This window comes from Pinus tabuliformis, chromosome 2_2 (assembly GCF_031772625.1).
Source record: "Pinus tabuliformis cultivar Carrire ecotype Pingquan chromosome 2_2, CPIR1, whole genome shotgun sequence".
NCBI lineage: Eukaryota > Viridiplantae > Streptophyta > Pinopsida > Pinales > Pinaceae > Pinus > Pinus tabuliformis.
Genome location: NC_142300.1, coordinates 1039977000 through 1040049088, shown reverse-complemented (window position 1 = coordinate 1040049088; position 72089 = coordinate 1039977000). Strand labels below are relative to the sequence as shown.

Genomic DNA, 72089 nt, shown 5'->3' with positions numbered 1-72089 from the left:
TCCTAGCTGATATTTCTTGCATCAATTATCCCATCTCGTTTAATGGTTATCAACATGTGTTTAGTGATGAGTTTAAAGAAACCTGCCATCCAGCCATTGTACATGCTATAGGAAATTTTAGACATTATATTGCTGGTTACGAGACATTTATTCGTACGGATCATTCAACTGTTAGATTTTTAATGAATAAACCAATTACTAACGGTAGGATAACTGGATGGTTGTTGCTTCTATAAGAATTCAATATAACTATATTTGATAGGCCTGGAAGGGATAATTCGGCAATCGATTTCTTATCTCATTTGAATCTTATGCAGGGAAGCATGCCAACGCCAGTGCCTGATGAATTCCCAGATGAAGCTTTATTTTCCATTTCTACCATTACCCCTTGGTTCGCTGATGTTGCCAATTATTTGGTATTAGGAAAGCTACCTCAAAACATGTCGGCTTGGGAAAGGGATAATATAGTACAACATAGTGTTAATTACTCATGGATTAAGGGAGATCTATTCTATACAGGGCCAGACTTGATTATGAGGCGGTGTGTGTGGGAAGACGAAATGCATGACATACTAAGCGCCGACCATAATGAGCCTTGCAGTGGCCATTTTTCCGATAAGAGGACAACATATAAATTGTCTGCACCGAATACTATTGGCCTACGCTCTTCAAGGACACCAAGAAGTTTGTTTCAAGTTGTGACGCTTGCCAAAGAATGGGGAGGCCAGTGGCCTCCGATGAAATGCCCCTTCAACTGCAAATTGCTATTGAGCCCTTTGAGAAGTGGGCATTGGACTTCGTAGGGCCCATCTCCCCAATGTCAAATAAGAAAAAAAATATTTTGATATGCACTGATTACGTCACCAAGTGGGTGGAGGCTAAATCATTGTACACTGCCACAAAAAAGGCGGTACTGGAGTTTTTGTTCGAGGACATTTTTACAAGATTTGGGGTCCCTCACGAAATTGTCACTAACCAGGGAACCCAATTTACAACAAAATTGGTCAAGGCACTTACAAAGCAATATCAAGTGAAGCACCGCAAATCGACTCCTTACCACCCCCAAGCTAATGGGCAAGTGGAGTCCACGAACAAGGTGTTGGAATCCATCCTTACAAATACAATTCAACTACATCACAGAGATTAGGCGGAAAAGTTACTAGAGGCACTTTGGGCTTACTGGATCACTTTGAGGAATGTGACCTGGCATACTCCCTATGAGCTAGTCTATGATAAACATGTACTTCTACCCATTGAGTTTTAGGTAATAAAATTTATAACAGCTACTCAATTGGGAATGAATTTAAACGAGGCTTGCGAGCAAAGATCGATGCAACTAAACGAACTAGATGAAGTCTGACAAGATGCCTACCACCGAACTACATTAGTACGGAACCAAAGAGCCCGATGGAACGATAAATTCATTAAGAAGAAAGTCTTCTGTCCAGGTGACTGGGCCTTATTATACGATAGTAATTTTAAGCATTTCAAAGGTAACTTTTCTACCAGATGGTTAGGACCATATGAAGTAATTGAAGTTTTTGATAATGGCTCAGTTCGCATCTGTACCATTGATAATGACAGGACTTCTTTTGTGGTAAATTGTCATCAGCTTAAAGTTTATCATAAGCCACTCTCACGTGATTAGTCAGAGAACCAACGTGTAAATGAAAATGAAGTTTGGAAATTATACTTCGACGGAGCAAACTCCAAGGAGGGAAATGGAACTGGAATATTGTTGGTCAAAAGGAAAACACTCCCCTCCTTATACCATAGTTATCAAATTCGGCTGAATCGGGCTGAAGAATTCAAAAATTCGGCAATTCGGTCCGATTCGGCCATTAATACACTGAAATTCGGTTCAGACACATAATCTCCCAAATTTATTTTTAAAATTTTCTTTGATTTGTGTTCTTCAAGAAGTCGTTCCTACTCCATTTTCCGTGCCTTAGTTTCTTCATGCACTTGTAGATATTGAAGGTTGAACGTAATTCTCCATTTATATAGATGTTTAAAACTATTGAGCCATTAAAAACTTAATTTTCCTAAATTTGACTTGTTATTAATTTTTACATTGTTTGTTTAAGTTTTATATTAAAAATAAAAAAGTTCTCTAAAAGTATGTATAAAAATTAAATAAATAGTTTTTATATTAAATTTTTACTTTAACAATAAAATAATTTTTTGTTTTTGTTTTTTTATTTTTATTTCTTATTTTCACAATAAAATATTTTTTTCTCTTTCTTTTTTTTTTAAAATTTTAATCTCTTTCTTATAATTTTTTGATGAGTGAGTAATGTAATTGGAATTATTTATTCATAATAAAATTGGTTGTAATTTAGTTTTTTAAATTGGTTGTAATTTAGTTTTTTTCTTTTAAGAAATTTGTAAAGAAAATATAATAATGTTTCTAAATCTTTTAAACAATTAGGAAAACAGCAAGATAGTTCTAATTTGATGATTCTTGATAATTCTAATTTAATGATTTTTTATCTATATTTTATTCAGTTAGTAATTAGGAAATTGTCTAAATATTCTTCATTAAAAATTAAAGCATTAGTTACCATCTTTTGATACAATTAGGAAAATAGCAAAATATTTCTAATTTGATGATTCTTGATAGTTCTAATTTAATGATTTTTAATCTATATTTTATTTAGTTAGTAATTAGGAAATTGTCTAAATATTGATCATTAAAAATTACAGCATTAGTTACTATCTTTTGATTGACCACTAGGAATTGTTTCTACTAATTCCAATATCTCATTCACTTCTATTTGAACAATTAAAGAAAAAACAAGAATTCTAATTTGATGATTCTTGATAGTTCTAATTTGATGATTTTTTATTTATATTTTACTTTAGTAATTAAGAAATTGCCTAAATATTTATCATTAAAAACTATAACATTAGTTATTATCTTTTGATTGACCATCTTACAACTTTAAGGGTTCCTTTTTTTAATGTTAAAGAGTTTGTTCTCCTAGTTGTATCTTATTCACTTCCATTGAAGAGGAGTTGTTTCTACTAATTTCAATGTTTCATTCACTTCCATGGAAGAATAATTGTTTCTACTAATTTCAATGTCTAATTTTATTTGCAACTTCTATAATATAATTAAAATTTTGTTAATTTAGATTATTCAAAATTTAAGAAAAAATGTTATTAATAATGGTGTAAGATGTATATTGGCGAATAGTGTAAGATGTATATTGGCAAATTTTTTCAGTATTGAATTTTAGAGAGTCAAATTTTTTTCGTATCTAGTCGAATTCGAATTTGAACTGGTTAACTATGCCTTATACTCTAGGAAAACGAAGGTGGTATGACAGACAACCAACACGTAAACAAGATGGGTGTGGGCCAATGATAGATCAGGAAGAAATGATGAGTATTGAGAGTGTAAATGTGTCATGCCGAAAGAAGTGAGACGTGTCCACAATCATGCGCCCCCTCCATGAATTCGTATCTCGTTGTCTAGATCGCATATCTTCAATACTAATACGAGTACATCTTTTATCCTCCAGAAACAGTCTCGGTATTTTAGATACATAATACGCAGTTTTCTCAGAGAGCACAAACCAAAATACGATTAGAAATTTGCTGGTTCTCGCACATCTTACACACTCAGAATGTCGCCGCCTACAATTTTTGTTCAGTATTGCTTGCAGGGATGCGGTCTTAAAATACGCCCACGGGAATCTAACCTGCGTCGAGATATGTCTCAGCCGTTTCGACTCCACTCCAGTGGACGATTGGGTGATCTCAATAAAAATAATTTTTTCCTTCTGAAGGTTTGTGCTGTGTCCTCTAGAGTTGAACATGCGCTCAACGATTTTATTCCAATGAGTCTCAGTCCCCATCCTAATCTCTGGGGCTGTGACTATATACAATCTATAAAGTCGTCTTCCACTGTGAGTAATTTCATTTCATGAATTTGAATATTCTATTTGAGTTGTTATAGTTTTGTGGGTGTAGTTTAATAATTATGTGGGGAGGGAGGTTTGGTTTATGTTTATATATATATATATAACTCGGATCTGCTGTAATTTACATTTAACAGTTACAATGATATAATCCTGATCCTCACGTTATATAAGTATTGTTCGTAATTTCAGGATTCTAGGTACATAGAACGTGCGGAGACACTTATTGGCGAGATTAAATCTATGCTTAGCGCGATTGGAGATGGGGAATTAATGAGTCCATCTGCTTATGACACGGCATGGGTGGCGAGGATCCCCGCCATTGATGGCCGTGATCAGCCGCAATTTCCTGAAACAGTGGAATGGATTTTGAAAGGAGTAGTCTACCTAGGCTGTAGAATGGCCCTTTTTCCGGCACCGGCCGGAAAATCGTCCGGCTCCGGCTACCGCAAATCTCCTACTCCTCCGCCACCATCTCTCAGCTCGTTCTCCGCCACCCTCCCTGACCGCCCTGACATTCCCTGACATCCCTGACCAATCGCCTGACATCTCTGACCGATCGGGGAGTAATTCCTGCGGGGAGTAATGAGCTGGAATTCATGCGGGGAGTAATTCCCTCCATTCGAAATGGTCACCCGCGCCCATTCAAGCTTTGATACTCACTACCCGCTCTGCTCTGTGCTTCCGCTGTGCTGGCTTACCCCTCTGTGAACTCCTTCCGCACTGCAGCTCGGAGGCCAGGTACTCCTCGCAGGTACCCTTTGCTATCAGTTCTCACATATACTCCCCAAAACCAATTTGTTGTCGTTCTTTCTGTTATTTGGTGAACGATAATTGAATTCAAACTCTTCAGGTGTTGTAACTAACTCCCCGCTGTTAATTACAGTAATCGACGACTTATACCTTTACAGTGCAGTCCGGAGTAAATGTATTTGAAAACTAGGCGGACTTCCCTGACAGCAAACCACAAAACCACAGCGTGTAGAATCTTCTCCTGAAAACTCCTGTGTGTACCCTTCATGTAATTAGCCAGGACAACGTGAGAGCAGAGGCGTTCAATACGCCTCTCGACCATTTCCTTCTCATCTGACACGGCTTTTCTGTCCATTATTTCCTGTAATTGAATGAATCCAATAGGTAAAACTGCTGGAAACTGGAAACCGAAACCACTCTCTTCAATAAGTCGACGATGTTCGTACTGATCTTCTTACCGCCTCTGTCCGACAAATCACAGTAATTCAATTTTGTTTCCCATTCTTGGTATTAGGAAGAGACCCGTGGCGTCATATACTTAGACAAATTTGAAATCTCGTTTCCCATACGAAGCATTCCAGAAAGTGAAGGACAGGAATTGGCAGCGCAAACATGCCACCTACTTTTCACATAGAGAAGGATGAATTTCAATACCAAAAATGGTAGCATCTGCAAGTCTGAGTGGTCTGCGTTACGTACAGGAGTATGTTTCTGTCATGTGTTGTCCACATTAATGAAAGGAGTAGTCGAAGAATCTTCTCCTTCAAGCAATCCTCAGCCTCATCCTCATCACATTCATCAACAGAATCACTGTCAAATACATATTCACATCCATCACTCCTTGCAGACAATGCATACTCCATAGGCAATGCATACTCCCCGAGGTTGAGGGAAGCTGTTCCTATAACAGATGGCTTGCTCTTTGATTCTTGAGTCAAACCCTGCCAATTTGAAACAGAGCATATCAAAAATACTAGAATATATGATCAAAAATTATTCATATGTTGTGTTGTTCTATTTGATGCCACATAATTTTCTCTCTAAGAGTCTTACAATTGCGAGATGGCAAACATATGTCAAATAAGAAATTTGCAAACATATTTTCGATCTAATAGATGCACATCCTAATTAGCACTCAACTTCATTTACATGCACAAGGCATGCAGAAAAAGCATGTTTGCTCCCACCATTAGAAGCAAGGCCCTGGTACAGGAGCTACTTTTAAAAAGCTAACTACAAAGGAGTCCACAAATTTCCTTCTGCCCCACCGGTGCTTAGCACTCAACTTCATTTATATGCACAAGGCATGCAGAAAAAGCATGTTTGCTCCCACCATTAGAAGCAAGGCCCTGGTACAGGAGCTACTTTTAAAAAGCTAACTACAAAGGAGTCCACAAATTTCCTTCTGCCCCACTGGTGCTTCCTTCCTTCTGCCTCCCCTGTAGAGGGAATGTTCACATCTTTTTCTTGGTAGCTGTTGCAAAGCCTCATGGAAATAGCCCACCACTTTTCCATGTTGCCTTCCCTTATAATTACCCTCAGCAGGCACATGAGTTCATTCATATGTTTGAGTGGTATTCAAATAGGGAAATTGATGATGGAGCAAATGAAGATGCCATTCTGCAGCCCATCAATTAAAAAGATGAGCCGCAGGAAATTGAAGAACACCACTGAAACTTATGTGCTGTTGGGTGTTTATATTGTATTCCAACTTGCAGTCTTGGGGTCTCTGTTGAGCATTCACTCTGATAATCCCTCTCCCTCTCAGCTGCAGAGTTGTGGACATGGCAACTCTTGGGTTCCTCTTCACATTTATAGTGGACTACATATGTCCAAATTACTACATATGTCTTATGCATGTTTAGTGGACTGTTTTTTTTCTTTTTACTGGTTTCCATGTGCATGTGTAGGTTTGCCTTGTACATGTTGAAGGGGTCACTCTTCTTTCTGGTTAGTTTACTTGTGGGCCAATGCATGTGCATGTGTGGAACCTAGTTCCAATCTCACCAACTTGGTATGTTGCTTTGTCAAACATTAGCAATATGCTGTTATATATATTACTCAACTCAGAAACAGACAAGTAGACTATATTTGTTGATCCTAAATTTGCTCTGCTGCATTAATACTCCTATATACAACCAGGTCATCATTATGCCATAAGAAAATTTTGTCTCCTTATAATGGCGAGTGCCACAGTGCCCAGACTAGTTATCATGAATTCAGTCCTTCCCTTGCCAGTGACCTAGACCTCTGTTCAGAGTCAAAGAATCAGCCTGTACTTCTCTTGAGAAGGGACAGTGAATAAGCAAATGGCTGATGGTTTCAGACTCAACTTTCATTGGTGCTATTTAAGACCCAAAAAAGTACTCCATTTTGTTGGGAACATGCATTGTTATAAATTTAGTCCAAATTAACAATTTCTTTTTGTAACATGTCATTGCAAAACAGCATGACTGAAAAGAAAATAATTGGAAGTTACAATGATCTAACAACATTTTAAGCAGTGAAAGGTAAACACAAACCGAGGCATACCTTGAAAAACATGAGCCTGTTGGGCCTTGTCACATTCTGGAAGAAGATGTAAAGTATCTGTATCATTACTCTTCCACCCTTCTGATGTTGCACAAAGCTCTGTATCTGTCCCCAAACTGTTTGGACTGACACTGAATGATACAGTCTCAGTTTTGGAATTAATTTCACTTTCTTTTTTGGAGTCACACATCTCACTTTCTTTTTTGCTTGTATACTCATTTGACATTTCAAGAATATCTGAAGCTTGTACAGAATCCCCCATTCCAATTGTAACAAAATCTTCATCACCGAGTCTGCACTCTTTTTCTTGTTGAGGTGGTCCTGACAATGCTTCTATTACTGCATTAACCATGTCCTTCTCAGAAAAAGCACACCCAGAATTCTCAGACAATTCAGGGTCTTCGGGGAAGCTATACCTCTGATCCTGAATTTCCAACCTTGGCATGTGTTTTAACATCCAGTTTGATTCTTGAGTTACCCTTTCCAATCCAACTTCAACAATCAGTTCCTCATCCCTTTGACCACCCAATGAGATATCTTGCAGAGGTAAACCAACATCTTTCCCTGAATATGTCTCTAAATCTCCACCTTGATGTCCAATTGTTCTACCTTTAGTTTCAGTAAAAGCATTATCTAATGTCTTGGATTTCAGACTGCATCTCTCCCCAAGAACATCAGCAAATGAATGAACACTATCATCAACAGTATCTTCACTAAGAACTTGAGCTTGATGCATGTTGCTATCTTCTCCAGGAGTCAAGGCAGAAAACATTTCTGAGTTCACTTTACTGGTTGACATCTCTGTATCCACTCTTCTAATGTTTGTTTGGCTTAAAAAACTAGCTTCTGAATTGGAAGAGTTTGCATTATTAGTCACTGAACTTGGAGTATTTTCATCATGTCTTAGATCATTCTTCAAACCATTCCAAGATCCTTCAAGACAATAATCATTACCAGGTAAATAATTGGATTTGAAAGCCTCTGCCTGCAAGTCTTGCCAATTATCATTTGCTTTTCTACTAGAGCACTTGAATGAATCAAGGGACTTGGAAGACAGTTCAGCCTTACAATCGGGAAAAACTTTGCCTGAGATATCACATACATTCTTGGTGCCCATAGTATGAGAGGACGTAGCCTCTTCATCACCAGTAGGATGGCTACCTTGAGAGTCATTGTTGAATTTCAATGTACCTTCTTTTTGGTGAAGATCTCCAGAGATATCTCTCTTTGCAAAGGTGTCACTAGCTGAAGTGTGATCACAGTCAGTCGAGGCCATTTTCTGTCTTTGAGGATCCAAAATAGTAATCCTGCCTTCTAAGGCATCAGATACCTGGTAAGCATGCTCAGGATGCCTAATGTGACCATGTTGAAAATTGTCAGACTCGCTGCTGCTTATATTACTAGCCAAACTTTCTGCATTCCTATTCATTGACAGCTTAACATTTGTCCAGTCATTTGCATCTTTCATATTATTTTCACCAAGCAAGTTGTTATAATTATCATAACTACCAATAAATTGAATCCCAACCACTGAGGCATTCCCAGGATCAGAAGCTTCATTGTCATTTGACTGGTTGCTACCACAATGACTCCCACAGTTCTGATTCTTTAACTCCATCTTCTCAAAGATGGAGATATTTTCACCAGCACCAGGAAATAAGACCTGCCTATTTTCACTACCCAGGCCTTTATTACCCTGATTAATAATTTCAGCAACAGGTGCCATGGATATCTGCTCAGAGCTTCCCTGACTACTTGTAGTCACTGATAGGTTACTACTATTTGTATGGCGTAGTAAAGTAGTGGTTTTATTGGCATAAAAAGATGTCACAGGTGCATTTGATAGTAAAGGCCTGAACATGTTTTGCGAACTTTGACGAACAGCCTGCATGCACATAAATGAGTAAGAGTAATTTTGATATGAGACTTTTGAACCCATCACATTATATTTTTGGGTAGACCAGCCTCACACTTGCTGGTCTGTAGTGACTGTTACAACACTCTTTACAAATAAAATATATAATCTATGCATCTGCATTAACAATGCCTGAGAGGACCAGCTTTACTATTCTCTATAGATCTAACAAAATGGACGAATGTTTAGCTCCAGAAATCTATCTAGAATATGAATAACTATGTAGGAATAACTATGGAAAACTGCATTCAAACATACTAAAATGTAATCTGAAGTGTCTCAACTATTTATTCAAATTGTAAACCATTAAAGCCATGACTTACTGAAAAAGGATTCAAATCTCATGATCCACAATCCACAGATCATATAAACAGCTAAGGAAACAGTCAACTGCTCCATAAACACAATCCTGCAATCCTCTTGGACAAGATGAAGCCAGGACTGTAATATTTTCTTGGTACATAACTTAATTTGCATTTGCCAGAATAGGTCAGGATACTTCAGGATATATCTGAGAGGACATTAGACTCTAGTTGGTCATGAAAATCTATGTGACAAAACTCCCAAGACAGATTATCTGAAAACGAATATCTGAATATAACCACCGAGCCTTTCTGAAGGCATGGAGTTTTGGTCCCTAAATCTCAACCAAATGCCAGCAAAATTAGTCCTTGAATTTCAACAGAATCTTTGGCCAGGCTCATTATTTTTATACTGTGATTCTAACTTCAGTCATCTTAAGTTTTCTAACTGAAGTGTTGTAACCGATTCAACAGAGAAAACCAGAAGAGGGAAAGAAGCAGGGGGGACAATGAAAAGGAAATGAGATCACCTTGGAGACGTTGGGTACCACAGAACGAAGCTTTAACAGGCGATCATTGACCTTCTTCCTCCGCCTCCTCTCTGCCATAAGATTCTTAGCAGGCAACCCATTCTTCCTTCCTCTACCAATACTTGCAGCATTAGCATACCCATTATTGTTATTATTATTAGCAGCACAAGGAGCATCAGCCTCCCTTTACCTGGCAGTGATAACTATATGGAAATATACAAAATTATTATGGCGCATCAGCCTCCCTTTGTCTCATGATCAAACCTGATCAAACTTGCCAACACTGAGAAAATTTGACATATGACCACATTTATCATTTTGTGTTATGAAACCAGCTCACAAAAAGATAGAAAAGAGAGATCCACGCCTTAGAATTCAGCCTCTTCGAGGGGGCAACCTCCTTTACATTACATAAATGAACAATTCTTGGATGATTCAAATGACAAAACCTCCTTTCTATATATAGGAGTCTAAGGAGTCACAATATAATCCAGCCGACCTAACAATAATAATATAAAGCCACAAAAATAACAATAGAGGGATTCTATGGGCACATTAATAACAATATGGGGGTAATGGGGGCACAACAATATAAATAAGGGGTATAACTACAATAGTAATGGGGTAATCACTAGTATTATAGGGACCCAACATGCCCCTCTCCTTCAAAAAAGTGTTGTCCTCAACGCTTGAGTAGTTCTGGATACTTCTGCATAAAATTCTCATCCTCCCATGTGGAATCTTCAGCGGATAAGTTCTTCCACTTGATAAGATACTCTGAAATTGATCGATTTCGTAGCTGTCGAGTTCTTGTTTCTGTGACTGCTTCCGGTTCCAATATAATTTTTCCTTCCTCGTCAAGTTCTGGCAATATTGTTTGAACTGGGAGCTTGTCGCCTATAACCTTCTTTAAACATGAAACATGGAAAACTGGGTGCAATCGAGAAGCTGCAGGAAGCTCCAATTTGTATGCCATAGTACCAATCTTTTGCAACACCTTGTACGGACCATAATACTTTGGTGATAATTTATTATCCTTCTTAGCTTGCTTGAGGGACATTTGCTTATATGGTTGTAGCCGTAGGAATACCCAATCACCTACATCAAAACTTCTTTCACTGCGATGTTGATCTGCCTGTTGTTTCATTCTATTCTGTGCCAACACGAGGTTATCCTTTAAGAGTTGGAGGACTTGTTGTTGATGTTCGATGTGATGTTCCACTGCCTGAACCTTAGAATTTTCTCTTAAATATGATGTGATGGATGGTGGTTGATACCCATAAAGTGCCATAAATGGGGTCATTTTTGTTGCTGTATGGAAGGAAGTGTTATACCACCATTCAGCCAGAGGCAACCATTTGACCCATTGTGTCTGTTTATCAGATACAAAGCAACGAAGATATCCTTCCAAACATTTGTTTACTATCTCAGTTTGCCCATCAGATTGAGGATGATAAGATGAGCTATGAGCTAACTGAGTACCAAGACAAGAAAATAATTCTGTCCAAAAATTTCCAGTGAAAATGGGATCTCTGTCACTTACAATAATCTTTGGGTTTCCATGTAGCTTTTGAATTGTTTCCATAAATGCAGTAGAAACTGTACTGGCTTTAAATGGATGTGATAATGCACAAAAGTGTGCATACTTGGTAAGTCTGTCAACTACCACCATGATGACACTCTTTCCCTCAGACTTGGGTAAACCTGTGATAAAATCCATTGAAACCTCCTCCCAACGTTGGCTTGGAATGGATAAAGGTTGTAATAGACCCGGTGTCTTAATTGTTTCAACTTTATTTTGTTGGCAAACCAAACATTCCGCCACAAACTTTTGAATATCTGATTTAAGGCCATCCCAAAAAAATTCCTTCTTAACCCTGTGGTAAGTTTTTAAAAATCCTGAGTGCCCTCCTAAGGGAGAAGTGTGCAATTCCATAAGAATCTTTTGTTTTAGCTGGGAATTCTTACAGAGGTATAAGCGATCTTTGTACCATAACGAATCATTTTTCCAGCTAAATGTATCAGACGTACTGGAATCTTGTTGTAGCTTTCGAATAAGTGCCCACACTTCTTCGTCATTCTTCCATTCCTCCCTTGCTTCGTTTATCCAATCTGGTTGGATAATAGAAATGGCGCACAACAATGCTTCCACATCCTCATCCTTTCTTGAGAGTGCATCTGCCACCACATTTTGCTTCCCTTTTTTGTAGATGATTTCAAAGTCATAACCCAACATCTTTGTGACCCACTTTTGTTGCTCTTCAGAGGATAATCTTTGTTCTAAAAAGTATTTAAGGCTATCATGATCCGTTTTTACCTTGAAGTGTCTTCCCATTAGGTAGGGTCGCCATTTCTTAAGTGCATGGAGTATTGCCAACATTTCCTTCTCATAAATAGCTTTGCTTAAAAACTTTCCCTTGATTGGACGACTTTCAAAAGCAATGGGTCTTTCATCTTGCATTAGAACAGCACCAATTCCATTTCCTGAAGCATCACATTCCACAATAAAGGTTTTTGTGAAGTCCGGTGTAGCTAAGACCGGTGCTTGGCACATTGCCTCTTTAAGATGTTCAAAGGCCTTTGTTGCTTCCGGAGTCCATGAAAATGCATCTTTCTTCAATAATGTTGTTAGAGGTGCTGCTATTCTCCCATAATTCTTAACAAACTTGCGATAATACCCTGTCAACCCAAGAAATCCTCGCAGATGCTTTATGGATGTGGGGATTTTCCATTCCTTAATGGCTTTAATTTTGCTAGGGTCTACCTTAACTCCTTCATGAGATACAATATGACCCAAATATTCCACCTCCTGGACTCCAAAGAAACATTTGGATCTTTTTGCATATAATTGTTTCTCCTCCAATAGTTGTAGCACCCTGTCAACATGTTCAACATGATCCTTCCAAGACTTGCTGTAGATTAGTATATCATCAAAAAATACTAACACAAATTTTCTAAGGAATGGTTTGAAAATTGAATTCATCAAACCTTGAAATGTTGAAGGTGCATTGGTAAGGCCAAAAGGCATGACCAAAAATTCATAATGACCCTCATGAGTTCTAAATGCCGTTTTCGGAATGTCTTCAATCTTCATTCTGATTTGATGATATCCCGAACGAAGATCCAACTTGGTGAAGTAAATTGATCCATGCAATTCATCCAGTAATTCATCAATGACAGGAATGGGGAACTTATCTTTAATAGTGAGCTTGTTGAGCTCCCTATAATCTGGACACATGCGCCATGATCCATCCTTCTTGTGCACCAATACTACTGGAGCTGAGAAAGAACTTTGACTCGGTTGAATTATACCAGCCTCTAGCATTTCTGCAACCATACGTTCAATTTCACTTTTTTGGACATAGGGATATCTGTACGGCCTGATGTTTGGAGGAACACTTCCTGGAATCAGATGAATAGCATGATCATGATCACGCATAGGTGGGAGACCTTTGGGAGTCTCAAATACCTTGGAATGATTGTCCAGGACTTTTTGGAGATCTGGAGAAATAGATGATTCCAATGTGGAAACATCTAGCGAACATAATTGTGCAATTACACCTCTTTGCTCCTTTTTTAGAAGCTTTGTCATGCCATTAGAGCTGATTATCTTTCCTGGTTTCCCTGCAATACCCCTTAATTCAACTTCCTTTCCTTCCACAGAAAATTTCATGAAAAGTTCTTGAAAATTAAAAGCTATTGTACCCAAGGATTGTAGCCATTGGACTCCTAGTACAACATCAGCACCTCCCATTGGAATGGAAAGCATTGGGCTAGTCAATACATATTCTCCCATGGATAGCTTGATATTATGGCACTTTCCAGAACAATTTATTGTTCCTCCATTTGCAATCATCACTTGACACTCTGGTGCTGGATATAGGAAGCAATTCAATTCTTTTGCTACCCTACAATGAATAAAATTGTGGGTGCTTCCTGAATCAATCAACACTATTACCTTTTTCTTCTTGATTTGTCCTTCTATCTTGATGGTTTGAGGAGTGGTAATTCCCGCCAATGCATTACAAGATATGGTCGGATTTATTTGTTCTTCATCTAGGCTTTGTTCCTGGAATATATCCTCTTCTTTTGACCTTTCTTGCTCCTTTTCTTCTTCCTCTTCACAATCTATGTAGAATAATTTCTTCTCAGCACACTTATGACCTTTTGTGTATTTGCTATCACAATTGTAACAAAGCCCTTTTGCTCTTTTTTCTTCCAATTGTTGTGGTGTCAACCTTGTAGGTTGTGGAAGACTATGGGCAACAACACTTCCGTCTTTATAGTTGTGAGTGGTATGCTTCCTAGTTGCCATAATTTTGCTTTCCATTTTTCTTGCTAACCTGAATGCCTTCTCTAATGAATCAGGTTCCCAAAGGCACATCATGTTGGATATTATCCTTTAAAGACCCTATGAACACATCAATCCTATGCTCCTCTGGAATATCTTTTACCCTTATGTTCAATTTTTGGAACTCCTCAATGTGCTCCATTATTGAACCCTTTTGTTTGAGACTTATCAATTGGCTAAAAAAAGTGTTGCTTTTTGTATCCTCATAATGTGCTATCAATTCTTCCGTAAAAATTGCCCAAGTGATAAATTGTTTACGAGAACAAAGCCATTGATACCATACAAACTGATTTGGTTCCAAATATAAAGTTGCCATACGTACCTTTTGTGTGTTTTGCACATTATTGAGATCGAAGAATTGCTCCATCTGTAATATCCATGTGGCGGGATCCTTGCCATCAAACTTCCTCATATCGATTTTTGGAACATGGTGAGTCTTCGATCCAACATTAGAGTCTATGGAATCATGATTAACATTTCTTTTGTTCTCATCATGAGTTTCCTTTACTACCTTTTCACCATTAGTGACCCTTTCTTGTAGCAACTTCTTCAATTCTTCCATATCTGTCTTCAAATCTGCCATGTCTCTCTTCAAATCTGTCTTCGAATCATCCATCTTAGCTTCCATGCCCTTTATCTTAGATTCCACGCCACTTATCTTAGCTTCTGTTAGCTTTTGTGAGCGTGACATTTGTTGCACTTGTTCTTGTAATTTTGATATATCATGTAGCATTTCTTCCTCTTCTTCATGAGTCATGCTAGAGCTTTCAGGTTCCTTACTAGGTGTTTGCATTTTCTTTCCTCGGGGCATCAGTTACCGATAATAATGCTTTACTATGCCCTTTGAATTCCGTTAACCAAGCTTACACAAAAATTAAAAAAAAAAACTACACACCTTTTTTCACTTTATAGAAGCCTGATATTGAATCTGATGTATCTCTGTAATTTCGGATCATCCAGTTCTGAAATTGCTACCTGTAGTAGCCTTCTGCGTCCTCTTTCCAATGCCACAAGTCTGAGCCAAATTGGATTCTCCAAGGAAGAGTTATGTGAAATCTCCCACAGTGACTTGCTTTTAGACTGGTTCAGTAGAGCGAACTTGTACGACGTGCCACGAGTCACTGTTTCAACCTTTGAATCTAAAACAAAAATACAAGAAACTACAGTCCGTCCTCTTTCTGTACCTTTTTACGAAATTTCAATCCGATCCTCAGAGAGAAAGTTATGACGATTTTCCCCAGGTCACCTGTTTTGAATGTAATTCAGGAGTCTGCAAAAAGACCAACTTCCTCAGATCATATCTCCGAAAATATCACGCGAAAAGCTCTGAAATTTGGACCCAAGGTTCAACGCCAATTCTTCTCAAATGGGTTTTTTTTTCGACTTCTGAAACGTCACAGAAAAAAAGTTATAGCAAAAATGCCACGATGACCTGTTTGGAGCAGCGAAACCCTAGAATCCAAAGCTCTGATACCAAATGTTATGAAACCAGCTCACAAAAAGATAGAAAAGAGAGATCCACGCCTTAGAATTCAGCCTCTTCGAGGGGGCAACCTCCTTTACATTACATAAATGAACAATTCTTGGATGATTCAAATGACAAAACCTCCTTTCTATATATAGGAGTCTAAGGAGTCACAATATAATCCAGCCGACCTAACAATAATAATATAAAGCCACAAAAATAACAATAGAGGGATTCTATGGGCACATTAATAACAATATGGGGGTAATGGGGGCACAACAATATAAATAAGGGGTATAACTACAATAGTAATGGGGTAATCACTAATATTATAGGGACCGAACATTTTGATAGATAAGACTAGTATTATTTTGTCTTTTTATAACTGGAGTCATATGTGGTGTCTTCCCTGAAATTTTCTAGAGCCTCTTACTCTTTGCCTTTGTCAAGTCATTCCAAAGTCCAAGTCATGTAACTAAGGCATTGAAAAGCCTTGTGATATTTGCCGACAAGAATGAAAAATGATAATGCTGCTGTTTGTTCAGAGTCGACCAGATTGAGCAATTATAATTATGTTGCTCATCAACAGGGGAAAATTGTAGTGGGACAGAATCTTACACTCCTAATTCAAGAAGAACAAATTGTGGAAAAATGCATGGAAAACTGTTTTGGACCAGATTAACGTATCCTCTTTATCTCTTAACCTGATGGAACTCTGTTGTAGTCTCTAAATATAGGAATTCCACCTTAGAGCCCTTATCCCCTTGCAGACTTGGACTGTCAGCGTTTTTCTATCCCTGATGCCATAGAGAGGATGAGGTAGCATCTGCAGCATCAACGAAATAGTAATTCCTTCCAAATCTTTTGAAACTTGCAAGCATGTTAGTGCACTTTCAATCGTTAGGTGAAAATATGATCTCTGTCTTTAGTGTAGCTTGCACAACAGTTAGTGTGCAATGGAATAACAAGATGTACCTTTGCTGTTCAGTATGCCAATCAGGGCTTTGAGTTTTAGTTTTTGTGTTCAATGCAATTCTGAGTGCAACTTCTCTACGATCACCTCTATACAGGCCACTCAACCTAACTAATCTGGTCTAACAATCCTTCTCCATGAAATTCATAGAAACACATAGAAATTGAAACTCTCTGCTATCAAATACTGGGCACAAAGAAACTGAATCAATAAAGATTCCAACCATTGAAACAGGGTAATGGGCAAAACAATTTTATAAGAAGCCTCAAGGGTTCAAAAATAAGAATGTTGGGAAATGATGATGCTGTACAGGATGGTATTTATGACACACCATAATACACTATAATTCTCCAACCTTAGTGTAATGGTACCTTTGTGAGGGGACTAATATACAGAAATGTTTGAGAATAATGAAGCAATATGTTCACTGTGATCTGAATTAATCTATTCACACATCCCAAAATAAGGGAATCTGTTCTTACTATCAACAGACACACCAAAGAATGATGTGAATTAGTCTATGATCAGAATTATTCCTATTCACACATCCAAAAATAAGGGAACTGCATACAATATTCACTTCCTTGAGTATCATTTATTTTAAAACTCATAGATGTATTTGGGTCCTATAATGAGCATTTCATCTATATAAAGTGGTGATTGCTAAATGTGTTTTTTGCAGAATAGTTGCCAGTATTAAAAGTGATGCAGCGTAAATGAACACAAATTATCTGCTTTTTTTAATTATATATGATTGAAAAACATGTTGAGTATTAGGAAATAGATAATTGTCTACTTGTTTAACATGAATTTATTGTTATTTGTTTTTCAGGTTTTTGAAGTGTAAAAAATGGTGCAAAAGTGGCATTTATGCATTGAAGTGTCTTGCTTTCCAAATCCAGGTCGAGCAGTTATTAAATTCGTCCTTTACAATATGGCAACAAATCATTTATTTCATGGAAAGAGAGAAGTGCCTGGAATGACGACAAACAATGAGGCATATTACATTGCCCTTGTTGAAGGGTTAAAAGAGGCAAAACAACATGATGTCAATGATATTGAAGTCTTCACCAACTCGGAGTTGATATGTAATCAAATGAAAGGCATCTATCGGGTTCGGAAGGACAATTTAAAACTTCTTCATAAGGAAGCAATAAATTGGAGTTGTCAATTTCAACATTTTACCATCAATCACTCTGCAGATATTGAAAAGATGTCCACTGATATAATGTCCAGAGCATTTTTAAGAACATATGTAGATGCCAAATATGACATAGGATCACCATCCACTGCAACAGAAATCATTGATCACCATCAATATAAATCCCCATTGTGTGAATGGGTTCTTGTTATCATTTTTCTGGGGTCTATCATAGCATGGTTCTTTCACTAAAGAAGAACCTATTAATATTTTATTTTTCCCCAACATGCAATCATTACAGTTTTTTGTATGGGAGACAAATTTATGGACAAATGTAATATATTCCATGTACATGGACAAATGTATTTTGACAAAAGTAACTGGTTCATGATTTTCTGATTATCATCAATAAATTATGATGTTGTCTGATCCTCCCAAACACCTTCTCAGATCTTTGTTTCTGGAGAGATATTGATATGCTATGTGATTTGTTAGTTGGTTGTTGATCAGTGATGAAAGGTTTCTTTACATATGTGTCCTCCTCATCCAATAGATAATAGATAGTTGTCTACTTGGGGTGGGAAATCTTGAATGGTATGTCAATGAGGTTTATGCATGCTCCCTCTTCAATTTGTATCATCTCTTATACATCCTTGTTTTAGGCACTGTTTCTATCCTTTAATTGTTGTTATCAATTTATAGGAAAAGTGCATGGTAGATGAGGTAACCAGTTTTAGACTAGTGTGCATTGGTCTAGGAGTGAGGCTCTCTATTCTAGGAAACTTCTGAAAGCACCTTGGGCGCACTTTTCTAGAAGTGAATTAGGGATTTACTAAGCCAATTGCATAAAAGGGATTTACTTCCAATTTGCTTGAATGAGGGGGGAAGATCAGTTTTTTTCACTTGAAAGATTAGAGTGAAGTTGCAGGATCAAGTTATGTCAAAGCTAGAAGCTAATACAAGAATATTTAGCAAGATATTATAGTTCATTATGATGTCACTAGCTCAGATTTGAACTTGGGTAGGGAAAATAAATCCTGAGTTAGAAAGACAATGGTCATTCCATCCAACAGCTAGAGATACCCCAATTAGTATTAGTATTACTCCTTATTGTGATAGAAAACAAGATTTCCAAAGTCTTCCAACCCGATTATTTTGCACTGACTATTCATTTCATCAGAACATACAATGCTTAATTTCAAGAATTATGATGTGTTTATATGCAATTTAAGTCTAGAAACACACTGTATTTAAATTTTTAACACGGTCTTCAGAAATTTGATCTGCAATTATCTTCGACAATATGAAGATCCATTGAATATATAAGAAAAAATAAGAATATGATAAGAGAATTTCATAGGAAGAGTGTGTTAATGGATTGATCCTTGTTACTCGGAGGAAACACACCATAAGAAAGGAAACCATTATGGCAGATATAAAACATGTAGGCTACCACTGGAAAGATTAGAGTGAAGTTGCAGGATCAAGTTATGTCAAAGCTAGAAGCTAATACAAGAATATTTAGCAAGATATTATAGTTCATTATGATGTCACTAGCTCAGATTTGAACTTGGGTAGGGAAAATAAATCCTGAGTTAGAAAGACAGTGGTCATTCCATCCAACAGCTAGAGATACCCCAATTAGTATTACTCCTTATTGTGATAGAAAACAAGATTTCCAAAGTCTTCCAACCCAATTATTTTGCACTGACTATTCATTTCATCAGAACATACAATGCTTAATTTCAAGAATTATGATGTGTTTATATGCAATTTAAGTCTAGAAACACACTGTATTTAAATTTTTAACACGACCTTTAGAAATTTGATCTACAATTATCTTCGACAATATGAAGATCCATTGAATATATAAGAAAAAATAAGAATATGATAAGAGAATTTCATAGGAAGAGCATGTTAATGGATTGATCCTTGTTACTCGGAGGAAACACACCATAAGAAAGGAAACCATTATGGTAGATATAAAACATGTAGGCTACCACTGGAAGGATTAGAGTGAAGTTGCAGGATCAAGTTATGTCAAAGCTAGAAGCTAATACAAGAATATTTAGCAAGATATTATAGTTCATTATGATGTCACTAGCTCAGATTTGAACTTGGGTAGGGAAAATAAATCCCGAGTTAGAAAGACAGTGGTTATTCCATCCAACAGCTAGAGATACCCCAATTAGTATTACTCCTTATTGTGATAGAAAACAAGATTTCCAAAGTCTTCCAACCCGATTATTTTGCACTGACTATTCATCTCATCAGAACATACAATGCTTAATTTCAAGAATTATGATGTGTTTATATGCAATTTAAGTCTAGAAACACACTGTATTTAAATTTTTAACACGGTCTTCAGAAATTTGATCTGCAATTATCTTCGACAATATGAAGATCCATTGAATATATAAGAAAAAATAAGAATATGATAAGAGAATTTCATAGGAAGAGTGTGTTAATGGATTGATCCTTGTTACTCGGAGGAAACACACCATAAGAAAGGAAACCATTATGGCAGATATAAAACATGTAGGCTACCACTGGAAAGATTAGAGTGAAGTTGCAGGATCAAGTTATGTCAAAGCTAGAAGCTAATACAAGAATATTTAGCAAGATATTATAGTTCATTATGATGTCACTAGCTCAGATTTGAACTTGGGTAGGGAAAATAAATCCTGAGTTAGAAAGACAGTGGTCATTCCATCCAACAGCTAGAGATACCCCAATTAACATCTCCACAAATAAATAATTTACATACTTAAGGCTCTACTTCTTTTCATAAGATTTGAATCAATAACTTAATGAAACTAAACCTTACATCAACATACTGATTTATTTTTCACTGTAATGAGTATCTAGTTGATTGCTTAGAGGTTTGTTGTGCTTGTGTGATGAATTACCCTTCTGGTTACTTGCTTATGGTGGCCAGCAACTGTTTTCTATGTTCTGGTCTAGTTTCAAGACTTAATTTGTAGAATATTTTAATTTTAATATTTTTAAAGCAAATACTTGAGAACACATAAGGCCAAATTTGGGGTCCCTGGGCTGACTAAGGTCTCGACTCACAAGTGTGCACTTTTCCCTCAGGTTTATATTTTAAATAATATTATTTGATTCAGTGATTATTGGCCTCTTTACATCACTTGAAACTGTAAACATAATTGAAAAAACCAAGCATCCATTATATATATACGCATATACATATGGAGTTTTAAATGTCAAATGATGACCATTGCAGTGAATATGTACAAGTACCATTGGATAGCAATCTCTACTATAATACATGTAGGCTACCATGGGTATATAAACAAATATGTCAAAAATATCAATTTCCTAGCTACAGCACTTCACAAGGCATAGATTTCTTGTGATAAATTTCTGCATACATAGCTTTGTTAATCTGTAATACAGTTCCATCCTCTACTGGTAATGTAATCATCTCTAGGAGTTCATCCAATGATTTGATACTGGGTTGTCCCTCGACAGCAGGTAGGGCCAATATTCCTTGCAATGGCTGCAATACATTTCCATCCTCTACTGGTAATGTAATCATCTTTGGGAGTTGATCCAATGATTGGATTGTGGGTTGTTCCTCGACAGCAGGTAGGGCCAATATTCCCTGCAATGGCTGAGACAGAACTAGTATGAAGTGACCATCATATATAACATGTTCTTCAATACAATATGCATGCTAAAAATCAAGTGTTTGGATAAACTCATGAGCAGTTTGGGTTACAAGGTTAATAGGAAAAGAAACAACTTGGCATGGTAAATCCTGGGCACTGCTTCTCAGTCATTTCCAACCACCTTGCCAATCACTTGCAGAATTCACACAAATTTATCAGTCGGATAGAATTTTCTTACTTCATTTAGGGTACATCACCCTTAAGCAAGTATGCCAACCTGTATAATCATCAAATCTCTGTAGATATATTGGATTAATGCTTATGTAAGTGCTAAATAAGCTTACTGAGTGGACTGTAATTTGACCACTCTCAGAATATTGAAGGACTTTGATATCACTGTAATGCTATCATCAATTTCAATGCTGAACAGGGGTTTTTTCGAATCTTATAAGTTTTTGCATTAATATGAATCACATCAGTTCCTCATTTTCCGAATAAGTTAGATAAAAATGTCATAGTGCACAATGAAGCAGTGTCAAGTTAGTGGTTTAGCTCATTAATTAACAAGAGGAGGGATCATCTACAGCACAAATGAATGAGGAAGGCATCAAAAGCATGGACAGCACCATGATTTCTTATGTAAAGGAGACAAATGTGTTGCTTGGTATGGACATATTTTTTATTTGTGTACTTTATAAAACTACAAACTTGTATTTATGTAAGCATTGAACATTATAGAGTATGGACAGGATGTAACCTCTGCTCACTATTTTTCTGAAGACATATGAGGTTGGTTGTGCTTGTGTGATGCATTACCCTTCTGGTTACTTGCTTACGGTGGCCAACAACTCTTTTCTATGTTCTGGTCTAGTTTCAAGACTTCACTGATTTGAGTGCTATGAAAACCAAGGCCAGTTCTCGACAATGGAGCACCCCACTCATCAAAACAGTTCTAAGCATATCCAGTTCTGTTTCTAGTGGTTCAATTTGTTGGCTTTGAGATGCCAAGACAATGCTCTGTACATGAATGGCTACAACCAGCCTCTGTAGGTGATGTCCACTAGCAACAAATCTACAACCTAGTCAATGCCCCTGGATTCCTTGCATGTGTTCAATCCCAGTGGTTGGTTGTGCAGTTGGTAACAGAGTTCATAATTGAAGCATTAGAATAACTAAGAATGCAAGTTTCATGTTGACTTGGTTCAAAAGCAACAGGTTCAGAAAACTTCACATCAAGATGCTATAAACCCAAGAGCTTCTTTCTTAAATATGAACACCATAAATAAAATTAGATTTGTTTTGATCATATAACAGATCTAACATTTGAGAATATATTTGAAGAACAATTTAGATTGATGTCTAAAACACTAATTCATTCCCAAATTGTGGTGTGTATACATCATTGTTACAGCTTAGTCTGCAGTATTAGACCAATTACGTGAGAAAATACAGAAACATTGCAATAAAAAGAACCGATAATTGAATTTGTTGAACAATTACAGAGCCATGTGAATTAAATTGACATTCCATGTCAAAGTTCAAAATTTCATGAAACTTCAGGAGAGTAGTGGCATATAATTGAACTTTTACTTTTGCATTGATGAGAGCTCAAACATTCCTCGGTGCTCATCGGGCACCCATATTTTTAATATTGCACTGATGAAGGCTCAAACTTTCCTCAAATTTTGTAGGCACCCATGTTCTCAATGTACCTAGAGCCTTCTGAAACAACACAACATTCCATGTCAAAACACAAAGTTTCATGAACTTTAAGAGAACAGATTATGGAAAAGGTATTTTTATAACAACATAACAATGGAAAAACATAAATATACTTATCATATGATAAAGGTCCACTTGACGACGCCATAATAACCTAGCTTATCTATTCTTTGTGCATACCTCATTGATTCCCACTAGAGTTGAAGTCCTTCTGTAGATGATCAGTCATGGTAGAAGATGATGCTTCTCCACTTATTCTATAGTTACCTAGAAAAATGTCAAACGTTATCGCAAAGAAATTTTCTAGAGCATCAAGGTATATGTGCACACACAATGAAAGAGTGTCAAATGTACCTGGCATGGCAAGTAAGGTTGGATGGTCTTGCATCTCCCTTTGGTCTTGGGTTATCGCCATGGTTGGGGATTGTTGCATTGCTGTAAAAATAAACATACCACATGTTAAAGAATAGTGATGATTAAATACTTAAATCTAAAATCATGACTCTATTCAACACATGAAACAAACCTGGAACCATAGAGACGGCATTATTTGATCGATGACGTCCTCGCTTATTGAGGTATCGAAACTCAAATGGTTCATATTCTGATGGATCAACATTTAAATCAATTTCCAAACCATTGTTTTTTCTGCTGCTTCTTCTTTTCTTTGTGGGGCTAAGGAAACTCTTCTTCCTCTTCAAAGATGGATCAAGAGATTCCAATCCAGGTGTGAAGTCAAAATCAGTAACGTGCAAATTATTGGCTTCATCCAACATTTTTTTAAGCATATCAGTCAATTGGATTGTCTTCGCCAAAGTAGTAGAAGGGTTATCTAAAATGAGATGGGTATAGCTAAACAACTCCTCCCTTGCCAAATGAAGTGCCTCGGCATCTGCGTCAACAACATTTGTGGCCATAAGAGTAGCATCGACATCTTCATCATGGTTTTGAGGCTCTATATTGATCTCAGGTGGGTCATTGCATATGTTATCCTCTGCATGCTGATGAAGCAATGGATTTGAATTATCCGATTGGAAATACAACCAATTAACCTTTATGGCATGCTTGCAAATGTTTCCACGGATAGACCATGGACATTCACACGTTATAAAATCCTTACGATACCAGGTGACAAGGTATTTTTTATCTCGATCTGTCTGACTTCTCACCCAATAACCACGTGTTATGTTCTCATGAGGACAACAATCAGTATCCATAATTTTTCTTGCTCGTTCCACTGATGATTCTAGCTGCTTTTCTCTCTTGTAGTTGTTTAGGAATCCTTCTTCTTTTAAGATTTCCTTGAACCGATAACAAGGTTCAACTGTTGTTAGTAGCATATGCAATAACCAATCCATCCTCCGGGCACATTTTTTCCTTCTATCAGATAGAAATGTTGTTTTTAGGTAACAATGGTATGACTCAACAGCATTATTGGTCTCCTGATTTGCATGAGGAAACTCCCGACAACCTTTCACCCACATACCTAATTGTAAATAGAACGATGTCAGTCTCTCTCTATCACCTTTATAAAAGAAAAAAATACATATAATATGAAAAGAATGTTTACTTACGAATCTTATCTCCAGTGACCCAATTCTTGTTGAAATAGTCTAAGAACTTCTCTTCATCTGCAAACTTGATAAAAAATTGATTGATTGCATCTTCCACTTCATAATTGAGAGTGTGTTTCATGATGAAACCTAACTCACTGAACATCTCTTTGGCTTTTATGGAACTAGTGGCCAATCGATTGACATTTTTCAACCAAGCCCTCCGTACATGCCAAACGCATAAGATCACATCACAACCTGTGATCCTCCTGCCATATTCAATGCATTTTAGTGTGATATTTTTAGAAAAAATGCAAGTTTGGTTATATCATGACAATGTTAAAGTTACCTCAAGGCACTGATTTCAGCCAGTGCATCATCAACCATGAAAGCATTGACTTTCCAATCAGGACGGGTTTGGAAACACTTGCGCATGAGCTGCTCTAGCCATATTGCAATATCATCTGATGTGTTTCGTGATGCCACGACCCATGCAACAGGCACCCCGCTTTGTTGTTCATCAAATGCCACGAGTGTATACAACTGATACTGTCATTTTGAACATTACATAAATTCAAATACAAGTTATTAATCATTTTGAATGGATACAACTTAAATAAATATATTCAATAAATCATTGGCATCTGACTTACCCCATATTTGTTTGTGTTAAATGTTGAATCCATGGCTATTAAGCTATTGTGCGATAGCTTGACCATTGTCTCCAACATCCACTTTGTTTGAATCCCTATTATAAAATGGACCTCCACACCATTGGGCTTTTGGTAAAAGAAAAAATCTTGTCGATGCTTTTGATACCAAAGGTTTACACTCATTTCATCCTTTTTGTGAAGTTGATAATTTCCCTTCGCCAACCTATTATAAATGTTTACAATATCTTTCCTGCATAAGAAGAAATCTCTATCTCGAGCTGCCACATCGATGTCAACATGTCTCTTAATGTGGCTTCTATACACTACATCAATAGGCGCTCCCAAAAAGAAACAACTCTCTACATATGAAACAATGTCCCTCGAAAGCTTTGGCCTAAGCAAGGCCCTGGTCTCACCTGAAGTGTCACATTGACCATGACAAGCCCAACCTTCCCCATCTTCATGTTCATATGTATTGAAAGTTAATATTGCTCTATCAGGAATTTCATGCATAACTTTCACAATAAAGTGGCATTGGCAACCCCTCTTCTGCACAAATGAGGTCCTTCGTTTAGCTGAAAGATTTCCTCTTTTGTCCTCTGGGCCAAATGAACAATAATAACTAAACCAAAAATTTCAATTGTTAGTACATACAAAGAAAGATAACCGTGGTTTCAAAAGATGTAAACAATATATATTTTAAATACTCACATATCATATTGCAATGCAGCAGTAGATCTTTCTTTTGGTTTACCCTTTGTTTTTCGTACGAATTTACGTGGAGCAATAGGATTTTCTTCCTCTCCTTTTATAAAGTCAGCAACTCGTCGTAACGGGATTATAGCAACACGATCAATACCATTGTTTTTTGTATTTATTTCTGTCCAAACCAAGTCTTTATTAGAGAAAGTAATTTTGTCTTTGAGGTCTTGCACCTCAAGATCCATGATATATTTCCATTTCTTTCGCTTGCCCATTTTGAACTAATCTGGTCAAACAACATGCAAGAACATCAAAACCAAAATTTTGATCTTAGCAAGTTATTCAACATATATATAAATATAAAACCTCTTTTATGCTTTTTTTGAGGTCTAAAATATCAATCACTCAATAATGACAAAAATAAATAGCACGAAAGGATGCAAAAAATTTGGGATGCAAGCATTTCCTTTAAGAATTATAATGTATTATGGTGTGTCATAAATACCATCCTGTACAGCATCATCATTTCCCAACATTCTTATTTTTGAACCCTTGGGGCTTCTTATAAAATTGTTTTTCCCATTACCCTGTTTCAATGGTTGGAAGCTTTATTGATTCAGTTTCTTTGTGCCCAGTATTTGATAGCAGAGAGTTTCAATTTCTATGTGTTTCTATGAATTTCATGGAGAAGGATTGTTAGACCAGATTAGTTAGGTTGAGTGGCCTGTATAGAGGTGATCATAGAGAAGTTGCACTCAGAATTGCATTGAACACAAAAACTAAAACTCAAAGCCCTTATTGGCATACTGAACATCAAAGGTACATCTTGTTATTCCATTGCCCACTAACTATTGTGCAAGCTACAATGAAGACAAAGATCATATTTTCACCTAACGATTGAAAGTGCACTAACATGCCTGCAAGTTTCAAAAGATTTGGAAGGAATTACTATTTCGCTGATGCTGCAGATGCTACCTCATCCTCTCTATGGCATCAGGGATAGAAAAACGCTGACAGTCCAAGTCTGCAAGGGGATAAGGGCTCTAAGGTGGAATTCCTATATTTAGAGACTACAACAGAGTTCCATCAGGTTAAGAGATAAAGAGGATACGTTAATCTGGTCCAAAACAGTGTTCAGGGTGATACACGAATGTTGGAACACTTGGGACATAAATCTATGTTTCCTATGGGAGGTCTAGGTGGGTATTTATGATGGTGGAAATCTATTAAATTTCCATGGAAGAATCATCTTTTCATGTGACTAGCCCTTGTGAATAAGAACCTGACTTGGGGGGTCTTGAAAAAACAAACTTGGCATGGCCCTAATAGACGCACTCTGAGTAAAACTGAAGATGAAAGTTGAGTCTGAAACCATCAGCCATTTTCTTATTCACTGTCCCTTCTCAAGAGAAGTACAGGCCGATTCTTTGACTCTGAACAGAGGTATAGGTCACTGGCAAGGGAAGGACTGAATTCATGATAACTGGTCTGGGCACTGTGGCACTCGCCATTATAAGGAGACAAAATTTTCTTATGGCATAATGATGACCTAGTTGTATATAGGAGTATTAATGCAGCAGAGAAAATTTAGGATCAACAAATATAGTCTACTTGTCTGTTTCTGAGTTGAGTAATATATATAACAGCATATTGCTAATGTTTGACAAAGCAACATACCAAGTTGGTGAGATTGGAACTAGGTTCCACACATGCACATGCATTGGCCCACAAGTAAACTAACCAGAAAGAAGAGTCACCCCTTCAACATGTACAAGGCAAACCTACACATGCACATGGAAACAAGTAAAAAGAAAAAAAACAGTCCACTAAACATGCATAAGACATATGTAGTAATTTGGACATATGTAGTCCACTATAAATGTGAAGAGGAACCCAAGAGTTGCCATGTCCACAACTCTGCAGCTTAGAGGGAGAGGGATTATCAGAGTGAATGCTCAACAGAGACCCCAAGACTGCAAGTTGGAATACAATATAAACACCCAACAGCACATAAGTTTCAGTGGTGTTCTTCAATTTCCTGCGGCTCAACTTTTTAATTGATGGGCTGCAGAATGGCATCTTCATTTGCTCCATCATCAATTTCCCTATTTGAATACCACTCAAACATATGAATGAACTCATGTGCCTGCTGAGGGTAATTATAAGGGAAGGCAACATGGAAAAGTGGTGGGCTATTTCCATGAGGCTCTGCAACAGCTACCAAGAAAAAGATGTGAACGTTCCCTCTACAGGGGAGGCAGAAGGAAGGAAGCACCGGTGGGGCAGAAGGAAATTTGTGGACTCCTTTGTAGTTAGCTTTTTAAAAGTAGCTCCTGTACTAGGGCCTTGCTTCTAATGGTGGGAGCAAACATGCTTTTTCTGCATGCCTTGTGCATATAAATGAAGTTGAGTGCTAAGCACCGGTGGGGCAGAAGGAAATTTGTGGACTCCTTTGTAGTTAGCTTTTTAAAAGTAGCTCCTGTACCAGGGCCTTGCTTCTAATGGTGGGAGCAAACATGCTTTTTCTGCATGCCTTGTGCATGTAAATGAAGTTGAGTGCTAATTAGGATGTGCATCTATCAGATCGAAAATATGTTTGCAAATTTCTTATTTGACATATGTTTGCCATCTCGCAATTGTAAGACTCTTAGAGAGAAAATTATGTGGCATCAAATAGAACAACACAACATATGAATAATTTTTGATCATATATTCTAGTATTTTTGATATGCTTTGTTTCAAATTGGCAGGGTTTGACTCAAGAATCAAAGAGCAAGCCATCTGTTATAGGAACAGCTTCCCTCAACCTCGGGGAGTATGCATTGCCTATGGAGTATGCATTGTCTGCAAGGAGTGATGGATGTGAATATGTATTTGACAGTGATTCTGTTGATGAATGTGATGAGGATGAGGCTGAGGATTGCTTGAAGGAGAAGATTCTTCGACTACTCCTTTCATTAATGTGGACAACACATAACAGAAACATACTCCTGTACGTAACGCAGACCACTCAGACTTGCAGATGCTACCATTTTTGGTATTGAAATTCATCCTTCTCTATGTGAAAAGTAGGTGGCATGTTTGCGCTGCCAATTCCTGTCCTTCACTTTCTGGAATGCTTCGTATGGGAAACGAGATTTCAAATTTGTCTAAGTATATGATGCCACGGGTCTCTTCCTAATACCAAGAATGGGAAACAAAATTGAATTACTGTGATTTGTCGGACAGAGGCGGTAAGAAGATCAGTATGAACATCATCGACTTATTGAAGAGAGTGGTTTCGGTTTCCAGTTTCCAGTAGTTTTACCTATTGGATTCATTCAATTACAGGAAATAATGGACAGAAAAGTCGTGTCAGATGAGAAGGAAATGGTCGAGAGGCATATTGAACGCCTCTGCTCTCACCTTGTCCTGGCTGATTACATGAAGGGTACACACAAGAGTTTTCAGGAGAAGATTCTACACGCTGTGGTTTTGTGGTTTGCTGTCAGGGAAGTCCGCCTGGTTTTCAAATACATTTACTCCGGACTGCACTGTAAAGGTATAAGTCGTCGATTAATGTAATTAACAGCGGGGAGTTAGTTACAACACCTGAAGAGTTTGAATTCAATTATCGTTCACCAAATAACAGAAAGAACGACAACAAATTGGTACCTGATAGCAAAGGGTACCTGCGAGGAGTACCTGGCCTCCCAGCTGCAGTGCGGAAGGAGTTCGCAGAGGGGTAAGCCAGCACAGCGGAAGCGCAGAGCAGAGCGGGTAGTGAGTATCAGAGCTTGAATGGGCGCGGGTGACCATTTCGAATGGAGGGAATTACTCCCTGCAGGAATTACTCCCCGATCGGTCAGGGATGTCAGGCGATCGGTCAGGGATGTCAGGGCGGTCAGGGAGGGTGGCGAAGAACGAGCTGAGAGATGGTGGCGGAGGAGTAGGAGATTTCCGGTAGCCGGAGCTGGACGATTTTCCGGCCGGTGCCGGAAAAAGGGCCATTCTACAGCCTAGGTAGACTACTCCATTTTGAAATGCCAATTAAAGGATGGTTCATGGGGAACTGAATATCACTTTCTACTGTCGGAGCGCCTGCTTGCCACTCTTTCTTGCGTTCTTGCGCTCTGTCAATGGAATGTTGGGGATCTCCAAGTACAGCAAGGTACGTAGTCCTTATTATTTGAAAAACAATTCGTACTGCATTAAAATGGTGCCCTTTTTCAGCAAACAGTGGAATGTAGTATGTTTCAGTAGATTTGACACTTAAGCACCGTACATCTATTTTAACTTTTAATTTATTGTACTTATATTGGATTATTATTGTTAAATATCTATTTTAACTTTCGATTTATTCTATTCATATTAAATTATTATGGTTAAATATCTATTTTAATTTTTGATTTATTTTATTCATATTAAATTATTATTAAATATCTATTTTATTTTTTGATTTATTTTATTCATATTAAATTATTATTGTTAAATATCTTTTGTAACTTTTGATTTATTTACTTAAAAATCTATTTTAGATTTAGATTTACTTCACTTAAATTTGATTATTAAAATTAAAAACTTATTTTCAAGTCATTTTGATTCAAATAATTTTCTAATAATATTTTTTTTTCAAATCAAATAATTTTTAATAATAATATTTATTTTTTAATTTGAAAAATTATTATAGTTAAAAATCTATTTTAACTTTAGATTTACTTCATTTAGATTAGATTATTAAAGTTAAAAACTTATTTTCAAGCTATTTTGATTTAAATAATTTTTAAATAATATTATTTATTTCTTAATTTGAAAAATAATAAACATTGAATGCCATTTATATAGAATTTAATTAATTAATTAATTAAGCTAGCTCTTATCATATATATTAGATTCGTTTTAGTTTAGGATTTGTAAAGTGGAAAAGCTAAAATTCACTTAACTTAATTCTAATAAAAAATATAATTTAGTAGGTTTATTAATGTTAGTTATTATTATAAAATTATAATTGAGATTTTTTATTATAGATAATGCTGGTATTAACCTTTATTAAAATTATAATTGAGACAATTTATAGATGATGTTCGTATTAACATTTATTAAAATTATATTTAATATATCTGAATTTTAAAAATAATGAATAATTTTTCATACAAATATGAGAAAGAATAATATATATATATATATATATATATATATATAAATTACTATCGATAAAGATCACAGAATTGTATAAAAATGGCCTAAGTGAAATTCAAAAAGACATTTGTTTTTGTGTGAATATGGCATTTTATAGAGAGAGCTTCTAATATAATAATAATCAAAATGGCTAAGATGTCAAGATCTTATTAAAAATTTTTAATATCTTAATTATTAAATAGAACGTGCATTAAAGGTGTCAAAGTTCACCCACTATTTCTTTACTTATTCCAATTGCATCCTTGGTGTCCATTGGAAAGCTTCTTTTCTTCCTCCAATTATAGCCTTTGTGTCTATTGGAAAAGGCTAAGTGAAAGGACCTTTTTCTTCTTCTAGTTATAGCCTTGGTGTTTATTGGAAAAGGTTAAGTGAAAGGACCCTTGTGTTGTAGGCAATATCGAACATTTGTCCCAAGAATCAATTGTATCTAGTGGTGAACAACTTCAGATATTATGGAGTGGGAATCGACTCAAGTCATTGTGGTAGGCTAGGGTTATTGTTGACAAAAATATTTGACAACCAATTCATGATTGCTTCTATGTTGAAGCAAAGTTTCCATAAAGGTTTCCACCTTTAAATGATTTTTGGTTTCTTGCTAACTTGACTCATCTATGAAGGATTTAATGAATATCTTCGAATTTTTTTATAGAATGCTCATGTCTCTATAAGGCAAGGCAAGTTTCACACATATTTTTATAGTCCATGTTCCCAAGACAATGAACCATAGGTTTGAGATTGTCTCCTCTTTGAGCGTACGAAGCACTCCCAAACCTTGAGCAAACCCCATCTGTATCGCTCTATGTCCACCTCAGGGGGGGGTGGTTTGGCCCCCCAGCCTTCGGCCCTTTTGTCTTTGGTAGTCTTCCTTCTAATCCATCCAACACCCCATCCAGCTCCCGATCCAGGGTCAACAAAAAAGCCTCAGCTGCAAACCACAACCCTAGAGCCAATGGCTCTGCGTCCACGGGGAACATTCCCAGTCAGAACAGTATGACAGGCCCATCCCCTTGCAAAGCATTCCCAGAGAAAACACCCACATTGATCATCAAAGATCCTTGGATCGACGAATACAGAGATCACATGAGTAAACATGCCCTAATCTGCCGATTCATGGGAGTTTGACTCAATGAAAAGGCTCTCTGCTGGTGGATAAACTAGAAGTGGAAGACTAAAGGGGACTATGAACTTCAGCTGGGGTCAAGGAGCTTCTTCACTATCATCTTCACTCATAGGGATGACAGAGAATGCATTTTCGAAGGAGGCCCATACTTTTACAACTCTGCAGGACTCTACATGACGTACTGGAGACCCAACTTTGCTCCAGAACAGGAAGTTTTCAAAAAAGTTCCAGTATGGATCAGACTCTACTCTCTACCTGTTGACTACTGGAATAAGCGCATCTTGGAAGCCATCGGGAATCAGCTGGGAGTCTTCGTCAAAACCTCAGATCTCACATCTCAAGGTAAGTACACTGCCTACACTAGAATTTGTGTTTACATGGATGTATCAGGACCCCTCCCAGGCCACATTGATCTGGTCCATAGGGGAGTTCATTGGAAGCAATCCATTAACTATGAAAACATCCCATTCAGATGTCGGAAATGCTGACAACATGGACATCTTAGTCATGGTTGCCCCCTTAATCAACCCCCACCACAACCCCAAGTGGAAAAGGTGAATAATCCACCCCCAGGATTCATCCCAGTATCAAGGAAGAACAAAGGGCAGAAGGGCAAAAATCCTCTGAAGCCCTCCACTAACCCGACCCCCACCCAGCATAATAGCTTTGAAGCACTTGGCAACCTTGCTCCAAATCAGAACCCTTTGGAATCTCCCACCCTCACTATTCAAGATCTATCCATGGTTGTTCAGTTATCAAACCCATCAAACACTTCCATCCCAAACCCTGACTCACACCAAGCCCAGCCACAGCAACAAAACCCACAACCCCTTCCCATCCAGAACAATACAAGCTCGACCTTATTGCAACCCCCTCCCTACACAGAAACCTATTCAGGCCAGCCATCCTCAACCACTCCTACTAATCCTCTCGAGGAGATCATAGGCGACCTAGATCTCCAAAAGGCCAATGAGCAATGGTCCAAACTGGGAGTGGATGCCATTCCCCAGGAGCATTTGGACAAAATAGAAATGGCATACCTACAGTTGGAATATCTCAACCAGAATGCAGCCAAAAAGCAATGGGGAAACAACAGCTAATCAGGCATTCAAGCCAACCTGGATCTGGACCAATACAGGTTGAAAGGTTTGGGAAGAAAGAGGTGCCAAAAAACCACAAAACAACAAATACAAGAACTCGGCAGGTGCCTAATCAATGAAGGAAAAGTCAGGACCTTGGTCCTATCCACTCCAATGGTTACTCAATGAAGATCAAAACTTGGAACATTAGGGGGCTAAATGGTACCTCCAAAAGATGAATCCTAAAAAACCGTCTTTTCTCGCAATCCCCGGACCTTATTCTTCTCCAAGAATCCAAATGCTCATCCAATGGCATAGAGACGCTTAAAAAACTCTTTTCAAAAGGCTATCATTGCATAAGCACAGAAGACATTGGGCAAGCAGGAGGGCTACTCATGTTTTGGAATAAAAGCAAGTTCTTTATGTAGAATGCTTTGTCCACTAAGCATTCGTTATTAGTCATATTCAACATGCTAGAATCAAGGCATACAATATGGATCGCCAATGTGTACGGACCTCAGTGGATCCAGGAAAAGTTCAAGATGCTGGAAGACCTGGATGAGGTCTGACAACACCATGGGGCAAATCACTGGATCTTAGGTGGTGACTTCAACATGATCACCACCCTAGAGGAAAAGAAGGGAGGCTTAAGAAGACTGGATAAAGACACGGAAGCATTCAACACCTTCATAGCTGCATCTAAACTCATTGATGTCCCCACAGTCAATGGTTTGCATACTTGGAACAATAAGCAAGGGGGAAATAGGCAAATTGCATCGAGGCTCGACAGGTTCCTTATCTCAGAATCCATCATGCTCCAAAATATAGATATGGAGGCTAGCATTTTGCCTATTTGGGGATCTAATCACTGGCCAGTGCAGATTCACTTCACCAATATGGACAGGCCTCACAATAGACCTTTCAGATTCGAGTCTTTTTGGATAGATCACCCAACATTCATGCAAAATATATAGAACTGGTGGACTCAAACCACCATAGAGGGCAATAATATCATGTACATGTTCCAGCAAAAGCTCAAGATCATCAAAGCCAATCTCAAACACTAGAACAAGAACACCCTTGGCAACATTTTTCAAGCCAAGAGAGAGCTCAAGGAAAAAATGGCCGGCCTCGAGCAAACAATGATCAAGGAAGGGCCCACTGACGAAATGTTGGCTCAGGAATCAAACATACAAAGGCAATGGGAAGAAAGGCTAAGACAAGAAGAGATGCTTTGGAAACAAAATCGAGGGTGCAATGGTTAAAACGTGGAGAACGCAACACAAGTTTATTTCATAAGTCAACCATTTAGCACAAAGGCAACAATCATATTCTATCCCTCAAAAAAGCTGACGGCGCTAAAGTTTATACCACGGAGCAAATAGGAACTGAACTTAACTCATACTTCAATTCACTTCTCAAAGATCCCTTTCATGGTAGAACCCAAGCCATCAGTGAAGTCATCGGTGCTATCCTCCCCTTAGTTACGGAAGAGCAAAACTCCCTTCTTTTAAAAGAGTTCATTGAGCAAGAGATTGAAGCAGTCGTCTTCACCATGGCTACTGACAAAGTCCCCGGACCAGATGGCTTTACAATTGAATTCTTTAAAGCTTGCTGGCCCATTATCAAGGCTGACCTTTTCAACCTTATAAACTTTCACAGAACCAAGAGAGTGTTGCCTACCATCAATGCCACCTTCCTCACCCTAATTCCAAAATCTGATCAAGCTGACTCACCCGACAAGTTCCGTCCCATAGCTATTTGCAATTCCATATATAAAATCCTATCCAAACTGATGGCTAACAGACTTAAACCCATCGTCCCCTCAATCATATCTCCAGAGCAATCAGGATATGTTGAAGGCAGGTAGATCACCGACAGCATAATCCTCACTCAGGAGGTTCTGCATTCTATCAAAACACAGAGGATTCCAGGTATGCTCATCCAGCTTGACCTTTCAAAGGCCTTTGATAAAATTAGTTGGATCTACATAAGAGCAATCCTCCAGGATTTCGGCTTCAGTAAGATTTGGATAAATTGGATAATGGAATTGGTCTCGGGAGCATTCTTTCCAATCATGCTGAATGGAGGGCCCTTGCAACCCTTCCTTCTGTCCAGAGGTATAAGACAAGGAGATCCCCTGTCTCCTTTTCTTTTTGTTATTATGGTAGAGGGTCTAGGAAGATCTCTATCCAAAGCAAACCAGAAGAATCAAATCAAAGGCATCAAACCTGCACCTCATGGCCCCATAGTAACGCATCAACAATTTGTAGATGATATAATGCTAATGGGATCCCCCACAATGTAGGAAGCTCGAACCATCAGCAAGGTGCTAAAGACATTCTTGGAGGCCTCTGGTATGGAAATCAATATCACAAAATCCAAACTGTTTTTCTTCAATACTTCCGTTCCTATGTAGAGAAATCTTAGCAGAATTCTTAATATTCAGAAGAACTCCCTTCCAACCAAATACCTTGGCATTCCACTCTCGGAATATGCCCCCAAATCTATAAACTGGGAAGCCCTCCTTAACAAAATGAAGGCCAAGTTAAGTAGTTGGACTCACAGAGCCCTAAACATGGCTAGCAGACTGCTTTTGGTCAAATCAGTTCTTCAAACTATGCCTGCCTACCTGTTCTCGGCCCTCGCGGCTCCTAAAGCTGTTTATAAATCCATTTGAAACATCTAGCAGTCCTTGAGCTTCTAAGAAATCAAAGTGGGCTCTCCTCAAGTGGACAGACAACTGTAAACCAAAATTGGTGGGAGGACTAGGCCTAAGAGATCCTGAAATCCTAAGCAAGGCTGTAGTAGTGAAAATCTGGTGGAGATGGGTGGAAAATCCTAATTCCCTCTGGGGAACCTTGTGGAAAGCGAAGTACACGAATCAAGTCAGGGACAAAGACCTCATCAGGCTCACTGGTAACACTCAATGATCCCCCCTCTCGAACAAAGCATGGGAAAATAGACATATTGTTCAGAGGCACAGCTTCTGGGAAGTGCACCAAGGCAACACCACCCTCTTCTGGGGGGATGCATGGCAACAACTCCCCCCCTAGACCACCTAGATTGGACTACTCTTAAAAGGGCATGCAAGAAGTAGGGTTGGTAACTATAGCAGACTACTGGAAATGTATGAATGCGGCTACTACATGGCAAAAATGGCTATCAAAAGAGCAATGGATCACCCAAGGCTGCCAGTTGAATATAGACCCTCTTTTACAAGACCTAGATCAGCAGAGAATCCTCACATCAAATAAAGAGGATATCCTTCGGTGGGGAAGTAACCCTAAAGGAACCTTCAACCTCAAAGAAGCCTACAAGATCATGGCTGCCTCTCCTAACTCGCAACCGGACCCAAAATGGCACGCTCTATGGAACAGAGGAACCTAGCCCAAAATCACCCTTTTCTCCTGGCTGGTCTTGCATAACAGAGCACTCACATGGGACAATATTTAGAAACGGGGTTTCATAGGGCCTTCCCACCATGTCCTCTGTGAGAATGATTAGGAAACTCTCAATCATATTCTCAAAACTTTCCCCACTACCTGTTCTCTTTGGGATGACATGGCCATCGTCTTCAGACAATCCAACAGAAGCAGGAACTCTATTTGTCATTCACTAAGCAACTGGAGATCCTCCATATCCTCCAACCCTCTGGTCAACAGAGCTTAGAATCTCATTCCCGGAGCCATAGCATGGATCCTTTGGAAAGAGCGCAATGCAAGAATCTTCAAGAATTCAGCGATGGCAGTGGACATGTTAAAAGGAAAGATGCGATAACTCATCACAAAGTCGATCAATGCCATGGGTATATTACAGCCAGAGGGAAGCACATCTCCGAGTGACCAAAGAATAATCCAGATCCTAAATCTCAAAGCCACGACCATTCCTATTGGAAGGAACTAGGCTTCAGTTGCTATGTCGCAAGGCAAGTGGTGTCTGCCTCCATTTCAAACATTCAAGATGTATTTTGACAAGGCGTCAAAGGAAAACTCGGGAAACGTTGGTTACGGTGGAGCAGTCAGGGATCATGCTGGTACCATCCATCTCATCTATCATGGCAATCTTGGCATGATCACCAATAATGCTGTAGAGCTAATCACTCTCATCCGAGGCATCACCCTAGCTGATCGCTATAGACTTCTACAGCTGGTGGTGGAAGGAGATTCGGATATTGTCATCATGTTATTGCAAAAACTCCAGACTGGCACCCAGGTGGACAAGATAACCCCAAGCTAGAGGCTCTCGACAATCCTAAGGGACCTACAAGGCCACCTCAGCAATATTCAAGGTGTCACCTTTCAAGTGGTTTGAAAAACAGCCAACAAGTTGGCCGATGCCATGGCCAATGCTGGCGTTCAATCCAATCTTGAAGACTATCACATCCTTTGGCAAGATTTGGAGGATGGGGAAATCAAAGCTACATGCAATACCATTAACAACTTGGACCTTCGGGCCATGTAAACATGCAGAGCATGACTGTCACTGTTTTTCCTTGTTTCTTCTATGTATTCATCTATATTGATAACTCTACCGAATGTAAGTGTACTGTTAGAAAACAAACACAGAGTATTCGTTGGGTTCTCAGAATAGGCCCAGATAGTTTTGTAAAGGCAGACATAGGGAGGTCCCCTCGACTCCCACTCTGCATTTTGTATTTTACTGTATTCTATTAATATAAAGTCTCGCTTAACCTTTACAAAAAAAAATGAACCATAGGTTTGAGATGGATATCATGAAGGGCGAGAGGAAGAGGCTCAATCTGCACAAGAAAATTGAAATGCACAAATTTAGGCTTGTGAAATTATGCACTTGAATTCACTAGGCATTTTTGGGAAAGAAAATTCTATTCTAGAATATCTCATTCACATACAAAATATAGAGATAATAAAGGAATTACCTCTTCTCAGGGGAGGGAATCAAGCCTTGAATCATACCAACAAGAGGGGAGCTGAATGCTAGAAGCCATCGTTCTCGTTACACCAATGTCACACAACCCTAGATAGAGCTTGAAAAAAATAAATTTGTTCTTGTCTAGTCGAGAAGCATCCTAATAATCCTACCTTAATAATAGAGTATCATGAATAGAGCACTCATTGGAATCCATGTAAGGAAAAACAAGCATGTATTAGTGGTAGGAAGGTATTATTCTTGGTTTCCCTTCTTCGTGGGGTGTGAATGTCTCGTAATTCACCATATGTGATGTTAATGAACCATCATGTGGTTGATATATTGAATTAAGGGATGGTTTGTGTATAAGCCTTGTTGTTGATAATTGATCCCTGCCAATTTTTCCTTACGAACCAAATTGGTTGGAGAGTCAACCATAGAGTTTTTTTCCCATAGAATATGAAATAGCAAGGCATAAGCTTCTATTGTGTTAAGTAATGAATCCAAGGATCCATGTGAGGAAAAATAAGCATGTATTAGTGGTGGGAAGGCATTATTGTTGGTTTGCTTTTGTGGGGTGTGAATGTCTTTTAATTCACCATATGCGATGTTAATGAACCATCATGTGGTTGATATATTGAATTAAGGGATGGTTTGTGCATAACGATTGTTGTTGATAATTGATCCCAAATTGGTTGGAGAGTCAACCATAGAGTTGTTTTCCCATAGAATATGAAAATAGCAAGGCATAAGATTCTATCATGTTAAGTAATTAATCCAAGGATCCATGTGTAGGTATATATAATTTTCCATTTATGGTTGTGGATAGCCCTACCTATACATGTCACCCCTAAAAATTTTATTTGTTTGTTAAAAGTATTTAAAAAAACATTTCTAAATAATTATATTTTTGATAAGTTAAAATGTTATAAATGTAGGTATTCCAACCAACATTTGATACTTTCAATGTGGATGTACTTAGGAAATTTTAAGAAAAAACATTTTTCATATTTAAACTAATGATGGTCACAAATATGTCAATTTCTTTCCACCCACTAGAATTTAGGAATTTTTTAATGCTTTGTTTCACTATGTAGCTCATGATATTTTGTTCTTATTTTATCAATGTTGATTTCCTTATTTATGCTAGTCAAAATAAGGATACTTTTGGTATTCTAGAATAAGGTTGATCAACTCCTTATAGAATTTTTTATTTGCTATTTTATTTTTCTACACAAATTTGAATGTAACTAGTATAAATCTATCTTAACTCCAAATATATCATGCGTTGAGAGAGATCAATGCAAACCTTTTTTATAATGTAAAACATATAGAAGACTACACCTTGAGGGATCTCAGCCCATTATATATTTGAAAGTTTAGGAAACTTAGAAGTGCTAATTGAAAGTAATATAGAATTTTCTTTCAGTAAAGTATACAAAGACGGTTTTGAACATGTGGCCCTTTGTGAGGTAGCACATCTTATTAACCATTAGACCTACTCAAACTACACACACAATTTAGATGACAGGATTTGACTCCATTTTGAGGGTGTTTTGTTGACTAGTATGCCATCTTTTTTTAATTTCTTTAAATACTTTTTTCTAATTACAATGTGTAAACTCCTCGTTCATCATTATCATCATCTCATATAAAGCTTCTCTTGAAATATTTTTATCTTTGATCAATGTTTCCATATATTTATATATATAGTTATTTCTCTCTCTGTACCTTTTTATTTCCTCTAGGAAAAATCGTAATTTTCATTATGAAAAAAAATAAAAATACACATTGTACAGGATGTATACAAGCCAAAATGTGACTATTGTGTGATCAATAATCATCTAATAGTCTATAATAATTGCCATGATATATATATATATATATGTGTGTGTGTGTGTGTGTGTATATATATATATGTATGTATATATATATATGTATATATATATGTATATATATGTATATGTATATGTATATGTATATATGTATATATGTACATATGTACATATGTACATATACATATACATATACATATACATATACATATATATACATATATATATATATCTATATCTATATATATATATATATATATATATATATGAAAATAGATCTGGTATCTGTGATGTCTCCATCTGCTGAGAAAAGTCTAAAATTATCATATACATATGATATTTTGTCTGATAGTGCAAAAAGGAAAAATATATCAAAAAGGCCCTTGTCATGATGTGTTGTCCTGTGCTATCTCAGTAAATGAATGGTAATAGCACTGATAACGATCGTGCCCATACTTCTCTTTCACATTCCAAGTACCAAACACCTGCTGCGAGCCCTCTTTGGATAGCTTGATGGAAAGTGTATTCCTTTCCCTATAAATATGTTGGCAAGATATGAAGTCACAAAATGAGATTTAAGCATCATGATTTCATCCAATATGTTGCAAAGAGTGTGTGTGTGTGTGTGTGTGACATATAGACCGTTGATTATACTAATCCACAACCAAATTTGAATCACCAAAAACCTGTAGATTTCGACAATTCTTTTCAATAGAAAATAATAGGAGCAACTTGAGACTGTATAGTTCAACAAAGTTATTAGTGTCATGTCCCAGTCCTGCTTTGAGTTCAAAATGATGAGATTCTGATAGATGAAGAGTTGCTCCTCCACCACATCTTCCATGCTATGAAACTCTGTCAAAATATGCTGATGGTTTTGAGTGGTCAATGGATTCCTCAATGATAGTACGAGGACATTGTTATAGATCTTCATCGCGGAGGAGACTATAAGTGGTAACAATATGTGCACTGATGGCTTTAGATATGAAACCATTGTCTTGGAATATTTTACGATTTCTCCCTATCCATATACCTCAACAAGTGAGGGGTGGAATGTTCCACAATTTTTTGGAGGTGGCATCATTCCATGATTTCTACCAGGCCTGACTGATATTTCCCCCCTAGCATTTGATAGTAGTAGAAAGACCTTGATATACCAAATTCCAGACTCGGTTGGCTACTTGACATGATAAAAATAAGTGTCCAATGAATTCCTCAACTTCTCTGCAAATAAGACACCAAGATGGGCCTTAGGAGGATCGGTTTTTCAAATTTTCACCCATGGCAATTTTATCTTCTAGAATGCACCATAGTAACGTCCTGGATTTGGCAGGGATCCTTGGTTTCCAGAGATGTTGGACCACCACCAAGGTTTGATTTCAAGTTATTTTGCAGGACTGATATATAGGTTGTTAGTGTCAGTCCTTGAAGCCTTCCACCAGTGATCAAGCATGCTCTTACAAAGTGTTCTTAGGGCGTCAAAGTCAAATTTTGTCATTTCAGTGATTCTTCAAGTAAAATTTGGTCACTAGGTATTAGGTCTAGGATTGTTTTCACTCCTTCCAAAGTTTTCAAGTGTCGGTCCATGTCACCATTCAGCTGAGTGTACCATCATTCAAAGGGTTTTCATCATCATTTCAGGTTCCAATAGGTCATTTTACACTTTGTTTGTGTTTAAGTTGTACTTGGGTAAGGCTCATTTCCCTTTCTTAGGGTTTTGAAGGTAATTTATCTTGGATGGTCAAATCATCAACAAAAATTGTATCCTGATGTTCATATACCTTCCCCTATCCTTAATATACCTTCTTAAGTACTTCCAATTACTAATATCCCTCAAATTCATCATTTTCCCACAAACCCTAGCTTCTTGGCACAATTTGACAATTTTCTAGGCTAGGCCTGTGTTTTGCCCTTTTGGACCCCTTCCCCTCACTCAATATTTGAAATTTCACCTTCCCCTACTTCTTAACATCCCTCCCTAATTCCAAAAATTTTCTCAAGAATTTAGAAGCCCCTTATCCCCTTCATTTCACTTCATTTTGACAAATCCCCTGTTCCACACATTGGGATAGGTTTTACTCAAATGATGTTTCTAAGCAAGAAAAAATGAATTTGGAAAAAGTGAGAGAGGTTTTTGTCCATAATAGTCCAAGTACAAAAAACCTCCTTCATTTTTTACACAGGTGTCATGGTTTTAGAGAAATGTCAAAAAGTACAGTTTCCTCAGGAGGGTTGTTGCACTTCTAGAATGACCTTGGAAAAATCAAGAGTTCTCCTAGCCTGGTTGGCCAAATGACTTACTTGATGAGTCAAATGACAAATAGACACAAAGTGCTTTCTAATGAGCTATCATGAGCTCAATTTGGAGTTGAGGAAGACCTTCACAAGTTTACTGCAACAACACTCTGCATTTAGGCAACCTCATTTTGCACATTTTGACCAGTCTTGGGAGATTTGACTTTCGACAGGGCAAGTGAACTCCAAATTGAAAAATTCAAGATGTTCTAGAAGGTAGCCTTTATAAGCTTTCCAACGCGCTATCACACGCCCAATTTGGACACCAGGAAGGCCTCCAAAACTAGCCCTGAAAAGGCGTTTCACATTAAATTTTTGGCGCCGCGCATTAAATTGATTTTGCCAGTTTTGCCTAAATTTCCAGGTTTTTCCTAGTTTTCTTGAAAATCGACTTTTTCCTCATTCCTTAGTAAATGTATGCATGGTAAATGTTGAAATTGATGTAAATATGGATGAAAAATACCTCATAGGGTAGATACATCAAGTTTCAAGTGGTTTTGATGATGAATGAATTGGTTTCCTAAGTTTTAGAGCCAAGCTGTTCCACTGCCTATATTCCTGCTCCTTGTTTAGAATTAGTTGAAACCACTCCTCTCTTCATGGATTCGACCCCTAATGGTTATCACAGGTGGTTTTGTGCCTATATTATGTACTTTCTTAGTCATTTGTAAAGGTTGGACTTTGGCAAAAGTGTTGGCACTCATTGAACATTTGTATCAGTAGTTTGGCAAGGAATAAAACCAGGTTTCACAGCTATTTTTGTGGGATTCTTGTGACAGTGAGTTTATGTATTGTTTCTTCTTTGTAATGAGTTTTTCTGATGTTTATATGTATCCAAATATCTCTCTCTCTCTCTCTTCTAAACTAAATGAATCAAGGTGAATAGACAAAATACACTAATTTATAGTGCTTTGTCTTGGGAATACATTTGGTTTTCAATGTTTTCAACTATTTGAAGAGGATTCATAGTTTCTTTATGCCCTCCTCAACTCCTCAGCTATCTTAATATACCATCTTAATCCATTTCTAGTACATAAACCCTTGTCTACCTCGCCCCACAGGACATGACTGTATCCCTGAGTTGATTTCCTGGACCCAATCTGCCTTCTCCAATTGATCCAGCAACCAAAACCTAAAAATCAAACCAGAAACCCTGAGCTACTATACCTAGCCTAAAATCTACATTAAATTCAGTCATCTCAAGCCCTAATTTCCAATATCCTAATTGAGATTGACAAGGAGAGAGCCCTCTCCTGACCTGGTAGGGCTAGCTACTAGGTTAAGCGTGGTTTGATGTTACCCTAGACTTGCCTTCCTTCAGCCTGAGGTAGATCCAGGCACTAACATAGGTATCCCGATTTTGGTGTATAAGTGTCATGCTTTGAGTGTACCCAAAATAATTCATCCTCCCGATCAAGTATACTAATATGAGATGCAAACAATGTGCTTATGTAACCTTCCTAGGTCTGTTGCCATTGTACTGGAATATTCAGTGCTCTGGCAGATAACCAACGCTAACCCTAGATAGACATTTGATCCGTGTCCGCAATTTGATTTAAGTATTTGATAATCCGCGAAGAAAAGAATGTGATCACCTCTTGGGGAACTAAATGTTGGTTGATGCATCCCATGGGTCCATCCTGATTCTAACTTGACAGCTAGATATGACCCACCAAGCAAGGCTTGATTCTATGATGATGAAGGATTTCCGGACAACCTTCTAGAATGTAGAGATGTTGGGACGATATTTATTTTGTAGCCTAATCCAATTAGCTGTAGAGAGGGAAAAATGTATTTTCTTGTTACCACTTTAGACCAAAGACTATGACTTGTGATTAATCTCCAATCCACCGTTGTTGCCAAAGCTTGTGAAAAGCAAGATAAATATTTGATGCCCCAACCACCCCACTGTTTAGGTAGGTCAATAATGTCCCATTTGACCCAGGCAAAATTCTAGCCTTCTTTAGATCCATGCCAGAGGAATCCACAACGTAATCTCTAAATGATATTTGGTATTCTTTTGGGGATCCATGCTAAAGACATCCAAAAAATTGGTATGGTTTTGAGGACGAATTTGACGAGGACTAGTCGACCTGCCCAGGATAACCATTTGTGACTCCAAATTTTTATTCTTTTCTCAATTTTAGCTACAAGCCACATCCAATCATATTTTCTGTAGTCATTGGTTTCAGATGGAAACCGAGGCATTTTATACCATCATCTAGGGGATTAATTTGAAAGGGAAACAATATGCAAGCATGTATAATTTCATCTTCAGTGCATTCAATAGCTATAAGAGTGGATTTTTGGTTATTAGACACCATACCCATCACCTTACAAAATAAATCCAGTAGTGCTTTGAATTCCGTCGAGTTATTACGTGATCCATAAAGAAAGTTAAAAAATCATCTACGGATAATAGATGAGTGAGGAACATCTCCCCTGCTATGTGAGCACCTTTTAAGGTACCTCTTATTTTCACATTAGAAATCAATTTGCTTAATCCTTCCATAATAAACAAAAATAATAGAGGGGATAAAAGGCAGCCTCGACTAAGTCCCCTCTTAGCATGTGTTTAGTCAATTTAGTGTCCTAAATTGCTTGCATGAATTATCAACTGAGGTTTGTAGACTGATGAAGTGTGATGCACTATATGTGCTTAATTAACTCTTCTCTTACTTCTTTGTTTTGTATTTTATGTTTGTTTTGGGGGGTATCTATTCTTTGATGTCTAAGAATACACAGTCTATGAGAGATTTACATCGATCTAATGATTTTTTAAAGAAAGGATAGGTTCCTAAGTTAGTCTAAACTCCTAAAATGGACTAAGAATCATTTTTAACCAGTTAGGACCTAATAAGAGAAACAGAGCATCTAGCTTATCTACCATTTAGTCATAATCTACCATTTAGTCCTAATCCATGGATCTAATTCTTACAACCAAAAGTAATACTGATGTAGAAGGTAATTCAACAATTGCATTCATTACCCTTTCAACCATTCAATTTTGGAACATGATAGAATCAATCTCCTTGAAATGATCTTTTGGAATGTCAAGTGATGCAACTAAGTAATGACCTAAAAACATAAAAGAAAAGATGACAACTTGTGAAACTAACAATGTGCTAAGTAAGTTCAATCACTGCATCCATTAGATATTCAACCAATTAAGTTAGAATTGTCATTATTTCGAAATGGTTGTGAGAACATCTATTAATACAAATAATTGACAGTTCTATGCTAAAATGAGTAATCAAAAACAGTGAGAAGCTAAGCAACTTTGTATTCTCATTTCTCCATTTTTCATTCATTCATTTCTCATACAATATCTCAGAGGAATAAGACTTGCACGATTGTGATTTTTATCCTCACACTTTTGGTTACAAACTGAAATGAAACAAAAGTAAAGAAAATGGACTTGCAGAAAAAACATAGTAGTAGAAATTAAAATGAAAACAATAAGTGAAAAACCTCCTTCAGTGCAGGGGCCCTATACAACTAATGTGGCTGGATAACAGCTAACTAAAGATGCACTTTTAAACCACCATTGACAAAACAGAGTTTGTATTATCAGCAAAACGAAGTCTGAACAGATTTTTTAACAAAAAGCCTGTAATCCTTCCTTAGCTTCTAACTACTTCTCAGTTTCATCTAACCGATATTTATAGAAAAAGAACATAACTGTCTAAGAAAAAATCTTGTTACAGGTGGCTTGATCCAAATCTATCATGACTGTTTATGGAAATACATGCTACAAATGGCTTAATTCGAATTGTAATGAGACTGTTAAACTTCTTGAACAACTATAGGTGGCCTGATATGCATTAACTCCTCAACTCCTGATCAGCTACAAGTGACTACTTCGCATTAACTCTTCAATGGAACCGTTAGACTCCTGATCAACTACGAAGTATCAAGAGTCCTACGCTACTAGATAACGTATTTGACTCCATCTTTGACCAAGACTTTAGGCATTCTTTTCTGTCGATCTGGATCGAGTGAGTAGGATATAATCCATGTAGAGATGATTCTGGAGATGCCCATGTGGCCTAGTTCTTCATTTGACACCTGTAACTTGCCAAACCATGAGAGTAGCTACAAAACCCACAGTTAGCTGCAAAATAGGATGCGTTTTGTAGCTAATTTGCAAAAATCTATTAAAATAGCAAGAACATGAAAATATAATATGGTGATCATTTTAATGCTTTCCTAAGACAAAATCTAGCATTTATCATTGATTGGATCTATAGTCTTGTGAGAAATCAAGAAAAAAAGGTGAGAACAAATGTCAAGGGGAAGATAATTCTGAGGTTCAACATACCCCCACTGCAAAATCATTACATGTCCTCATGAAATTTTCCAAAAATGTGAATTCTTCTTCTCTAATGCATTTGCTCAGACACTTCTGCTAGTACATCCAATTTTCTTCTTTTTCTCTTCTTTGAAGTGACTGTCATTCTGGGTTTCCTCATAAGAAGCTTGTATTTGAGGTTGATGACTGTTATGTTCAGACTTCTATTCTTCCTCTTCAACTTCCTATTTTTCTTATACCATAGTCCTAAATGCATAATGGTATTATCATGAATAGCCTTGTCCAATTTACTTTGTTCCCTCAAGGTTTCATTCTCTTTCTTGATATGTCCGTTCAATATCTCTAATTCATAAATTTCTTGTTTGAGAGAGTCAATTTGAGGTTCTTGTGGGTTGACAGAGGGTTCTGGATTCATTGAGGCACTTTTCTTCTCCATTGATTCTATATAATCATATATTTGTTGTTGTACTGGGTCTATGCCTGGAGATCTTCTGCTTGGGCTACCTTCAAAATGATGGTCAGGAGAATTTTGAGGATTGTGTGCAAAAGGGATGTTAACAGGAGAAGTTTCTGGGGTTTCCTCTTCTAAGTTTATGAACTCTGTCCCTTTTGACGGTGTTTTCTTTGCCAACCCTCAGAGTCTAGATCTTCTTCTAGGTTGTGGATGATTTATATTCTCTTTCTCTGTGACCTTTTTCTCTTTTCTTATCTTTCCTCTTGCTCTGATTTGTTTCCTGATTTCTATTAGTTCTTCATATATTAATTTTTCATCATCTTTCTGTGATGAAGACTCAGGTTTGTCTTCAATGACTATACCAATCTTCTTTCTTCTGTTTTTTCTAACATTATCTTCTTTGGGTGACTCTGGTGCTTCTTGAAAATGATTTCTAATGAGGAAATCCTCCCAGGTATCTCCTATGCCTTTTAAATGAAACTCAAACAGTATCTTTACTAACCCATGATGGTACATGGTTGTGTCTATGAATTCTATTTTCTTTTGCACATTTGAAGCCATCTTTCTTAAACTATTTAGTAGGAAGAAAGGAGGATTGATTTCTCCATTTTTTAGAAAATTCATCAATAAACGTATATGGTAGACATACATGCACCCGAATCTCCCCTCACAGGTGATAAATTTCTGTAATATCAAAAGCATGCTTCTCCATTTACTTTTAAGAGCTGAAATGGGAATTCCTTTTCTAAAAATAGAGACATCCATACCTGGGTTCCTGAGGATTACTTTCCATGATTCACTATGGAATTCCTTGTTTTTGAACCATCTTTCACCATGTCTTGGAAGTTCTGTAGCCTCTGTTATGAAGGATTCTGTTACTACAAACTTAATATCTCCAATTTCTACCTCTGTACCATCAAAAGATCTAGCAAAAGATTTTGTGATCTCTTTATGAAAACCATCAAATTTTTCGATGAATTTGAGCCATCCAGCCTTCTGCAACATTTCCTTGAGTTGTGGGTATCCTTCCATATATTTTGCTCCTACTGGTTCTGACTTGACAATGAGTCCCATGTCTTTTGTTTCGTAAGATTCCTTAACCTTCAGAATTACCCTCGTGGTTTATGAAATGGATTGACTGCGAGTATGGTGAAAAGAACTGCGGGCTTGTGTGAAATAAGTAGATGGTAAGGGTTTTGGAGAGACGTGGACAAATATGTCACGTCGTAGTATGACCATTAAAAATAATGAGGGAGTTAATTATGGACCGTTATGTGACGGAAAACAGATGGTGTGGTGGATATGCAGTACGATGGAGATGGGAATCAAATCAAATGATGATTTGTCATGGAGACATATGAATGCCCATATTATACATATTCTATGTTCTAACCTTGCTATTTTAAAATAATTTTTTCACTTTTACCTCTTGGAACTTAACCTTCTTGTTTGTTGTTTTTCTTTGATGTTGATCTGTAGATCCCCTTCTTAACATATCAGTCTTCAAAAAAAAAGATTCTTCAATTCCCTGCAATCAACATTTATTTGGAACAGAGCTGCGGAATGGAGTTATGGCTGTAGAATCAAACTGGCTGTGGAATGGAGTTAGCTGCAGAACATGACAAAGATGAAATATGGCTATGGAACATGGATGTGAAATAAAATGAAAACAAAGTGTAATGAAAGGAAAATGGAATATAACAGTGAAATGGAATGAAAGTGAAGTGAGATGAAATGAAATGAAATGAATTTGCAGATTAGGCACTACAAATGAATGTAGCTTTATGTCACTACTTATTACAGAAAGAGAAATAGGAAATATAGGATGTCTGAAATCTTTGAATTTCACCCTGTATTTCTTGTATAAGTAAGCCAATGAACAATTGGTTTTCAAACTTATACATTTTATTTATATTTTCATTTTATGTTATATATATATATATATATATATATATATATATATATATATATATATATATATATCTAGATATATCTGTGTGTGTGTACAGGAAAACTAAGTTAGTGGAGAAGAAGAATTCTTCTTCACCAACTTCATCTCAGTGTTATCTTGGAAAATTCTAACAAAATCCTCCCTTGAAATTGGCTTATGATATATCTTTAACCGATGACCATTTACAAGAAGAGGTACCCTTTTCTCATCTATTGTCCTGATTCTCACCGCTCCATTGTTAAAGACTTCTTCAATATCATATGGCCCAAGCCAATGGGTCTAAAACTTCCCTTGAAAATATTTGAATTCTAAATTGAACAAAAGTGCCCAATCTCCTGCTTGAAACTTCTTCTCCTTGATATACTTATTATGCCATTTAGCCCTTTGCTGTTGGACTAAACTGGTTCTTTGAACTGCATCTTGCGTGATTTCATCAAGCTCATTGAGTTGCTCCTATCTATGTTTCTATGCTTCTGATAAATCTAGTCGCAATTGGACTGCCATCTTGAAGGTTTTGATTTGAAACTCTATAGGGGATAGGACTTGCTTCCCATAAACAAGCTCATAGGGAGTATGTCCTGTTGTGTTCCTCCATGTATTTCTGTAGGCCCATAAGGCTTCAGGAAGCCTTTCTGCCCAATCTCTTATGTGTAGATGTACAACCTTAGTGAGAATTCCTTCTATCACTTTATTGGTAGATTCAACTTGACCATTTGCTTATGGATGGTAAGGAGTAGACTTCCCATGTTTTATCTTGTATTCTGCTACAAGTCTTTCCACCATTTTAGATGTAAATTGAGATCTTTGATTTGTCACTATTTCTCTTGGAACACCAAAACGAGTGAAGATGTCCTCAAAAAGAAAATTAATTACAGATTTCCCATTAGCAAAAGGTAATGCTTTAGCTTTTACCCATTTGTGACATAATTAGTGCATACCAAAATATACTTCTTTTGTTTAGATGGAGGATTAATTGGTCCAACAAAATCCAAGGCCCATTTTTCAAAAGGCTTAATGAGTACCTGAGTTTGTAATGGCATTTCATCTGAGGGAGCAGGTTTCCCCATCCTTTGACGACTGTCACACCTTTTGACATACTCTTTTGCATCTCGGAAGATAGAGGGCCAATAATATCCTAAATGAATGATTTTGTAGGCTGTCATTTTGTCAGCAAAGTGTCCACCACAAGGTTCATCATGGCATGCCTTAAGAATTTCAGACATTTCATCTTCTCGAACACATCTTCTTATCATGAGATCTGGACCTGTTTTATACAATTCATTAGTAATCCATGAGTAATTTGCACTTGTTTGAATGATTTTTCTTTTCTCCTTACGAAACATATGTGAAGGTAATTTTCCTGTGACTAAGTAGTTAGCAATATCTACAAACCAGGGAGTTTGAGTAGTTACTGCAAAAAGATATTCATCAGGAAATTTATCTTCAACTGGAGTGTTATATTTGATATTTTGAATTCTAGACAAGAAATCAACAACTGTATTTTGTTTTCCAAGTCTATCTAACATAGTGATGTTGAACTCTTGCAGGAGTAATAACCATCTTGTAACTCTTCCATTAGTAATCAGTTTATTCATTAAGTATCTAACTGCAAAGTGATCTGTATGAACAAAGGTTTCATAGCCTATTATATAATGTCTGAACTTGTTGATAGCATGAACAACAGCTAAGAATTCCTTTTCAGTTATAGTGTAATTTAACTCAGTGGGAGTCAAATTCTTGCTTGTGTAGTAGATGGCATAAAGGATCAAATATTTTTGTCCTAATATAGCTCCCAGAGCTGTATCTGAAGCATCTGTTGAAATATGAAAAGGTAGTTTCCAATTTGGACCTCTTATGATGGGTGCCTCATAAATTTTTTCTTTCAAGGTATCAAATGCCAACTGGCAATCAGGATTCTATTTGAATTCACAATCCTTGGTGAGCAATTTGAAGAGTGGTGATGCTAGATTAGTGAAATTTTCTATAAACCTTCTATAATATCCTGTGAATCCTAGAAAACTTCTAAAATCCTTTTGACAACTTGGAATTGATAATTTAGAGATGACTTCAACTTTAGATTTATCAACCTGAATATATTCCATCTCCTGAAATGTGATGTCCTAAAACAATCCCTTCTATAAACATCATAAAACATTTCTCATGGCTTAGTGAAAGGTTTGCTTCCTTACATCATTTAAGAACTTTTTCCAAATTTTCTAATGCTTCCTCAAATGTATTCCCATAAACTATAAAGTCATCCATATATACCTCTACACAATCATGTATCAGATCAGAAAAAATTCCTAGTACTGCTCTTTGAAATGTTGTAGGTGCATTGCATAATCCAAAAGGGAGTACTTGGTAGGCATAAGTTCCCCACGGTAGGTGAATGTGGTTTTATCTTGATCTTCAGGTGCTACCTGAATCTGATTGTAACCACTAAAACCATCCAAGAATGAGAAGTACTTTTTACCTGCTAATGTATCTAACACTTGATCTATAAAGGGCAAAGGAAAATGATCTTTCAGGGTAGCTTTATTTAATTCTCGACAATCAATACATACCCTCCATTTACCATTCTTTTAGGCACAATCACTAGAGGAGAAACCCACTGACTATCTGAAATTGGGTAGATAAAATTTACATTTAGCAATTTTTGCAACTCTTCTTTCACAATTTCCCTAAGATTTGGATTCATCCTTCTTTGAGGTTGTCTGATAGGTTTAAAATTTTCCTCAATGTAGATGTGATGTATACAAGTCTTAGGACTAATTCCTTTCATGTCAGTGTATTCCCATGCATATGCAGAAGAATGTTGTTGTAAAGTTTTGATTAGCTTTTCCTGTTGTAATTTTTCCAAGTTATTGTTTATGTTCAATGTTTTCCCTGGAAAGATTTAAACTGTAGAGCTACCAAATTCTTCCATAGAATAAAGAGACATCTGCCTAGATGACAAATATTCAATATTAGATCTTTCTTGAAACTGATCATGTTCATATTCTGGAGATGATTCAAAATTTTCCATTGTATTCAAGATTTGACTATTTTCACTAATGGTTGAAATAGTAAAGAGTGGTTGAACATCGTTTTCATCATCAATCCATTCTTTGTCATCTATCTCTGTGATTGTTCTTGCTCGAGGATATAAAGTGAATTTCTTAGTTGAATTACCATTAGAGATATACATATCACCAGATCTACAGCTAATGAATGCATCAGTTGTGGCCAACCAAGGTCTTCCTAATATAAGTGGATGTCCTCCTAGATTTCTCATTAGGGTTAGGATCATAAAATCAACAGGGTACTCCCAAGAGTCTAAGGACACTAAAATATCTTCTAACACACCATCTGGTTTGATTACAGATCTATCTGTTAATTGCAGTAATGTAGATGTATAAAGAAGATTGGGAAGTTTGAGCTGTTCCATGGTTTGTTTGCTCATAATGTTTATTGCTGCTCCTAAGTCAATCAGTGTATTTGGGATTTCCACTCCATTGATATGTGTTTTTACAACTAGACTTCCTAGATCTACATATTTTTGTATGGAAATTTTTCCCATCATTATGTCTGCTATTTTTCCGGCTAGGTGAATTCTTTTTACTTCTTTTGTTTTTCTTCCTGTTTTCTTCATGCTCAACTATTTTATTGTTTTAGCTAGAATTGGAATATCCTTAATGGCTTGTAACAAAGGGATTTTGATACAAACATTTTTCAATTCATCTAGAAAATCATAATTAGGCAACATATTATGATTTTTTACCCCTCTATCAACTTGTAATCTTTCTGGAAAAGGAGGTGTAGAAGTAGATACTGGTTGTTGCTCTATGATAGGATTTGAGTTTATTGGTTCTTTCTGTTTTTTATTTTCAGTGTTCTGGTTTTGGGGAGATGTTCCTTCAAAACTTTTATTTTGCTATAGAGAATCTTCCTGAGAATTGTCTTGTTCTTGAATAACCGCAGAAGGTTTTCTCTTTTCTAATATCCTACCAGATCTCAATTGGATATCATTGAGATCTAATAGAGTGATCATGTAAGTTGGAAATTGCTATCCTTCTACCATGTAGGTATTCTGAGGATTTTTATTGTTGGGGTTAGGTAATGGTTGGGCAGGTAACTGATTTGGTCTTTGTGGAAATGGTAGTGAAAGTTGAGGGTTTTGGTTTTGAAGTTGGGATTGTTGATTTTGTTGAGGAATTTGTTGGGGAGGATAGTTTGGATATGATGGATGATATTGATAGTATGGAGAAAATCTTCCATAAGGATTCTGCATTCCTTGAGCCCAAGGTTGAGTTTGAGATTGAGATTGAGGCCAAGGTTGTTGCCAAGAATTCCAATTTGGAGGGGGTTGCATATACATTTGGTTGTTAAAACCCTCATTTTGCTGTCCTTGCCAAGGTCTTCTAGAGACAAAGCAAAGAGACTTTGTTGGATTTGAAACTATTTTTTCTTGAAAAACAACCTTAAGACCAGGGATTGAAGGAAAAATTTTCGTCTCATGGTTTTCTGAACAAATCACACAAGTATCTATGACTTTTGCATCTAAAGGGCATTCTCTTAAAGCATGCTTCTTTTTGCGTTTGGGACAGAAAATAGCCAGAGCATCTGTTTCGGTTTTTTGCTTGTTTTGTAACTTAAGGGTGTCTATTTGTTCACTAAGGCTCCCTAGAATATCTGTTTTAAATTCATCAAACATGTTTCCAATTTCTGCCCTACTCACTAATCCAATTGCAAATTTATCACCCTAACAAGAGAAGGATCTCTTGGACCTTTCCCAGTTTAGGATTTTCCTCTTGAGAGATGAACACATAATTTTCCTATGTCACTTAATGGGAGTTGAGAGATATCTCCCTTCCCCATCATGTTAAGGATATCTATCCACTCATCTCTAATGGCTTTTAATAGAAGAGCTTTTAAAGTATCTTGATCTAGGTTATCCATTTTTGCTCTTTTTAAGTTATAGTTGAATCTCTCAATTAAATCCTCTAAATTTTCATCCTCTCTTTGCATCATTTTGAACACTTCATCCTTGTGATTGATAGGCATGCAATAATCCAAATATCTATCCAAAAATACTTTCTTCATGTCATTCCATGTTCTAATGGACTGAGTGACCAACCCCATGAACCACTTTAAAGCAGCTCCTTTCAATGTTGAAGGGAACAATTTGAGTTTTTGAGAGTCTTGTAAATAATCATAAGTTCTGCACAAGACTTAAAATTAAAATAAGAAGGTTTCAGGGTCTTCACTTTTTAATCCATGAAAGTTTGGGAGGACAAAAGGTGAGATATTTTTCATTGTGGCATCTGTTTCTTCATCAACTATAGGGAATCCAAAAGAATTATCAACTTCCCTATTTCCTCTACCTCCTCCATTATTTCCTCTACCTTCTCCATTATTTCCTCTACCTCTTCCTCTACCTCCTCCTCCTCCAAACAGTGTGAATTCTCCATCCTCTCCTTCTTCTACCATTATAGTTTCTTCAGAGTCAATATAAGATTCAACCTGCAAGGTTGATTGCTCTCCCTCTGGTTCCTCTATTAATGGTATGCAGGAGAGAGGTTCTACTTCTTCTTCCTCACTAGGTGTTCTTAATTCTTCAACTAAAATATGTTCCCCTGTGGAGGTGAAAAAGGCTACTCCTTTTGTTGGAGATCCAAGATTTTCCTCCTCTAGAACTGCCTCAATATATGAAGTAGGAGATCCTCTTGATTGAATTTCTGACCTTAGAACTTCAGGAGGTCTATGGATAGGAATATAAGCTTGAGATGGAGGTGTATCTCTTCTTAGTCTTGGTAGAGTAGGTGGTGTTGTAGGAATTGAACTCCTGCCTCTAGCTACAAATCTACCCCTAGAGTCTCTTTCTCTACGCATATCATTTTTTTTTAATGTAAGAGATAATATTACCTAATTACACTTCCTCGACAACGATGCCAAGATGTTTAGTCAATTTAGTGCCCTAAATTGCTTGCATTAATTATCAACCGAGGTTTGTAGACTAATGAAGTGTGATGCACTATATGTGCTTAGTTAACTCTTCTCTTACTTCATTGTTTTGTATTTTATGTTTGTTTTGGGGGGTTTCTATTCTTTGATGTCTAAGAATATACAGTCTATGAGAGATTTACATGGATCTAACGAGTTTTTAAAGAAAAGATAGGTTCCTAAGTTAGTCTAAAGTCCTAAAATGGACTAAGAATCATTTTTAACCAGTTAGGACCTAATAAGAGAAACAGAGCATCTAGCTTATCTACCATTTAGTCCTAATCCATGGATCTAATTCTTACAACCAAAGGTAATACTGATGCAGAAGGTAATTCAATAATCGCATTCATTAGCCATTCAACCATTCAATTTTGGAACATGATAGAATCAATCTCCTTGAAATGATCTTTTGGAATGTCAAGTGATGCAACTAAGTAATGACCTGAAAACAAAAAAGAAAAGATGACAATTTGTGAAACTAACAATGTGTTGAGTAAGTTCAATCACTGCATGCATTAGATATTCAACCAATTAAGTTAGAATTTTCATTATTTCAAAATGGTTGTGATAACATCTATTAATACAATTAATTGACATTTCTATGCTAAAATGAGTAATAAAAAACAGTGAGAAGCTAAGCAACTGTATATTCTCATTTCTCCATTTTTTCATTCAATCATTTCTCATACAATATCTCAAAAGAATAAGACTTGCACAGTTGTGATTTTTATCCTCACACTTTTGGTTACAAACTGAAATGAAACAAAACTAAAGAAAATGGACTTGCAGAAAAAACATAGTAGTAGAAATTAAAATGAAAACAAAAGTAAAAAACCTCCTTCAGTGCAAGGGCCCTCTACAACTGATGTGGCTAGATAACAGCTAACTAAAGATGCACTTTTAAACCACCATTGACAAAACAGAGTTTGTATTATCAACAAAACGAAGTCTGAACAGAGTTTTTAATAAAAAGCCTGTAATCCTTCCTTAGCTTCTAACTACTTCTCGGTTTCATCTAACCGATATTTATAGAAAAAAACATAACTGTCTATGAAAAAATCTTGTTACAGGTGGCTTGATCCAAATCTATCATGTTTGTTTATGGAAATACATGCTACAAATGGCTTAATTCGAATTGTAATGAGATTGTTAAACTTCTTGAACAGCTACAGGTGGCCTGATATGCATTAACTCCTCAACTCCTGATCAGCTACAAGTGACTTACTCCGCATTAACTCTTCAACTAAACCGTTAGACTCCTGATCAACTACGAAGTATCAAGAGTCCTACTACTACTAGATAATGTATTTGACTCCATCTTTGACCAAGACTTTAGGCATGCTTTTCTGTCGATCTGGATCGAGTGAGTAGGATAGAATCCATGTAGAGATGATTTTGGAGATGCCCATGTGGCCCAGTTCTTCATTTGACACCTGTAACCTGCCAAACCATGAGAGTAGCTATGGAACCCACAGTTAGCTGCAGAATAGGCTGCGTTCTGTAGCTAATTTGCAAAAATCTATTAAAATAGAAAGAACATGAAAATATAATATGGTGATCATTTTAATGTTTTCCTAAGACAAAATCTAGCATTTATCATTGATTGGATCTGTAGTCTTGTGAGAAATCAAGAGAAAAATGTGAGAACAAATGTCAAGGGGAAGGTAATTTTGAGGTTCAACAACATGAAATAAATATAAAGCAACACCATTGATCATAACTACAAAATATGCAAAGGTAATACGACACATAATCCAATTAATAAAAGAAATGTGAAAACCCAGATGTGTAAGTAACAATTTGACGTAAAGCCGACTTTCCCTATCAGAGGCTTTTGAGAGGCCTCTTTTAATGATCAAGCCATTCAATTTTTTGGTTTTTAAGATATGTAGTCCCTCCTGAGCTACACCAATGGCTTCCTGGATCTATCAGTCCTCTAGGAAAGCAAACTGATCCTTTGATATGTGGTGAGATAGAATCAATTTGATTATGTTGGCAATTGTCTTTGCCATGATCTTGTATATGACATTACAAAGTGATATATGCCTATATTCTTCAAACATATTTTTATTGTTAGTTTTTGAGATGAGTGCGATGAATGTGGAATTAAAGGCTTAGTACATCTGACCAGTAGTCCGACATTCCTCAACAAATTTTAACAAGTCATGACTGAGAAGCTCACAAAAATTGGTAAATAATTCGACAGTCCACCCGTTAGGACCTCGAATTTTTTCCTTCTTGAACCAGTGTTAGATTTCCTCTAAAGATACTGGCTTGACAATTCCTCATTATGCTCCTCATTGACAAAACTAGGAAATATTTGAGTGATGTTCATAATTTCCCCTAATGATGCATGTCTGGGTGTAGTGAAGAGGGATTGAAAGTATTGTACACCCATCCTAGCGAGGCCCTTGAAATTGGAAACCCTATGGTTAGATGCATCTTCGAGGGATGAGATGGTGTTGATAGCTTTCCTTCCTTTCGCATATTGTTGAAATAATTTAGTGTTCTCTTCCTCGGCTTGTAGCCATAACACCCGACTTTTAAGCCTCGAGGTTTCTTCATTTTCTTCCAATATTCTTCTTTTGGCCATTTCTAATTATATGATGTGTTTCTTTGGTTCATTAGACACATAACTCTTGCCTCTAGGTTTTTCCAGCTATTCCACTTTTGCTTCAATCTTCTTCAGATCTTCCTCATCTCTTAGTCATTTACCCCTTATTCATTCCAATGTATTCCTTTTTATTTTATTTAGATTATCATTAAATTGAGATGACATCGATTGATTGTCCCTTTATTTGCAAAGCACCAGTTTTCAGCGACTAGATTCTTGAAATATTCTTCCATTAACCAAGTCGCATTGAATTTGAAGGGGGTGCTTGGCCTATTGATATGACTTGCCAATTGCATGTATATGGGGTGATGATTAGAAAACCCTCTACTCCTATCCATTGCTTGAACAAAGGGAGGTGGTCCAGCAGGGTTTCCCGAATAAAGAAGCAATGCAACTTTTCAGCGATCATGTCGTCCCCTACCTGACAATTTCTCTAGGTGGGTTAATACCTTTCCAGATCAATGTCAATAAGGGGATGTGTTTCAAGTAATTGTGAGAAAAAATCTGAGAGGGTGTCCACTTGTGCATGAATTCCCCAACATTGAGCTCTTCCTAGGGAGAAATTTAGGTCCCTTATGATGATCAGGTGATCTAACTTCATAAAGGATTTGTTCATGAGATCACTCCAGAATATAGCTCGATCATGGCAAGGTCCATATATATTGACAATTCTAAATTGAAACCCAAATTATTCTGAGAGAATATCCACTGTAACATAATTTTGGTGGCCCCAAACATTGATTAATTTTACATTTTTGCAGTTTATACCCATTGCTTCCCCCCTGAGCGCCCCTTCACATCAATAGAAAAAATAATCCATTTTTTGCATAATCCTTCCATTAAATGTTCGACATCCATGCTTGAGCCCAAAGATTCCTTTAGGAAGATAATATCAAGGTTTTCTGATAAGATCATTTATTTCAAAACTAGCCTCTTGGAGGGGCTAGCTAACCCTCTGCAACTGAAGGATAACCACTTCACAAGTGATCGATAGATGCGGTGTTCCTTTCTCTAAGAACCCATTCTAAGGATAATTGTCTCCCAGTAGCGATGTCAAGGCATGCCCTATTCATGGCTTTGGATATGAGGAATTGTCGCCCTCGAGGGATTTTGGAAATCTTATGAGGGGAGAGGGGACCCAAACCTGCCCCAAGACCTATAGGGAGTGCATACACGCAAGATTATTTTGATAGATATCAGAGGTTGTATTTATGTCCCTTATACGATCCCGAATAGTCACTACTAGGGGCAGGGAAGGATGGGTATGGGGCCAGGAAACATGCAGGAATGGTGCTTACAGGACAAGATAAGACCCCTAATCCATGTGATGGAGTAGATATACTAGATGCAAAAGCATCAGAAGATAAGGGAAGACACTAAGAAACCATAGATACACTGATACAAGTATGAGGGGGATGGGAGATAGAAGTACATGTGTCAGAAGCAACAATAAATCCCCTCCTCGAAGCTTCCACACCTGAGTGTAGCCGAGACCCAAGATGTTGTGACCTTGTTCCTCATGTAGACCCATCTCTCACAGGAGATCCTAGTTTATTCAGTTGAGGCTATCCTGGGGTACCCTTCTCAGCTGACACCAAACACCCTTGAGACTAATTGCCCTCTAAATTTACACCTACATCCTGATCATTCTTCTGAAGCAAGGGAAAGTCCTTGTATACATTCCTGACCTCGTGACAATGTCGACATCTGAAAAGTATGCCCTCATAGTCCAATATTTGATTTCAAATATGGCCTCTATAATGTAGGATCAAGTTCACTACTAGGGCCTCACTTATGTCAAGATATACCAATACTCTAGAGAAATTCATCCTCCTAGTTTCTAGATAAGATCTATCATAATCTAGGTACATGCCAAGATCATCTCTAATGAACTGAAAAATATCCTTCATCCATAGTTGTAGAGGCAGACCTTAAAGTATAACCCAAATTGGTCTTGCCCCCAAATGCTCACTTTTCGAGTCAAATAGTGGAGTCCAATACTTCAATAGAACCAATGCCATTTCTATGTTTAAATGACGATATAATACATAGGTCTCATGTTCATCTGACTTGAATCTAAGAGAAAACTAAACTTTTAACAGAGCACAAACCGATGGCTGGACATTCAAGACCTAGCCCCAAATTTTTTGTGCCCGTTTATTTAGGCGAGAGGAAAAATAAATTCTTCCCCTAGTTCTTCCAACCAAAACCTGACCATATGTATCCATAATTTCATCCAATCTGATACCCTCTCCTAGGACTAGGGCATGATCTTTTTTCTTAATCTTGGGACATTTATTTTCTTTGATTTCTTCTTGGAGGCCACCTCTTGCTCATCACTAGATAGAATATTTCCATCAAGGGTGTGTTGTTCAGTGTGTGCTATGAGACTCTGTGGACAAAGGGAGGGAGTGTCGTAGATAGGTATTGGACAATTGCTCGAGCTTGTAACTTATTGATTCACAACTCCTCTGTAGGCTTTGTATCTTCCAATGGAAATCTAGTGGAACCCAACTGATTCATGATCATAGAAGGTCGACCTGAGACACAACCATCGACATTGATAAAGGGCTTCCAAGATGTGGATGGTTCAATTCTTTCGGAGTTGCAAGCATGGTGCCACGCTCACTTTGTAATTCCCTAACAAAAAACAAACTACTAGGGTTTAAGCATGTTTCATAAAAATTTAGGCCTTCAATCGAAAAACCAGTTGAGCTGACAAATTGATCCAGTGAATTTGACCATCCTACCTCGAGCAATACAGGGAGCACCGCTTTAGTTGAAAGGGAGAGAGATGTTCCCACCTATCTAAAAGGCTAATGAGGGGAAAAGGGGATCCCTTCTAAAATTTTAAATAATGAGTTAAATATTCCCAAATTGGGAGTTCTAGGTGTCTCCTCCATCTCCATCCCCGGATGCTGAGGTGGAGAGTTTGTCCAGATGGAGATATTCTCAGTGGGATCTTCAGAAAAATCAATCATCTCTTCTTCCATGACAATAATCCACCTTGTCATGGTATAAATAAACCTAGAAAAAATATTTAAGCCAAACTTTACCACTGATTGTTGCAAAGACTAGTCCCACCTACAGTTATAGAACCTAAAACCACCCTTCAGAGTGTGAAAGAGAACCGTCCTCGATATCCAAGTGAGATTTGCGAACTAGGGGCGACAGTGGATGACCAAATGAATTAGTTGAGTCAGGTTAGGTTGAGCAGATAAAACCCTAAAGCGATTTCTCAACTAGCCATAAACACGATATCATCGACCGCAGAGCCCATCTCATTTTTTTAAGAGCTTTCTCTCTCTGTACCTTTTATCGATATGGAAATAACCATTATATTCATGAGTCAGAATACAATTTTTAGTACAAAATAATAGTCCAGAAGCGATGTTTATCTATTAAACCCTACTAGGAGTTAATTTTTGCACATGTTATTTTTATCTTTTTAAATGTTATATGTCAAATTCATATTCAGCACTGAAGGAATTACGCATCTCCCTGATACTAAGCTATAGAAAGCCCCTTTAAGTGCAACAATAATTTTCATCTTATTCGATAACCTTTTTCACCTTTGATTTAATTTCCATAACCTTTATTCTACCAATCTTAATAGTCATACAAATATAAAACAAAATCCTTGTGAATTTTAGCTTGTTCATATTATAGGGACTCATCATTACTTATCATCATAAGAACAATATAATTAAGAAGAGTGACTACCGTGACTAGCTAAATTCCAGTAGAGACAATCTTTATCACCTATATTACAATCAGTGCTTTCCAAACCAAATCTACCAATACTACCAATGTAAACATTAATCTACCAACTCTACCAATGTTAATAGTCATACCCATAACAAGAAAAAATCCTTCAGAATTTTTACTCTTTGAGACCATAGGGACTTATTACTACTATCATCAAAAGAACAATATCATTAAGAAGAGTGACTAATTTACTAGCTATATTAGAGTAGAGACACTCTTCTCTATCACTTATATTACAATTAGTGCTTTCCAACCAACTCTCTGTTAGGATTAATGCTTACATTGGTATATTTGATTTCTTAGGTTGGAGATTTTTGAGATATCCTCTCAACCACAATTTCCAAAACTGGAATTAGTTAGATTTAGTTCGAACTATATAAATATCACATATTTGAGTTTCAAATAGTGAAAAACAATTTATTGTGTGTGCAGTTGCATCTTTTGTCATGTTATTTGAGCTAATTTTGGCTTAACTTCCTCACGGGAGGTATGAGAAGATGTGAGAGCCATGATAGTTAATCCTCTATAAATAAGTAAGCTAGCATAGAAGAATGATTGATTAGCCATGAGTGCTCATTATGTTGTTTGTTTTTGTAGTTAATTTTGTGTGTCTATTAATTGTTTTGCTATGTGAGAGGCACTAATCACTTCCATTTGAAGAAATCACACTTATACTATGGTATTAGGATAGAATGTCATCAATTGGCAATTTGGATGGTGCTTGTTTCACGAGGAGTTTCAGTTCCGCTGCATCAATGCTAATTACACTGGATTACAAAAATTTGATAACATCATTGTTTCTATAGAAACACTGAGTATGTTGTTTTAAACATTTGGAATAGAAAAAAATAAAGGTCCATCCGGTTTTGAGTTAATTCTTATTAGTGTTGGTAGAGTATTGCATATATGTTTAATTAGAACGTATGAGACTGATGATCCCTTTATCTCCATGAATGAGTTGAGGACCCTCCAAAAAGGAATGTATCCCTGGGGAACAATGTTGTGGGTATTAGCGAGGAAATATGTTGGTGAAAGTTTGTTTCTTAGAAATATTCGTGACAACTTCAACAAAATCTTGTATATAGATGTTGATAATTCAAGTATGTACTCAATGTAAGCTCTGTGCCCACTTGCTTAAACAATACCAAAAACCTTGTTTCAAATGCTGTCGTCCTGATGGCATGGGTTATAGATGTGGACTACTTTGCAATCACTCTAAGGACAATCTCGAATCAAAACACACTACTAGTGTTTTATTTTGCAGATTCAAAGTAAGAAACCTAGTGACCAACAACTTTATCTACAAATATGACCCGTTGTCAAGATTTATGGCATTGTCCAACTTGCATGCCAAACGAGACACCTTCATTTCAAAATAATTTATATTCCTGTCTTGGAGGGACCTACATGTGGGGACTTGTGTGGAAAGGTCAACCATTTGAAATTTTAAATGCATGATGGATCAGAGGTCAAATTCCTAGTGCTAGAAATTTTAAGTGTAATGCTCACTCATTCAAAGATCCACACATGTGAGGTGCCATATATTTCATGGAAGTCATTCAAGATCCCTTAATGAAGTTGTGATTCATTCTTAATGGTGAATATGGATGTTCATAATGCAAGAACTAGGACCTTTTCATGTAAACCCAGATGGAAAAATCGCTTTACTACAAACCCTACACATAGAACCAAGTGGTGTTATTATTTTTGGAGTCTCCCGTTAGTTCAAGATTCTCATCCATATATATGGCATGTACTAGAGCATTCACGAAGGATACACTCAATAGCAACAGAGGGAAATAATCATGAGCAAAGTTTGGAGAATAATGGCTTCATTTGATATTAAAAATTTCGATTTTGTTTGCTCAAAAAAATATGGATTGAGGTGGGTGTAGATGGTATACTGAAGGAAAACTATTAGTTTTTTCATCATGAGTTCATCAACTATGTTGGGTTAGTTTTTTCTTTTCTATTGTTTAGTTAAATTGTTGTGTTAAATGAATATGTAGATTCAATTATTGAGCACAGAATCATAGTTCAAGTTAATGGATCTTGACATTATTCGATGCCAAGAGAACATATCATTGATTTGGTTATGTTTATGCTTTGTTATATGCTGGTGGTTTGGTTGTTCTTCGATGCTTCAATATTCACAGTTACAGGTTATCTTTGTGTAAGTTTGTGTATGTGAAAAAGAAGAAGAATGTCAAGTTGTATTGTTGACCTCTGAATACACTCAGTACCTAGACCACTTGTAACTACCAAAATTGTAATTTTCCACATTTTGATAGATGGAAGTAAGTCGATAGAGTGATTCGGTATTAAGAAAAAATTTCAGGGTAGTAAAGAATCATTGATCCTACAAATACATCAATGATGGTCTAAAGCAATCATGTCTTAAATGGATCAAGTGGTAGCTCGAAGATGGTGGTTGAAGAAAGAGTGTTGTTTATGAGATTCCTGAGTGGATGGACATGCTAATGAAGACCAATCCTAACAAAATTATCAATGTGACTTCAATATTGTTGTTTTTAATGTATGCATTATGCATGGAAGGTGTTAGGCTTAATGCTTACATTGGATATTTAGTAGATTTGGTTTGTTGGAGATTGTTGAAATATTCTATCAACCACAATGTCCGAAATTAGAATTATTTAGATTTAGTTATAACCATATAAATTTAACATATTTAAATTTAAAGCAATGATTTTTTGTTATTGTGTATACAATTGCATATTCTGTCACTCTCTCAATTTTTTAAACTTAACACAAGAAATCAGTTTTATTATTGTCACACCCCTTTTCAATATTCAAAAGTGTAACAATGTGGTTCATAGTTAAATAATTATAACTACTAATTCTCATTAAAGCTAACATATAAATTACATTAAATAATAATTATTATAAAGATATACATATAAATAATATCTAATAATTTATAAATTATTAATAATGAAATTAATTTTCTCACGCTTTTTAATTAAATAATAATAAATAAAATATAAATAATGGTGTAAACACCAGATCATGTGATGTCATGTTAAAAATAATAAATAAATTTAAAAACAAAAAATAAAAACAATACTAACCATTTGAAAAAAAATATAATTTAATTTTAAGGCATAAGTCAATTTTATAATAAAAAATATATAAATCAATTTTAAAATTTAAATTTATGTATGTGGATTTAAATTTAAAAATAAAAAGAAATATTTCTATAAATAATAGTACTAATAACAATTTACTTTCACTTTTAAAAACAAAAATTAAAAATATTTTATCTAATTATTTTGTAATTAAAAAGAGTAATAAAGTATTTACTTTGATTTTTAAAAACAAAAATTAAAAATATTTTATTTAATTATTTTGTAATTAAAAAGAGTAATGAAGTAGATTTTATTTAATTATTTTGTAATTAAAAAAGTAATGAAGTAATTAAAAAAATAGAAAAATGATTGTATTTTAATAATTGACAGTTAAAAAATGATGAAACTTTATTCATGGTATAATGACATTTTGAGGATGTTGTCAATTAACATGTATTACATTATATTAAGTAAAGATACCAAAAAATAAATAAGTATGTACATATTGGCTATTGCAACATCTAAAATCAAATTAGATCCATCTAATTCACGATCCATCATTTTAAAAGAATAGATTTTCGCTTTTGATTCTTGTTGGTGCTTTATAGATCTTTAGTTAAGATGAATATATGTATATAGGCATTTAAGAAAACAATCCATCACTTTAAAAGAGGTTTTCACTCTAAGAGATCTGTTTCCTTTTAGTGTTTTATAGACTTTTAATTAAGATAAATCTAAATGTAATATTGTGTTTGAAAATGTGTGCTAGCCATTAAATTCATAAAAAACAATATAGAATTTTAGAAATAAATGTATCTAATATTGTGTTTGAAAATCTGTGGTAGGCATCGAATTCATAAAGAGCAATATAGAGTCACTGAAGGCCGAAAGTGATCAAGACACTCTCGTAACGGACTTTCAACTCATCTTTCCATCGTTGTGCAAAGAGGCTCAATCTCTCACCCTCCCACTTCCGTACGACTTGCCATTTGTGAATCTGATGAGGACTAGGTGGCAGGACACATTAACGAAGTAAGAACTCTGAGAATTTCTATTATGTGATTTTAATTGAAAGACTCTTTTTAAATCATTTTATATTATTCATTTTTTTGTTATTAAAAAGATGTCATTACATATATTTTTTTGTTGTTGTTAAAATGATGTCATTACATATATTTTGAAATAGTTTTGGAAAATGTTGATTGCGAATTTCCAAAATATTCAGGGATTTGATGGAGATATATTTTGGAATGGTTTTGGGTATTTTTATGATATCCATTGAGAGTTTCCAAAATATTCCGGGATTGATGGAGATGAGAGAGTTAAACTATTTGATTTGTTCATATGTTTGTTGGATCCTAAAATATTTTTAAAATCTTCGATTAAAATCAGATTTTTTTATTAGAAATTTGATTTAAGCATGAAAACATCAATAGTACAAACTATTTTATTTATTTTAAATACCATTTAATTTAATTTATAGAACTGATCATTTTATAGTTATCTCGGCTTCCACAGGGAGGAAATTCCACATGGACCATCATCCTTGAAGTACCCGCTGGAAAGCATGCAGGACATTGTGGACTGGAAAAAAATAATGGAACTTCAAAGCCAGGATGGGTCTTTCTTAGGCTCACCTGCCTCTACTGCCTGCGTCTTCTTGCACACAGGAGACATGAGATGCCTTGAATACCTGAAAACCGTGTTGGCAAAATTTGGCAGCTTTGGTATCGACACGTTAATCTTAAAGCTTTTTACTGGCCTCTGTGTAGAAGTAATTTATTATCTGTGCCTTGCGTTTTTTCTTTGGTTGTTGTCAGACTTTTGGCTTAGAGATTTTTTCTTTTGGTTGTTGTCAGACTTTTGGGTTAGGTATTGCTGATTCAATTCAGCAGTGTGAATTTAAAATTAAATAAAAGGCAATGATTAATGAATACATCCCTGTGGATATAATAAGTAATGATTAATGAATACATCCAGTGCCTTGTATGTATCCTGTGGATATAATTGAACGTCTTCTCGTCGTCGACAATATTGAACGCCTTGGTATCGATAGACACTTTCAAAAGGAAATCAACGAATTTCTTGATTTCGTTTACAGGTAATTGAACAAAATCCATACACAACAAAAGTGTAATTCGATTGCATTTTAACTTCTTCTGCACAATGAAGCTTGTAATATTGTATGCAGCCACTGGAATGAAAGAGGAATAGGGTTTAACAGTTTCAACTCCGTAGCTGATCTTGAAATCACTGCCATGGCCTTTCGATTGCTTCGGTTGCATCTATACAATGTAACTCCAGGTATACATCATACGATACTAGTTTTCTGCTTCTCTCTCTGTCTACAGAGTAGCCAGTAATTTAGGTGGATACTCTACAAATCATTTCTCGTGTTGGTTTATTGTGACATTTATACACTTTCATAAACAGTGGCTTTCAAGAACTTCAAGGAGGACAATGGGCACTTCCTTGGCTCGGAAGGTCAATTTAACAAACAAGTAGGAAGCATGCTGAACCTTTATAAAGCTTCGGAAGTTGCATTCCCTGGAGAAAATATTCTGGATGAAGCTAAAGGCTACGCTACTAAATATTTAAGAGAAGCCTTAACAAGAAACGAAACTTTCAGCGCGTGGAACTGCAAACAGAATCTTAGCCGAGAGGTAAACAGGAAACATATCATTTCTCAGTGAACTAAATTTTATTTATTTGATAGTAAATTTATTTTTCTGAATACCACGAAATTCAATTCATTCTTTTCCATTGTTAGATTGAATACACGCTGGAGGCTTCTTGGCACACCAGTCTTCCAAGAGTCGAAACAAGGAGATATTGTGAAGTGTATCGACCAGATTCTGTACGGTTAGCCAAAGGGATTTACAGGTGACACCTCCAGCTTTTTGCTTTTCATCCCCACACCCTGGGAGACCTTCAGATCATTTTTTTTCCAATGTTGTTTCTTCCTGTTATTTGAAGAGAAATTTATCTTAGGTAGTGATTGTATTTTCTGGGTTTTATTTAGTGATATTTTTATATATCAATTGAGTTTTGGGGTATTATATAATATTTTTAATTTAATTACATATTAGAAAATATCTTTAAAAGTAGTATTATTTAATTTTTTAACAATATGAACCCAATACAATTTTCTAATTTAAAAAATATTTTTTTGGGTAGGTATTTAATTTTTCATTAACATTTTTTATTATCTTTATATTTTTCATTAACTTTGAATTCTATTTTTTATACATGTCAATATAAAAACTTTTTACATCATATATATCTTCCAATATATTGTGTCATTTTTTCTTTAATATATATTCCCAGATATGAATCTATCTCATATATATCTCTCAATATATTATATCATTTTTTCCTTAATATATATCCCCAATATAAATCCACCTATTATAATTCTGACGCAGTGAAACCCTGTATTTATGAACTTATATTATTTTAAATGAAAACTACCGATATCAATTTTTGTAATAGTAAAGAACTATACTCCATGCTCTTCTATTATATTCTATATGTTGATTTTTACTATGAAGTATAAATATGTGCTGCCATACTGGACTGACTTATGACAGTTACCACTCCTACCCACAGTGACAAGGGATGACACATACTTCCTTAATAGAGTTTTAACTAGTTTATTATTACTGCTATGCTTATAACCACTTGTGTCTTCACTGATAATATTTTGGGTCTGGGTATGCCCCTTATTTCATTGGGTACTGCTCGTCTGATTGTTTTTCTTTCAGGCTGCCTTCTGTAGACAATGAAAAGCTTTTAGAGCTGGCAAAATTGGACTTCAACATTATCCAATGCATTCACCAGGAAGAGACGAAGAATATTATGAGGTAATGAATTGTGTCTAACTGTTCAAAACTATGTGACTTAAATTCTGAAATGAATTCATATAAATGGTAACCAGCAGTTGTTGTTCCGACAATAACGTTATATTCCTCCACAGTTGGTTTAGAGTTTCAGGGTTAAGCCAGTTCACATTTGCCAGGGAGAGGCCCATGGAATATTATTTGACAATAGCGGCGGGGACGTATGAACCCCAACACGTCAGATGCCGAGCCATCTTTACCAAGCTGGCGTGCTTGCAGACTGTTCTGGACGACATGTATGATGCTTACGGAAGCCTTGAAGATTTGAGGCTGTTCACAGAAGCTGTCCGAAGGTACATATGATTGCAGCTAAACAAAAGCTGTTTGGAATATCAGCATGTTGATAATGTAACATTTATTATATAACAGATAAAATAGGTTATACAAGGGTTCTTTGCAGTATTAGGATGTTGATATTGTAAATGTTTATGGTTATAGAAGGGTTCTTTGCAGTATTAAGATGTTGATATTGTAAATGTTATTATAAACATTTATTTGGTTTCAGATGGGACCTCGCATTCGCAGAAAATCTTCCAGATTATATGAATGCCTGTTACAAAATCTTTTACAACATGATTCATGAAGTGGCCCGGGAGTTGGAGAAGGAACAAGGGGGCGAATGGCTTACCTATTTTCGGAATCTAGTGAGTAATCTTATTTAAACCAGGCAACAACAACACCCACACGCATACCCATAGGTTTTGGACAAACAAAGATAATCAGCAAGAGGATTGCAAATTTTGAACTGAAAAATGGGCAGGAATGATTTGTGGGTAAGAGCAATTAGAGTAGAAATTGAAAAATGGGTAGGAATGATTGGTGGGTAAGAGCAAATTGAATTTAGATTTTGGAAATATTTAGAATTTGATAAATAAAAGTTAAATTCTTAAAACTCCAAAATATTTTCATATGTAACAACAAATTTTTTTGGTTTCAAATCTACCATCTACTTTTTTAAAATAATCGCAAGCTTTTAAATTTAGTTTAAGAGTATGCAACCAAACTCTTGGAGTTAGTAGTTCCGATTAAGCCTTTCCTACGGGTGCATAATCAATTAATATCTAATCGTAAATTTCTTCAAATTGAACAGCAAGTGGATTACCTCCTGAGTTATTTGCAAGAATCGGAATGGCAAGCGGCCAAGCATGTGCCCAGCTTCGATGAGTACATGAAGAACGGGATTATTTCCAGCGCCATGCGTCCATTGCTGCTGACCGGAGTGTTGTTGTTGGGCCAACACCTTCCGCGACAGGTTTTAGAACAAATCGACAATCCTGGATCAAAAAATGCATTCATAGAGCAGACTTGCTACTTCACCCGGCTAATCGACGACATCATGACATATAAGGTAGGTTGACTTGCGTATTATAATTATGTTTATCTGCTTATTTCTTTTCTCTAACTTCGGTTACTGGTACTACGAGTGATTTTGGAGAACCGATCAATTAATTTTCGATGAATGCAGAGTGAGAAGGATCGTGGAGAATTGACATCCAGTATCGAATGTTATATGAGAGAGCATCTTCCTGAATGTACAGAGGAAGAAGCCCTGAATCACATTGAATGTCTCATGAATGCCAAATTGAAGGAGCTGACGAGGGAGTTTCTGAAGCCGGACAGAAGCAGTAACCACGTCCTTTTCACCTGCAAGAAGATGATTTTCGAGGTGGTCAAAGGCATGCTGGGCATGTACAAATATGGAGATACATTCTCCACTCCCAATATCCAAGAAACCATGGATCAAGGAATCTCTCATCCAGCCTCTGCCACTGGAATAGCCATGCTGGAGAGCGGTAAAGACACACGCCTAATTAACAGGGGCGGATAGGCTAAGACGTTTAATTGAAGTTTTATTTCATGTGAACTTATGATTACTGCCGCATAATAACGTGTTTGGTAAATGCGTTGAGCTTAATTTTTTTTTAATTTGAGCAACAAATTAGAGATGTAATTTTAAGGTTAACTTTATAACTAAAACATAATTTAGTCTTAACCTTGTAACAAAAAAAAATTTATTGGTTGTCTCCGCTCCCGTCTTATTCAGCCATGATTGTAAGCTTGTCCTCAACCTGCCAGCTCGTACTGCTGACTCCAGCATTCATGAACGATGGTACGATTATTTTGATATTTTCTTGAACTTTTCTGTAATTTAAATTTTCCCTGCCATGTGATGCGACAATCTAATAAATGTACAGCTCTCTCGTATATATTCTATTAATATTTAATACCATGTTAATCTAATACTTTTTATTGGTGGGCAAGTGAAATTTGATTTCAGTGCTCATACGGTTGGAGCTTTTGTATTATTAAATTAATGGAAGTGTATTAATTATTTTATTTAGTATATTTGGTGTTTTTTTGGGGTGAATATATATGCGTAGTTTAACGAGGCGGAGGAGTTGTCTGGAAAGTAATGGAAATTCCAGTCATATTTAGAGAAAATCCAGCAAGGATTTTTGTAAATCCAAGTTATAGTTGTTAAACTTCAAAATTTTAGGTGTCTTAGACGTTTTTGATGGCGCTGAATCCATTTCCACCATCAAAAACACGATTCAAACACTGCCTCTACAAGATTTTTTGAATTTTTTTTGCCCGGATTCCGGCTACTTTTGGCCGTCTCGGCAATTCCTCTACCTCGATAAATGACTCTAAATATATATAACGAAAATATGGTGGCAATATCACTGAGTTTACTCATGTGACTTGTTTTTGTTTTTGTAATTTGTTGATTTTTAGAAATATAACACTAGAAAATCCATACAAATCATATATGTAAACCACAGAGGTCTTAAAATCCAGAATCATTTCCCTATACGGAGGGGATACCTGGAGTGAAATCATTTTACTCGAAAAAACTAGAGCGAAGATAGCAAGAAGAGCTGTTGATCCCTCAATTAAGCTCTTCTTCTATCAAGCATTCAAGTTGTCCTGATGATGGATCCCGGTTGGGATTTGAAACGTTGGCAGAAAATGGTTCTTACTGTGGATTCTCCGGTAACTAAGTCGAAAGTAATAAACCACAGAGGTCTTAAATCCAGAATCGTTTCCCTATACGGAGGGGATACTTGGAGTAAAATCATTTTACTCGAAAAAACTAGAGCGAAGATAGCAAGAAGAGTTGCTGATCCCTCAATTAAGCTCTTCTTCTATCAAGCATTCAAGTTGTCCTGATGATGGATCCCGGTTGGGATTTGAAACGTTGGCAGAAAATGGTTCTTACTGTGGATTCTCCGGTAACTAAGTCGAAAGTAATAAACCACAGAGGTCTTAAATCCAGAATCATTTCCCTATACGGAGGGGATACCTGGAGTGAAATCATTTTACTCGAAAAAACTAGAGCGAAGATAGCAAGAAGAGCTGTTGATCCCTCAATTAAGCTCTTCTTCTATCAAGCATTCAAGTTGTCCTGATGATGGATCCCGGTTGGGATTTGAAATGTTGGCAGAAAATGGTTCTTACTGTGGATTCTCCGG

The 72089-nt window shown here is 36.5% G+C and overlaps 1 protein-coding gene across 1 annotated transcript; it reads left to right on the top strand.

The window, feature by feature from the left end:
• The first annotated feature begins 29933 nt into the window (after positions 1 to 29933).
• On the top strand, positions 29934 to 70730 carry LOC149196923 (alpha-bisabolene synthase-like). Its single transcript, XM_089408493.1, has 13 exons — positions 29934 to 30095; positions 30156 to 30303; positions 65563 to 65749; positions 66236 to 66444; positions 66698 to 66818; positions 66909 to 67021; positions 67151 to 67380; positions 67488 to 67600; positions 68482 to 68580; positions 68694 to 68909; positions 69122 to 69260; positions 69707 to 69964; positions 70082 to 70730. Exons 1-13 carry the CDS (start codon positions 29934 to 29936, stop codon positions 70442 to 70444), a joined length of 2358 nt encoding a protein of 785 aa, XP_089264619.1. The 3' UTR covers positions 70445 to 70730.
• The last annotated feature ends 1359 nt before the right edge of the window (positions 70731 to 72089 follow it).

Bases quoted from the DNA above. Each gene is read 5' to 3' on its own strand.
- LOC149196923 (XM_089408493.1), top strand. From the start codon at position 29,934: ATGGGCGCGGGTGACCATTTCGAATGGAGGGAATTACTCCCTGCAGGA. The intron at 30,096-30,155 runs GTAGCCGGAGCT...TCTACAGCCTAG, and splicing joins GGAGGAGTAGGAGATTTCCG to GTAGACTACTCCATTTTGAA. The intron at 69,965-70,081 runs GTAGGTTGACTT...CGATGAATGCAG, and splicing joins ACGACATCATGACATATAAG to AGTGAGAAGGATCGTGGAGA.